This window comes from Cyprinodon tularosa, unplaced genomic scaffold, assembly GCF_016077235.1.
Source record: "Cyprinodon tularosa strain WSP-4 unplaced genomic scaffold, ASM1607723v1 ctg328, whole genome shotgun sequence".
NCBI classification, from domain to species: Eukaryota; Metazoa; Chordata; class Actinopteri; order Cyprinodontiformes; family Cyprinodontidae; genus Cyprinodon; species Cyprinodon tularosa.
In genome coordinates, this window is record NW_024039039.1 from 38117 (window position 1) to 109676 (window position 71560).

A 71560-nucleotide genomic window follows, 5' to 3' on the forward strand; every position below is an offset into this window, starting at 1 on the left:
GCATTCATTCTCTTTGTATATTTCAGAACCATTATAAGCTATTTAAGGCTCATCAGTCTGTCACACCCATGTTAAATCCTATTCAGTAATTAACAATGTAGATGAAGAAGGCTACTGGTGGTTTAAAAGGCTGGTTTAAATATAAGAAAACACTCCATTTATCTCCTGAACATGAAGCTATTTCAGAAGCTGATTAGACTTTTGAAGATCCAATCACAGCACCGCTTCCCCTCCCCTGCGAGGTCAACCTCCTCACGCGCTTCATCGGATCAACACATCGGCAAACACACACTTACGCTTTGACGGATTCAGACTTTTAATCTCTCTGGTGTGCAGGAGGAAAATCTGTTCCTCCCGGCAGTCAAACAGTCTGCAGATTAGCTTTCCAACACCAGCAAAAGTAGATTTAGAGAAATAAATGTAATTTGTTTTATGGCGGTGTAGCTCTAGTTTTAGAAATACAGTGGTCTTCCTGCAGACCTTCTTTATAGGTGGGGATTTGATTGGGATACATGAGGACTCAATAGGATTTGTTTACCAGGTGCTCCAGAAATAGCTCCCAGGGACCACTCTTCTGGAAAAGGTCAGTTGAAACCATGAGCTCCTGATGGCACTGTCAGGATGTACCGACTCAAAAACCCATCATCTGAGGGGATTTCTGCACCTTCCTGTTTGAAATTATGGGTCAGGTCCAGGCCACCTCAGAAAAAGAAGTGACTCTTCAGCACATTCAGGAACTGTACCGAAAATTTACCAGTGAATGTCCAAGTGGAAACCTGCACCTGCATGAATTCAAGAAAATCTTTGGGGTCAACAGCAAATCACCAGAGGAGGAGCTGGCTTTCATTGAACTTGTCTTTAAATCCTTTGATACTAATAAGGTAGTGCTTCTTGTTTAATACATCTATCTTAGCTGATGTAAGGTTGTTTCCACAGAGTTTGTAATTTATGGTTCTATTTAGGATGGTAAATTGGACTTCATGGAGTATGTGGCAGCTGTGAACCTCGTTCTTCGTGGAAAACTCATCGACAAACTGAAGTGGTCTTTTAAAGTGTATGACAATGATGGGAATGGCTCTCTGACCAATCAGGAAGTGAGACGTGTTGTCAAAGTGAGTCTTCAGCTTATGGTTTGTTTGTTTTTCTACTCTGCTTGTTTTATGGAAAGCATTTGGAACAGTTATAAAATTTACAGCAAATGCAAATGAGCTTAAAATGAAACTAGTACACATGGGCCACACTGCTGTATTTTAAGCAACACAAACAAACTGCAGCATAATCCTGCTCATTTTACTATGTGCAGTTGAAAGAAACACTGTAATGCTCAGGCTCAGGTCAATGTGTTGTATGAAAATTGAATTTCAAATTAAAAAAGCTTCTGTTGTGGGCATCTAGAGACAAATCAACAGTCATTTCTTGTATCTTGGGAGAAAAGCCACGATCTCAGGGTCATGGAATGGTAGTGGAATGGATTAATGGAAAACAAACAATTACTACTGCACGGGAACCAGTTTTTTTCTCCCAATAAGTACCTGTAAGTCCCAAAAATGTATCATAATCCTGGAAAATTGTCCCCCAAAGGTAACAAAACCACAGCCACATGCATAAGTTTGCATTTCTGCCCATATTAAGACTCTACATTGACTTGCATTAATTTTAGTTACTGCATTGATGCCCAACCCTAACCATTACCAGTATATTCCTAACTCTAAGAATAATTTAAAGTAAATTCACATAATACCTCTAAAGTGACTCTCCGGCATTAAAGATGGCCGTCCATCACATTAGGACCAGCCATCACCCTGTCGGTCCTCACATGTTAGTAAAAATACCAAACATGGTCTTAAATGGGTAACATGCACAGCCACACAAAGAACGTAATCAGAATAACAACAAAGTTTGAAATTATTATAAAGTTTCTATTTTTGAAAGATTTAATTGTAAATATTTTTATTTTTTGTTTTGTTTTTTCCCAGATCATCACCAAGATTAAAAGACGCAATGAGCAGAATGTGGAAGTTGATGTTGATGACATCTGTGACAGGATATTTCAACTGGTGGACAAGAACAAAGACTGTAAGTCAAAACATGAAGAAAATTATTTTTATTTTAAACTATTACAAATGGATATGTTTGCTCTTCGTTTTTACTCTGAATCTGAACTTTTTGTGTCGTAGAGCAAAAAACACTGGAATTGGAAGTAGCAAAAACCCCTGAAGGGATAATTAATGTCAGCGAATCATCAATAATGACCATGTTATTTGCAGGTCAAACATCATATTTCAAAATCAGAAAATGACACAATATTAAAATATGACCTAAACAAACACATAAAGAGCCTTAAGAGTTATGTTTCTCTAAAACAGTAAAGCTTAGCCGTGCATGGTTGATGATATGAGTTAGGTAAAGTCTTGTTTTGAAGAAAGAAGCATCCTAAGGCTAAGGAATGAGATCACATTATAGTTTACCTCAAACTTAAGAGTTCTTCTTTTTTAGTAAAGTCAACAGTCAGACCGTCAGGTTTTCCACAGACACTGTTTTTGAGCTTAAAGTTCCTCAGCGAAGAAAATGTTTAGTTTCATCATTATTTCCTCTGTGAGTCAAAGTCAGCTGCAGCTAAGACATTTTTAGACATTACTGAGCTGCAGCTGCATTTTCTTTCGGTGTCTGAGCTAAATGAATGACTCTAATTCTGGAATTAGTTTTTTTAATCTATTTTATTCTTTAATATACCAGAACTTACATAAAAAGTATGATTATATATTTTCTAAACATTAAATCAGGCACTATAATCCAACAATTATTTTTAGTCTTGCTTTGGTTATTTCTTCAATGACTACTTTTAAGTGGTGTTGCACTGATACCAATGCCAGTATCAGGCAGGGCCCCGATACTGCAATAGAATTATGGTATCGTAATCGGCGAGTACCAACAAATAGGGCGCGATACCATTTTGGGAGACAAAAGTTTATTCAACTATTGTCAGCCATTCCAGGTAGGCAATAAAAAGTTCTACTGGATTCACTTTGTATTAGTCTTTTTCCTGCTTCACAAAGGTAGGCAGTAGCTTGACAAAACCATGATGGCAATTATTTTACATCCAAGTAGTACGCATTTCTTCATATATACACACACATCAATTTAAAACAGATGATATCGGCCAATACTGCACAGCCAAGTATCGGTATCAGGGCCAAAAAAGGGCATCGCTGCAAAACTACTTTTAAGTATAATAAAATTTCAAGTTGTGCCACTTTTACTAGAGCACCGTTTTTGGGTCCCTTACCCACCTCTGACAACATTTTATGAGAAGAATACATTGATCAGAGACGGACTGAGAAGTTTTTGTGCCACCAAAGACGGTGTGCTGGGTACTATGACCAAACCAGCATTTGTTGGTCCTAGACCAGATTACCTGTCTCTAATAGGTTGATCACAGCTCTATATTTGGACAATCAAAGACTGGATATCTCTGCAAAGAGGTAAAAGCAGGCAGACAAGTGTAGAAAACACAGAATCCCTTAATTAATATGAGAAGTGACCCCTCCTATATGAGAACAGATGATTACCACATACTCCTTCTTACCCTGGTTTGGTTAGCAACTCTGTGTAATTATATCAGTGCTGGATACAGGAGGATGTGGCAGATATACGGAAAAATTTCTGATTCTACTGTGCAAAATTTGGCTGTCACGATAAAAATGAAATAAAAAAAACATTTTGCAACACTCCAACCATTAGCTAAAGAGTGTGGTTAACAGAATGGGAGCCTATAAGCAGCTCCAATAAATTTTCACTGTACAATGGTGGACCAAGCCTAAGAGTAAGGATGAAGACGTTAATTATGCAGGGAGAGTTTGAAGCTGCTGTCAATCCTCTTTGAAAGGCGTCATTTGAGATAGTTTGGGCATCTAACCAGAATGCCTTCTTCTCACATCTAATCAGGGATTATCCAAGTAGCTCCTTCTGTGAGCTGATTCTGAGGTCAGACACATAACTAATTTAAAGGATTATATGTTCATTTAACTGGGAACAGTGTTAGATCCTACTGGAAGAACTGGTGACAGTTGCTGTGGAGAGACATCTCCTGGTTTCGGTCCCAAACCTGTCAGCTAACATCAGAAATGAGGAAGAAGGTGATTTCAACAAACTGTTCACCAGCAACTTGCAGGAAAACAGTCTAAAATGTCACATTTCTGTGGTTTTTTAAAGAAAGATGATGTTAATCTGTTGCTCTATGTGTATCATTGAAATCTTTGTTTGATTTGCAGGTCAGATATCTTTGGAGGAGTTTATTGAGGGAGCAGAGAAGGATCCGTGGCTCATGGAGCAGCTTAGACTGGACATTGCACCTTCAGACTGGTTCATTCAACACCAGGAGAAAAAGTCCTGAGTCCTGGGATGACACTGTGGGAATATTCAGCCTTATTGTTCAAGAAGAACCTTTGACTTCTTCTGTAAGGAGATCCTTTTTTTTCAACAAAAACACTGGATTAAACTACAGTCAGCCTTAATTTTTAATTTCTTATTTTCTGGACGGATTTTTTTGCCCATTTATCTTCAATGTAAATAATGGAGTTGTTTGAAAGTCTATTAGGTAAAAATTTCCTAATATTATCCTTAGTTTAAGCTTCTCTTAGGGTAATATTTCAACCAATGAATTCTGTATCAAATAGGACTATGAATGAAGACAAACCAGAGACTCTGAAGGTCCTCCAGTTTCATTGCTGGTCACCTTTTTGCTTTGCTTTATTTGCCTTTTTAATTCTAAATACAACTCTCCCCATACTTGCTGGTAAAGTTGTTTTAAAAAGCCTTAAAATAAATGTTTCCTTGATAAATAGAACTGTACTTAGTATAATCTCTCTACAATATGGGGTCCTCTATTCAGCTCCAACAGGTTTTCTACACAGTTTAGTGAAGTAGATTCAGGAAGATTGATTGACCAAATTGGCAAATTTCATATTTTTATGATGGTAGGACAGAAAATGCATTTTGTTGCCAGACAACCTGTTACCATGTAGATGTTTTTAATGGCTGCCTAAAACATGGCTCCCTTGGCTGCAGATGTTTGTGTCTTCCCCACCCACTTCATATTAATGTTTGGTGGAACTTTGGTTCTGCCCCAGCCTGGTAAAACACAGATTCAGTTGGTTCAGATCTGTTTTTGTTAGTTTGACTGACAGAAGTTTTATAAAGGTTTGACACACTTTTTCATCCACTCACTGAGTTGTGAAGTTTATAACCAATCTGCCTTAATTTGACATATGTTCTCAGAAACATGATTCAGTGTCACGTCATATTCAAACCCATAGAATAAAAAAGCAGAAAAGTTTCTGGGTTTTCAGAGAGACGCATCCAAAAATTCTTCAGTTTCATTTGTTTTAAAGGAGTTGGTAGTTCCTCCATCCATCCATCCATCCATCCATCCATCCATCCATCCATCCATCCATCCATCCATCCATCCATCCATCCATCCTTGTACCCCTTCACTCTTCCAAGATAACACACCTATGTTAAGGCCTGCTATCCTTACAGGGACTTTGCATTGACTTACATTGAATTTTGCATTTGCATTTGCACTCACTCCTAACCCAGACTATCCTATCGCCAAACATTACCAACACATACCTAACCTTAAAACTAACCAAAAATTTATTCATAGCTTATCCTGATCATAATTCTAAACCCAAGAAAAGAACCTGTCCTCATTGGGGACCAGTCAACTGGTCGATCGCTCGATTGCTGAGGTTAAGTCCCTACAAAGTAGCATATTCCTGGAATATTGTCCTCATAAGGTAACAAATACTTGGTCACACCACATACTGAAGAGCAATCTAGAGAAGGAATTTGATGTTTTTGGACTGAGGTAGGAAGGCAGGATACCCAATGAAATGCCCATGTATGCAGAGGGAGAACAAACAGACCATCTTCTGCTAACTGTGCCACTGTGAAACCCCCTCCCTTATCTTAGTTGTGGTATTCTCTACTGTTCAAACCACTTATTTCTTTATTTTCTATGAAAAAAGAAACAATTATTTTAAGGCTTTTTACATTTACTTCTTAAATGTGATACTGGTTGTGGTACCAGAGTGTAAGTGAGTCTCAAAGAAGCTGTTGACTCATTCCTGCTAAGCTGTAAACTTACAATATGTATTTAGTTTAATATTTTTTCCTGGTTTAACCTTCAAAGATGACAAATTTAGTTAAACATTCATGTCCTATCAGAAAACCCTCCAATCAGTCAATCGGTATGTTTGTTTATCACTATATACAACATTAAAAAGTTAAGAAAGATGCTCATAAAACATGTCAGAAGATGATGGACAGATAAAGAGTGGATGAACACCAGAGTCCCACTGAGCATTAGACGGTTAATCCGATCCATAATAGAACCTAAACTTGGGTAAAGCTTATTCCACTCACCCCACTGTTTTCACCTTGACCTTGGTACTCATGGTTCACCATGAAGACCTCAGTGCCCTGTTGTTTATACCGAGTGACTAGTGAGGTGGAGCAAAGTGCTTCAGTGTAGTAAGAACAAAGATGGATGTAAGGATTGACTGGAAAGCCAATGAAGCATCAGAGAACTTGGGTAAATGCTGTTGCTCCGGATGTTTTGGTTAAAGGAAGTGAGCTCTGGCACATTCTGACAAAGGAAATAATCTAAATTATTGATGGGATGAAAGCATGAATGGCATTCTTCCAGCAACGAAGAAAAGGTATAACTCTGGTCTGGAGACAAAGCTTTGTCAACAGTATCAGTCACATTTTTCAGCTTTTCAGTTCTGGGTAAAAAGCCAAAATGTGACATCAAACAGACAGACTACTGCGGAAAAAATAAGATACACCAATCTTCTCACTAATCAGCTGCAAAAAAAAAATAGCCATAGCTTTACCTGATTTTCTACAGTTCAGCAGACAGCTTGAGGACCTGCTGTTACCTTCTGGCGCCATGCAGCCACCAGCTGATTCAGCAGGATGGTGGTTCAAATGGTTCAGAAAACTCCCCAAATGAATCCATTTGTGTCGAGTTCCCCCTCTGAGGGTTGTGGATGTGGGTTTTCACAGATCTATAAATAGACCCGTGAGGAATTATTCTAAAAGCTGCATGTTTGTGCATTTTTACATCAGTATAGCATCACAGCTTAAAACGTAAAGGCAACTCCGCTACATCAGAAAGACTGCTGGGTTTTTTTCTACTCTGCATTTTGTCAACAAACCATGATGATTGTGAACCACATGTTTAGCAACATGTTATTAAAGTTGGTATAACCCTGGATTAAGCCAACGGGTCAGAAGTATGTTAGAAAGGTTAAATGCCATTAACTGAAAACTAAAGCCAGAGGTGATTTCACTCTATACTCAGGGATCAGTAGTTTATACCTCCACTTGCTGTCTTTGTGCCAGAAAATAGTTTCTAAAACCTTTTTTTCTTGGCTTTTAAAGGTGTTTACGGTAGCAGCTATTCAAAATTTCCCCATTTTCCTTGATGGGCCCTTGGCTGGTCCCCTACACTTCCTTTTTAAACGTAATTTTTTGTACTAAAATATTCTTTCAGCCATGATTTGTGGACATTAAGAACTAAAGAGAAGTGAAAGGAGGGAGTCGGAGTAAAAAATAAGCAAGACCATAAGAAGGCCAGTGGCTGGAAGTTGTAGGGGATTTTGCTGCCATTGGGCCGGCTTTTGACTGGACAGGGTTATTTTGAATGGTTGCTACTGTATGTTCTTGCTCCTTTATAGCTCTCTGATCTACTTATTTCTCAAAGGCCTCTTCAGGTGACTGGCTTTTGTTGGTGGAACAAATACGATCAGATATTTCAGTCAAAATGATGGAACAAATTGTTATAAAATACACTATATTGCCAAAAGTATTTGCTCACCTGCCTTGACTCACATATGAGCTTAAGTGACATCCCGTTCCTAATCCATAGGGTTCAATATGACGTCGGTCCACCCTTTGCAGCTAGAACAGCTTCAACTCTTCTGGGAAGGCTGTCCACAAGGTTTAGGAGTGTGTTTATGGGAATTTTTGACCATTCTTCCAGAAGCGCATTTGTGAGGTCGCACACTGATGTTGGACGAGAAGGCCTGGCTCTCAGTCTCCGCTCTAATTCATCCCAAAGGTGTTCTATCGGGTTGAGGTCAGGACTCTGTGCAGGCCAGTCAAGTTCATCCACACCAGACTCTGTCATCCATGTCTTTATGGACCTTGCTTTGTGCACTGGTGCACAGTCATGTTGGAAGAGGAAGGGGCCAGCTCCAAACTGTTCCCACAAAGTTGGGAGCATGGAATTGTCCAAAATGTCTTGGTATGCTGAAGCATTCAGAGTTCCTTTCACTGGAACTAAGGGGCCAAGCCCAGCTCCTGAAAAACAACCCCACACCATAATCCCCCCTCCACCAAACTTTACACTTGGCACAATGCAGTCAGACAAGTACCGTTCTCCTGGCAACCGCCAAACCCAGACCCGTCCATCAGATTGCCAGATGGAGAAGCGCGATTCGTCACTCCAGAGAACGCGTCTCCACTGCTCTAGAGTCCAGTGGCGGCGTGCTTTACACCACCGCATCCGACGCTTTGCATTGCACTTGGTGATGTATGGCTTGGATGCAGCTGCTCGCCCATGGAAACCCATTCCATGAAGCTCTCTGCGCACTGTTCTTGAGCTAATCTGAAGGCCACATGAAGTTTGGAGGTCTGTAGTGATTGACTCTGCAGAAAGTTGGCGACCTCTTCGCACTATGCGCGTCAGCATCCGCTGACCCCGCTCCGTCAGTTTACGTGGCCTACCACTTCGTGGCTGAGTTGCTGTCGTTCCCAAACACTTCCATTTTCTTATAATACAGCTGACAGTTGACTGTGGAATATTTAGGAGCGAGGATATTTCACAACTGGATTTGTTGCACAGGTGGCATCCTATCACAGTTCCACGCTGGAATTCACTGAGCTCCTGAGAGCGACCCATTCTTTCACAAATGTTTGTAAAAACAGTCTGCATGCCTAGGTGCTTGAATTTATACACCTGTGGCCATGGAAGTGATTGGAACACCTGATTCCAATAATTTGGATGGGTGAGCAAATACTTTTGGCAATATAGTGTATCTCCTAATATTTATTTGACTTTCTGTGCCGATTCGTCTCTGTTTTGTTTTACTAGAGTCATCACTCTGCTTTCTGTTCTCTTTTAATATTTCTATTCATTATTATTATTATTATTAATCTCTATTTAACCAAGAAAAAATCCCATCAAGATCAAAAACTATTTTGCAAGAGAGTCCAGGATAAGAGACAGCAAAGTTACATCCATCCATTTTCCATCACAAGGGGTGGTGGTGCCTGTCTCCAGCTGTCTACGGGAGAGAGGCAGGGTGCACCCTGTCCAGTGCAGGGCAAAACAGAGACAAACAAGGCAAACAACCATTCACACACACACTCACACCTAAGGAGAATTTAGAGAAGCCAATTAACCTAACAGTCATGATTTTGGACTGTGGGAGGAAGCCGGAGTACCCAGAGAGAACCCACGCATGCTCAAGGAGAACATGCAAACTCCACGCAGAGAGACCCCAGGCGGGGATTTGAACCCGGAACTTTCTTGCTAAAAGGCAAGGCACTGAGCAGCCTGCAAAGCTACAGAAATATGGAGTGGTGGCCTAGTGGTTAGGGTATAGAACTTGGAATCCTGAGGTTCTGAGTTCAAGCCTCGCTCCCACAGAATGTCACTCTAGCTCCCTGAGCAAAGACCCTTAATCCAACACTGCTCCCTATTAGCCACACAATGTCAGCCCACTGTTCCTAAAGGGGATGGGTTAAATGCAGAGTTCATTTCATTGCTCTGTACTTCTGACAGTGTAATAACAATTAAAAAATGTGCTTCTTGCTTTTAGCATTATACAGCACATTTAAAAAAAATACTTTATCAATAAAAGTTATTTAGACTGGAAAACCTATTGTTAGCAGACCTGTACCAACATCTCCATCTAGGTGTCTGTTGCAGCGCTGCAGAACCCAAACTACACGCACTTCTGTTCAGCACCTCCCCTTTATTTAGCTTTTTAGGTTGTCTGTTTGTGTTTCACCTGCTGATGTTGGGTTTAATGCTAAAATATTTATTATTAAACACATCAAAACTGGACGTAATACCAACTTTTTTTCAGGAAACAGTCTGAGAAATGTTACATTTTTTTTTCCATGAGTGGTGATTACATGGAAACAGTCTGAAAGCTTCTGTTTTTCACTTTGTGCCTCTTTCAAACAAACATCCATCTTAGGTTAAGTAACTGAACAGTTTCTTTACTTGAATTGTTGTAAACCTTCATGTGGAAAACCCAACTGGTCAAACTGATAATGAGTACTTTGTGTGATTTATAACTATATGTTTTCTTTAAAAATATTTTACTGAAAATAAGTGATATATTTGAAAATAAAAATACTGTTTTACGTCTCAAAGCTTTATCTCTTCACTAGATTTTATTTTGATGGTTTTTCTTGCCTTCGTATTCACATTTAATTTAGCTGTTTACGAGAATCAGATCCAAACGACTCTCCAGTCACTTCATATGGGGTTTTTAGTGTATAGATTTAGACGGACTGAACTAAGCCTTTAAGGCTCCTTAGCGGCCAGCATTATAACTGCTGCCCTCACACAGATACTAATGACAGACAACTTTTTTGTTCTATGCTAATATCTAAGCGTTCTGCAGGAAATAGATCATTTGGATCAATTGACAGATTGGAATATTTTCATTTGTATGGAAAAATCTTTAAACTTTAATTTTCTTCAGGATAAAACAGGTGTCTACGGAGTTAGTGGATTTCATTGAGTTAGGAAGACAGATTAAGAGGCCTAGAGGTCAGGTCTCATAGGGTGAAAGGGCTGAGAGCATTTGTGGAACTTCAGCTGCAATCAGAAACTCAGGTTTACCAAGAATAATCCAGTCACTGATGTAAAAGGTGTAAAGCGACCTGGAAGTAGCTTCTAATAAGGAAAATAAATATAATATTCCTGTAAGGGAAAATATTGGATAAATGCTTTAAATATTTTGGCTCTTTCATTATCACTATTAGTGCAGTAAAAAAAAAATTAATTCACTAATTTGCCAAAGAAGTTGTGCAGCAATAATGGCCTTAATTTTAAAAGAAAAAATCTGCACTAGAATAAAAACAGGCTTCATGTAGACTGAAGTTACGCCCATCAGGAATCTGTTGGTGACTAGAAGTCATCCAGTCCCTGCAATAAGTTAAACCCTCTTAAGCAAAGAGTATGTGGAAGGAGCTATTGCCTTATTAGCACAATACAGTTGGATTATTACTCATTATGTGCTTGCCAGAAATACAAAGTCCAAGGATTAAAAATCAGCAAGCTGGTGAAGTTTGGGATAAGAGCTGAATCAGCAGAATCAATTGATCAGTCCCTTAAAATAATCCATACAATTCAAAATCAGAGATTTAAAATAAATCTCCAATAATGCCATTAAAAGACAGGTTTTATTCCAGTATAATCTGGTTCACGACATTTGTGCCAGATTATATAGGAACAGAACCTTGTTGATTGATTGATTGATTGATTGATTGATTGATTGATTGATTGATTGAATGGCTTTATTGATCTCACAGTGGAGAAATTAACTTGGTACGTCAGCTCAAATAGTCAAAGGGGAAGAATGTGCTAAAGCAGGATTATTGCCGTTGTATTGTCGCATTGTAGAGTCTGGTTGCAGCAGAGATGAATGACCTGCGGTTGCGCTTCTTTTTACAAACAGGGTCTAAAAGTCTTTCTCACCAGTTTGTTCAGTCTCTTTCTGTCCCGCTCTGCACTGCCAGGGGCCCAGAAGACAACAGCTTAGAGGAGGGCTGACGCCACCACAGAGCCATAGAAGGTTGCTTTCAAAGAAGCTGAGGGTTGATTATAGACCAGGTACTGCTGGTCAGATCATAAACAGGGCTGTGTTAATCAGAAGGACTTTGTTAATCCAATATGTCTCAATTGCAGGGATTAACCAATCATCATTAGTGTAGATGTTTCTATGAGAGCAGGAATCCCCCCTGGCTTGGTACATCTGATAACCATCCAACCTTCCATCTTCTTCCACTTTCCTGCTATGGTCTCAGTGGGGCCGCTTCCTCCCTCAGCCTATGGTTGAAAGGTGGACTACACCCTGGAGATGTCTCCCGTCTACCACAGAACAGATATATACATCCATGGACTCACACAACAATAGACAATTTAAAGACACCAATGAACCTGCAGTCATGTTTTTGGACTGTGGGAGGAAGCCTAAGAACATACACATGGATGGGTAGAGCATGCAAACTCCACCCAGAAAGACCCCAGGCCAGGAATTGAAATCCAGACCTTCTTTCTGCAAGGCAAAAGAGCTACAAACTGTGCAACTATGCAGCCCATTTGGAAAAAAAAAACAATATTTTATTAAACAAAGAAACATATTGTGACTCCTTGACCTGTTGATTATCTTTCTGGACATCTCAAAGAAGACAATTCTCTGTGGTCTGAGAGCTGCCAGATGGTTCAGTCGTATCTGCTGCCTGTTTCATTCTGAGAAAAGCAGCTTCGCATTGACTGTGGGGTCGATGATTGGGAAGTTTTTGGTACTAGGCGGTTCAGGTTTACATTGTTTGGAAGCAGAACTGTGCCCACTCTGGGGTCCCCATTGCACTTCTGGCACTTTCCTCCATGGATCCTCCAAAAAATGTACTACTTACAACTATTTGTGCAATACTGGCAACACGCAAACACTGCATACATAAATGGAGGGTAAAACTGTTAGATATTTGAACAAGGAGCAAACAGAGGCTATGATGGCACTTTGTAATGATTGTAAGGAGCATTATCAACACTAAGCTTTTATCATCATTACTTTATTTTCATTATTGACTTGCATTTATTATTGCACTCCTTTTTTACCTCTCTTTATAATTATCTTGACCTGAACCAGATATCATCTAGCCGTGAGTTTATTAAGGTCAACAACACAGTGGAACTATGGACTTTCTCAGTAAATACCTATGTGTTTATTTTTTTGTGCTTAAAATTTTACTGTTCACTAACTGTGCTGTTTTTCCTAGTTATAACTGCTGCTAGTTGAATCACTGCCTTGTTTAATTTTCTAAGCAATAAGTCAACAAAGGTAGATTTAGAAAAGAAAGTAAACAGAGAGGCCTTATTTTGTAATAAAACAAACAAACAAAAAATAATGCCAATTGTCATTGCATTCTGAAGGAAGAAAACTGTTCAGACTTTGTAATTATGTGTGATGAATGTTTTCAAGCAGAGGTCTTCAAGGTCTCAGTTACATGTAGTCCATAGAGCATGGTGGTCACGAAAGTTTTGGTTTGTATTCCTTTTTTTATATTCCCCCCTGCAATTTTTTTCCATTAATTGAAATGTCTTTAAATACACATTAACGTTATATTAATGTCTTTCAGTCATCAATTACTGGAATTTGCTCTCTGCATCCACTGACATGGGAGCTGGCTCGGAGCTCGTCTGCCTGGCTGTGTGTTTGCTGGACGGGGCCGCCTTTTACAGCTGCTTTTTGTTTCTGCTTCTGTCTGCTCGAACCCCAGTCAGCCTCAGCAGATGGCCGCTCACACTGAGCCTGGTTCTGCTGGAGGTTTCTTCATGTTAAAAGGGAGTTTTTCCTCTCCACTGTCGCTACAAGCATGCTTAGTGTGAGGGATTGCTGAAGAGTCAATGAGTCGATGCAACCAACTGGTTTTCCTTAGATAGAAAACTTTAAATCAATTTGACTGTATGATCCGGTGAACTGTAAAGTGCCTTGAAATGACGCGTTGTGATTTGGCGGTATTTAAATAAACTCAATTGAATTGAAAATCAATGCACAATCAAGCTGGGCACCGTTTCATTTACAACACACAACGAGGAATCAGAATCAGAATCAAAAATACTTTAATAATCCCAGTGTGAAATTACTTTAGTTACTTTACTCCATATGTAATAGAGTGACTATAGGACCAGTTTGATATAACACAATTTCATAAAAAAATATATAATTAGGGGGTCCCCGCTCCATCTGTCTGGGGGTCCTTGGCCTGGAAAACGTCAAAGCCCCCTGATTTATAGTATCCTACTTTAGTTTGAAAATTAAACCGGATGTCACCCAAGTGTGCTCCTCTGGAGGTTTTATTTTCTAACAGTGTTTTCAAAAGATACTGAAACGAAATTAGCATAAAAATAAACGACAACCAACCAGGGGGCTTTATTTTTCACATATATCCCCTTGAGATAAATTTTGGAGTCATGAAAATGAACTTTATAACATATCTCTCTCTCTCTAACTGCACGGAAATGTTTCTTCTTCCGGTCCAAACTGCGCATGCGCGTAGCCTCGTACCAGTCTGTTGACAAATGTTATCAAGACACCCGTCCCGTTGAAGGTTTCTGCTCCAAATGCAATAAAATGTGACTTTATTTGACTCCTTTCGACTAAGTGGCGACTCGGGTGGGTTCTTCATGAACTAGTGAGAGCGGTAAGCTTTTACACTGTTGTTTAACCGGACTGGGAGCGGAGAAGCATTTAAATGGTTAGCTAAGAAGTTAGCCCTAAGCTACTGGACGCTGAGTGGCCTTTAAAGCTGCTCCTGATCCTCTGTGCGGATAACAGGAGCTGTAGCTGCAGCCTCACCTTACTGTCCCCGAAATAATTTTCTATGCTTTGAAAATAAACATAAATATAGCTAAAAATGTACATTCTGACAAGGATTAAGTCCTCATCGCCTCCTGCCCTGCTCTCTCTGGACTGGTTTGAGTTGGTTTTAACTGTTGCTCCTCATAAACTCAGAGCTTAGTCCAGGTTTAAGCTCCAGTTTGTAACCTGTGGTGGTTTGCGTGACAGAACCGGTGTGACCGGATTTTTTTCCTCCACGGTGACGTGGGCTGGACAGCTGAGTGGATCAGGCTGATCATGCGTGGAAGCAGGCCTCAGGTCCTCACAGAGGAGGGCTGCTTTCTGCTCCAGTGAGGAGCTGTGCTTCCAGACAAAATGATGGAAAAGTACAAATTTAACTGGAAAGTTATATCCTAAAAAATGGTTAGAGAGAATAAAGCTGTTTGGAAAATGGTTACTTAGAAGTTCTTAACAGATATAAATGGAACTTACACTTTGGTTCTGCCATACTGTCCTGATAAGTTCACTTTCATTTTACTGTATCAGAAGCCATGTTTGTTATCATTTATTAATCATGTTAGGTTAGGATAGGGTATAAAGTGTTATTTAAACAGTTTATTACCCTAGTGATCTCTATTCAGGGAAAATAACCAGCGAAATAGAGCATCAAGGTGCATACACAGAGCCAATATTTAACAATCACAGGTCTCTATATTCCCTGATTCTATTCTTTAGGTTTTCTTTGGTTGATTTTACTCTTATTTTCTGTCCCCCGTTTCTAATCATGTATTTAGCTTATTAAGCCAGTATACCAGGGATAGATCAATAATAAGAAGCTGCTTCATATCCCCATTTCTGACTCTCACTGCACCTTTCTATGTCTACCTGTTCCCCTTTTCACCTGTAAATAAAGCCTGTACTTAAATAATAAAATTACCAGCTCAAACTACACTCCAGGCATGCCTTCAAAGTTTTCCAGGCCAAGGACCCCCAAACTGATGGCGAGATGGATTAGACCCCCTAATTATATTTATTGTATGAAACTGTGTTATGATTAACTGGTCCTATAGTCACTCTATTACATATGGAGTAATGTAACCAAAGTAATTTCGCCCTGGGATTATTAAAGCATTTCTGATTCGCATTCCTGGTTGATGGGACAGGTGTTGTGAATGAAACGTTGCCCAGCTTGAAAAAGCTCCTGCGTATCCCTGAATGTGAGCATTGATGACTGAAAGACATCTTCTGCCTCCATTTATCTGTTTACTACAGTCTGTTGAATTCATGTTAATGTGGATTTAAAGACAATTCAATTAGTGGAAAAAAATGCAAGGGGGAATATTAAAAAGAGCCTCTGTGGACCCCCACTGAAGACCTCCACCTTAGATACATGAATATTACACAAGCTGTTGTTGCAATAATAATGTATTTGGAATATATTGTCCAGCCTTAGGGTGCAAATACTTTATACAGCTTTGGGTGGAGTAAATAGTTTTTCCTAACTGCAGTAGAAGAGCTGAAGCCATGAATTTGATAATCAGAATAATTTATAGTGCAGTTATTTTTTTCACACCTGCAAAAGGAATCGACTTCTTTCCAGGAAGTAACTATGCGTCGTGGATCCGGCTGCAAACAGCTTTATTCTGTTTGGAAAAGATAAAGAAACAAAGGAGCAGATCTTTTTTAGGAGCTGATTAGTTTTTTCTCACCAGGAAGTGATTTAGAGGCCTTTTTTTATCGGCAGTCTCACTTTCCTGCAATGGTAAATTACGCCTATGTTGCGGTTTACAGCGAAGGACTTATCTTTTACGCAAACTGTGGCTGTTTGTTGTCAGTTAGAACTCCCATGTTTTTAATCCATCAGGCAGTGATGGAGAGCTTCATCAGGTTTGGGATGATGCTTGGTTCGGCGGTCTCTCCACACAGTCCAAATCAAAGTTGTAGTGCCTGGCACAGACTGCCATGAAGGTGATGGGGAGGACTGTAAAGCTCTCCCTTCAGTCTGTACTTAGGCAGGGTGGGGTACTGCTGGACCTGTCCCACATGCTTCATAAGGAATATGAGCTCTTTCCTTCTGGCAGGAGGTTCTAAATCCCTTTAAATACTCCTTTACACCCACCTCCATCTACATTTATATCAACATGCTAAATAGATCTATAAGGGAGAAATAGGAAATGTGCAATAACTTGGTGTTCTGCTTGTTGTTATAGTATGCTATGTTATTCTTATTTAATTTTAATTCTTTAGAGGATATGTTATGAGTGTCTATGTAACCTATGTGTGCGTTTTTAAGATAAAGTTCATTCTATCCTAATTATCCCATATAAATGATTATTATTGGTCCTGAAACTTTAAATGGATTTATATCATTTAGAGGAAACATGGGCCTCATACCCATTTAAAGAAGAGAAGCAGAGATCCATATCAAGTGTCCAGTGATGCATAAATCAGGATTTCTTTCATCATTCTTTGGTTTGCTTCAAATTTAAAGACTTCAACACATGAACCGGATAAATAGCTGGAAATTCAACCAAAAAAAGGAAGAATTACAAAATTATCATCAGTCAGGTGTTCATCCATCTTGCCTGTTTGTATCCACTCTGCTCTCTCCTTTGTTGTCTTTCTTTAATGTTCACCGTTTTTACCTGCCATAGGAAAGTGGATTCAAATTAGCTTTTGTGCTAATTCTGGCATATTAACATAGATTTTTTTAAGCTAGCATGGTGATAAATGTGCATTGTCCTAATTTTAGATAAATAATACATTACTAACATTTTTTAGAGTTATTAATTAATGGAAAACTGGATGCTTTCACTACATTTGAGGATGTATCAGGGTCTCATGTTCAATCAGAACTCATTGATCTCCTTTTTTACTTCCTCTGTGTTTTTTGTGTGTTTCAGGTCTGTAATCAGCCATGCTAAAATGGTTTTCCGGAGAAGAGGGAGAGTCTGGCTCTCCGGTAAGTTTTTTATATTGCAATGATAAACAGTTACGTGTTTCTGGTGTTTTCATTTCAGCTCCTCTAACCAGAGGTTCAAAACCTCGAACCAAAAGTTTTCTAAAAAGATAGAAAACAATGTTAAAAATGCAAATGATGCATTCATTAGAGCAAAGGTGTCCTGGTCCAGTCCTGAAAAGCTTATTTCCTGTTCCAAACACACCTGCACCAGACAGCTGGCTTCCTCCTCAGAGTTCAGCCATTCAGGCCTGGAGGCGATTCATTGATCAGATGCTGGTGTGTTGGAGGAAGGATGCATCCAAAAGCTGCAGGATAGTAGATCTGCAGGACTGTGTTCAATGGAAAGTGATCTAACGCTGCTTTATATCAGTTTTCAGTCCGTTATTTTACACGTCATCAGTCTGTTTTATCTGGGAAGTCTTTTCATTGTTCTTCATGTCCAGATAAGCTGGGATCAGTCAAACTGCTGACCTCAAAGCTCCAGCTTCCTGACAGGATAAAAATGACCCCCCACCCCCTGCCCCTCCACACACACACACATCCCAGTCAGCATGACTTTTCCCCCGTTCCCAGTGTAAAGGCTGTCGTCAAAGACGTTCGGAATCCAGAAGATAATCTGCAGTTTCTCTTTTTTCGATTCTACCATTCATTCACAACCTGATCCCTGTGGACGAATCTGCTATAAATCCACAGTTAACCTTTTTTTGGTATAAGGTAAACGGCCTTATATAGCGCTTTTTCAAGTCAGACTCGTTGACCAAAGCGCTTTACACTATATTCTGTCATTAACACACAAACTGAAGGTGGTGAGCTGCATTGTAGCCACAGCTGCCCTGGGGCACACTGAGAGAAGCCAGGCTGCCGTACACTGACGCCACAGGGCCCTCTGACCACCATCGGTAGGCAGTGCAGGTGAAGTGTTGTAAAGCACAGAAAGCCGGAGTCGAACTGTCAATTCTTCAATTTCAGGTCGAACTCCTACATCCGACGCCACTGTTACCCACATGTTGTTTTACATGTGAGTGTTTCATGAAAACTTGCATTTAAAGGAAGTAAAACTAATTTAAAGGTAAATCATATGCCTTTACCAAAAACGCCAAAATCCAGTTAATTATGATCAAATAAGGCTTTATACTGCAAGCATCCATCCTGATATTGTTTTGTTGGTCCTTTTTGAGCCTAAATACAACCTCAGCACCGGGAGCAATGAGCTGACATAAATGGACATGGTGCCATCTGCTGGCAGTACCACTGAACTACCAGAAATCCAGATGGTGGCCATTGATGCAGCTGCTAAATAAGTGCCTACTGAGATGCAATGAGTCAACAAAAACCAACAGCAAGGCGTATCGGGCTAAATAGCATTGCTAAGATTAGTAGAACTGCTAGCAAGAACATGTAGTCAGGTGTCAATCAACTTCACAGCGACATCAGAACGCTTCCTGAGCTTTGGCTAAAATTTTAGAAAACTACAGAGGTCAGACTTGTTTAGCGCAGCACAAGTTTATCCCTCTTGGAATCAAACCTCTCTTTGATCTTTTTTACTGTTTTTTTATTTTGATTTCCATTTATGCTTGGACTTCCACACTTGCTCCCCTCCATCACATAGTCATTAGGGCGGGGTAAAATAATCGATTTTGAATCAATTCCTTTACATTTTTGCAAAATTGAGGTCTAGGAAATGAGATTGATTAGTTATATAGTGACGCTCGTGACATTCACATTCAAATGAGCAGGAAAGATGCTCTTAAGATGACTTCAAGCCAGACAGCTGCAAATATGCCCAGTAGGTTGACTGAAGACATTAACAAATGGAGGGCTGACCAGCAAACACCCTGTAGTTGTTACAGACAACGCTGCAAATACGCTGTGTCACGTCTGCTTGCTCGAGTGAGGCTTCACTTTTTCACTTTTCACAAACAAGTTTGCACTTATGAGACAGTTTTGTTCCCATATCAAGTTTAAACCGTCCGATTTACAAGTTTGCACTTTGTGTTTAATACTACAGGAAAAAAATAAAATACATGATTATTTTGGAACACAGTTGAACCACTTTCATTATTGTAAAAACAGATCGAATCAAAATCGAATCGATTCAGGACTTTGGTGAAAATACCCAACTCTAAAAGTCAATCATTTTTACATTTATTACTCATAGCCCACACAACCATGACCATTGTGAAAGCATGTACAGCCCCATCTGCAGGGGCTGAGAGAGTCGTCGTTTCACCGCTCTTCTTCCATCCCAGAAGTTTTAATGAGAACCGGTTGAGCGTTTCGCTATGCAACCCTTGATTGACAATTGTTGTAATTTAACAAGCAAAGTTCAAGTTATTGAATTCACTCTGTTTGCATTCAGTCAAAAGGAGTTAGTGGCATATAGATAAAAAAAAACCCTGCAGCGTTTAAGTTCTGATCTTAATTATTAACTTTTAATATTTTAATATTATTTTAACATCACTTGTTTGAATTAGTTTACGATGAGAAACATCAATAAGGAGGAGCTATAATAACTAATAATTATTGGAGTTTCATCAGTTCATCAGTTATCAGTTTTATCAGCCCTTATAATTGATCAAATGGTTCTTAAACTTACTATTCAAACTACATGAAAGTTTTAGCAGAGGAACCAGGATTCATCTTCTATAAGCGAGTCTTTCTGCTCAGTTTTCCTATTATTTGTTTCCCCCTCAGGGCGCAGGCTCCCCTCACAGCGCCGCGGGGCGCGCAGAGGTTCCTGTGGAGGAGATGGCCGAGCGGCTGATTCAAACGGAGCAGCTGGTCCTTCAGCTGAAGGAGCTGATTCGGGAGAAAGATGCTGCGCTTCGCTCCAAAGATGATCAGCTTAAGGTGAGGGAGGCTCCCTCTGGAGCTTAGCTAAGGTTTAAAGATCTGGGGCAACGGTTTGGGTCAGCCTTAGTCTGTAGCCGGTTCCTGTTAGACTCACATGGATCAAGTTAACGTTTAAACCCCGGAGACAAAGTCTAACCTTCACTGACAGACAGGAATGTGAGCTGATAGCTCAGTAAATGTTCCACCATGAAGGTAACTTCAGGAAAAGGAATAAATCCAAACAGGAACATGTTTTTATCACCACAGTCCTGCTATTGTATCTGATGGAGCTCATTGCTTTTCATTGTGGCTCAGGTGGAGAAGGAGGCATGCGAGTCCAAACTGTCGAAGCTCCGCCTCCAAAACAAAGCAAAGGTGAAGTCTCTGACATCACAGCTGGAGGAGCTGAAGAAACGACAAGGAGATCCCGGGACGCCGACTCACGGCAAGAAGGTTGGAGAACGTCTGGTTTTCTACGTGTGGAAAGATCATCTTTCAGAGATTACATTTATTTATTTATTTTTTTTACTTTCCTGTTTTCCTATTTTTCATTTTTGGTTTTGCTGTTTTGGCTCCATTTTATTATTGTTTGTTTTTGTTTTTTATATTTGTATTACATTATATTTTATATAGTATTTTATTTAATGTTTTTGATGTTTATTTTTTGCTCAGCTTTTTCTTTTATTTCTATATATATTTAGTTTTCTTTGTATTTTCATGTCCCTATTTAATTTTATTCAATGTCATTTTTTTATTTTGTTTTATTTAGGTTGGTTCTTCTTCTTCTTGTTCTTCTATACTTCTATAAATAATTTTCCTGGTTCCTCTTCCACTAAACCAGCGTCTTCTTGTCTTCAGGGATCTTCAGAGGGAGGAGCAGAGCAGGCCAGTCGGGGAAAGATCGTCTTGCTGAAGAAGAAGGTTGAAGAACTGGAGCATCAGCTTTCCCTGAAGGATGGGGAGCTGCAAAAAAGGGTGAATAATAATAATCAGTTTCCCTTCCTGGGTTAAAGATCTCTGACTGTCTAAAATCCTTTAATTGTTCCTGATGGTTCCAGAGGAAGGAAATGGAGCTTCAGCAACAGCGAGGTGAGGAGATGGACGCCATGCTGACGGAGAAGGACAAGAGGCTGGCAGAAAAAGAGGCCTACATCGTCCACCTGCAAACAGGACTGGCAGGAGATCATCCCATCACAGATAAACCAACAGAGAAGGTGATGCTCCTCTTTCAGCATAAAGTTGTCGCTTTCCTCCCTGTTTTGATGTGAGAAGCCATAGAACTGAGTAGGATCTATGCTTGTCCCCTCTCAGGTGCTGGAGGTTGGTGGAGAGATGCAGGAGCTGCAGCTTCTGGTCCAAAGCCTGACCAAGAAGGTGGAAGAAGCAGAGGAGCGCTACAGTCTCCTGCTGGAGCAGACGGAGAGCCTGAAGGAGCTGCTGGCCTCAGAGAAGGAGCAGTACAGCCAGAAGGAGAACATGTACAAGCAGAATGTAGGTTTACAAAGCCGGCCAGGAAAAATGAAAGGTCAGCAGGTCGTAGTAAATGAACGCCGCTGTCTCCTCTTTAGATCCAGACGTTCAAAGACATCATCATTCAGAAAGACAATCAGCTGATGGAGGTCAACCAGATGCACGAACAGGAGCTCTTCAGGCTGGCGGCAAAGTCTGACGCCAGCGCAGACCTGGAGCAGGTAACAGCAGCTCTGCTCTCTTTAGACTGAGAAGTTTGGAAACTCGTTCCACCATCTGTCCCCCTTCCCCCCCACTCAGCTGCTGAAGGCCTTAAAGCAGAAGCTGCACGAGAAGGAGGAGGTGCTGCTGGGGAAAACGCAGGTCATCGACGTTCTGCAGGGCGAGGTGGACGGCAGGGATCGGCAGATAAAGGTCAGTTTCCCGTATTCTTCAAACCATCTTAATAAAAAAATTAAAAACAATAGTCATCAGCTTGCTTTAAACATACGATCGTTAGCTGCAACTAACGATTATTTTACAAATTGATTAATCTGACGGTTATTTTCTCGATTAATCGATTATTAATCAGATATCAAAATGTTCGTTAAAGACGATTTTTTACTGAATTAAACCAGTTGAAACTCAGACTTTTCAACCTAAGGAGATCTGGATAGAGCAGATTGACAGGAGGAACGTTTTTCTATCTTCAATTCAAAATCATATATGTATTTCTTTGGTGTATTTGGTGTAATTCCTTCTCTAAATGTGTCGCTCTGTCAGCTAAAGGCATGTTTTAGAGTCTCTATACTCCAGTTAATAATTAATCAATGACTAAATTAGTTAACATTTATTTCAGTAATTGATTAATTTGATTAATTGTTTCAGACCTAATCCTCAGGAACATCAGTGTGGCCATTTCTTCATTCCATTAAAAGGGAAGAAAAGTTTATATAATGTAAATAGTATTGGTAAATAATACTAATAAAAATAATATAATAATAATCAGGCAGAAATATCTCCTAATTCTTCCACATAATACTTTTTTATTTTTGCTTCATCCATTAAATAAAAAAAAAAGATGAAAGTGCAGAGTTTTGTTTCATTTAAGCTAATTCTAGAAAATATTTGGTATCATTCAGACACTTAATGTCTTTGTGGTTGGACTCGGTGCTGCCCCAACTTGTTGTTCATCACATACCAAAATAAAGAGTTTTTCAAGATGATGCAAAGTAAAATTTGAAACTGTTACCGTTAGTTATAAAACTAAGGAAATGAAGTCTAAGGAAGTTCTCATTCAGAAATGTAGAAAAATGTTCCTTTAATAGGGTAGTGCAGTAAAGCTTCTGTCCTTACATTTTTCCCTGAATTACTTTTACTTTCATACTTTAAGTAGTTTTAAAAAAGCTGAGGTTGATCCTTTAACTTCTGCTCTAACTTCTAAGTGTTTTTAACTATATGATTTATACTTGTACTTGAATAATAAACATTAATACTTTTATATATATATAAAAAAGGGATTCTATAATCTCTGTGAGTTTTAGCATCAAACTCCATCTATTGCGGCGTATAAACTCAAATTTTTATTCAAACGCCTCGGCCGGCTGAGCCATTATACGCTAGGATGTCCTTTTATTTTCCATCTTACGTTCTTATGCAAAGCTGTACTTACATTGATTACATTGATCAAGCAGCGCATACATCATGGTGTATAAGACAGTCAACAGAGAGTTTCTCCCCAAGCTCACCCAGCTGCCGTAATCCAGGTCAAATGTTGAAGCCAGGTGAGCACACAAACTAAATTAATGGCACCACACCCACGCTGCCGCCCATAGATGCCGGTGACTGTGTCCACCAATGTCACATGCTCAGGCACATACACCCAGGCAGAGGGAGAAAAATATCAGAGGAGCACAAGATAGAGTCCTGCACGGGTCGAGTTTTACCAATCCGCACCCGCCCGAACCCGTTACGATGACTACTGAACCCGACCCGTCACCCGCGGATATCTTCAATTCAAATCCCAACCCGACCCGACCCGTTGATATTTAACCCGCAACCCGACCCGTTAACACATCAAGTATTAGGCTATAGTACGCTGCGCTGCAGAACAGCGCCATTAACACTGCAGCAGATGTGTATGCACTGACTGTGGCCTTTTAGGAGGGAAGCCCACACTGCCGGCAGGGCTTTAAGCTACAACAAGGGTGACCCCAGTGCCTGATTAATATAACATCTCTGATGTCCATAACAACACACACGCATAAAAAAAAAATCACCAACTACCCGCCCGCACAAAAAAAAATATCCGCCCGACCCGTTTATTTTTATTTATGTATTTTTCACCCTCAAAAGAGCATTTTAGCGGGTGACCCCGCGGGTAATAATTTATGGCTCTTACACTATCTATATCTATATGTCACATATCGTCACATATCGTTTCATCTGCTGTGAAAAGAAAAGGGCTCATCATTTTTTTATACTTTTTAAAAAACAAGATTGTCAAAATAACATTAATTTGTTTTTAGCCCATTTTACTCTGACCCCTCTAAATAAATCCCAATGCAACAGGATTAAACTGTAGGATGCAAGCAGGAAAATGCCGTGTGGCAGAAAGCTGAGGCTTCATAAACCATCTCTAGTGTGGAACACGGTGGGGGTGGCATCATGCTTCTCGGTGGGAGCAGGAAAGATGGGTGGAGCTGAATCCTTAAAGAAAAACAATTAGAGGTTCCGGTAGGAGAACCAGCCTGAGCATCTGCTCTGAGGTAGCACGGATGTTAGAACGGCCTAGTCAAAGGCTGGGCCTTAATCTGGACCTTAAACGGGGTTTCTTTATCCAGTCTGTAGCGGGGCTTCTGGTCGTCACTCTGTCTGATCCCCACAGGAGCTCACAGAGCGACTCCATCGGCTGCACGTGGAGCGAGAGAGCCTGGAATCCAAGATGGAGGCTGAGAAGCACGTGATGCGGGCGCAGCTTCGTGACCTGATGGAGAAGCATCAAATGGAGGTGCGGCGATTGAGCGAGGAGCATCGGAGCCAGATGGACCAGATCCAGCAGGACCTGTTGGGGCAACTGGAGGAGCTCAGGAGAGCCCCGCCGGCGGTGGCGCCACCTGTCGGCAAGGAGGCCTCGGAAAACGGAAACCTGCTAACGGATCCGGCCTCCGTCCAGAGGATAGCGGAGCTGGAAGGTTGGAGTTTTATATGGATCCAGGAGTTTTATTCTGTCTGGTTAAACGATCCATTTTAACTTCTAACCTCTTTCAGCTCAAGCTAAACAAAAAACAGAAGAGGCCAGTCGGTCTGAGGCCAAGTTCCTGAAAATAAAAGCCTGGTCCAAGTCTAGAATCAGACAGCTGGAAGAGGAGCTGAAGAAAAGCCAGGTGAGGTTTCCTCCATGTTTCCATCAACACGCATCCTCTATAGGCAGGGGGCGAAAACGGACGGGATCAAACAACACTGTTTACAGAAATGTCTGTTTTCTGCTTCCTCCAAGGCTGGAGCGGCTCCTCCGGACCTGGTTGCTCTGCGGGGTCACATCACCGCTCTGGAGGAGGAGAGGGAGGAAAACCAGTGGAAGGTGGAGCACTACGAGGAGCTGAGAGAAAAGAGCGGTAAAAAAAACTTAACTTAAACCCAACCGTTTGTTCCCACTCTGATGGCAGACTGTAGTAAACATGACTCGTTTTCTGTTAGAAATGCTAGAAGCCAAGCTGGTTCTGTACGAGGAGCAGCAGAGGACGCTGCAGGCTGAGCTGGAGCAGTTCACCAAGAGGGCAGCCTCCCAGGTGAGGACAGCTCCGCCGCTCACCCCCGTCTAACCGCCCTGTTCTCAGTGTCCATGTCTCCCCCTGTCTGCAGGCCAGCGAGTCGGGCAGCGCAGACGACACTCAGAGCCAGGTTCTGGAGTGGCAGGAGATGGTTTCGGAGGCAGCCAGCGCCAGGGACAGGGCCAGGGAGGAAAAGGCAGCTATGGCCCTGCGGATAAGCCACATGGAGGAGGACAGAGAGGGTGAGGTCACAGCTGCAGGCCGACCATCAACAAACTCACGTAGACAGTTTCTTTTAATGATCAGAGGCAGTTAAAGTTAAACACACCTCCTCATTCAGAGTCATCAGATGGGCTCATGCACACCTAATCTGCTCAGTAATCCTCCATAACTCCACTACGCTCACGCTCTCTCAGTCACCTGCTAACAGTCGTGTGTCGTAGCGATTTCAGCTGGAAGTTTTCAGACTGACCCCCATCGTCCCTCCATGAGCCCAAACTTTGTGGAGAGGTTTTTGTTCTGTCTGACTGAACATTTTTTTCTTTATTTTCCCCTGTCTTCACCGTCGTCATGGGGGAGCTTCGATTTGCTCTGTGCTGCCTCCCATCTCCTGGACCCGCTCCCCTCCCTCCCCCATCTGGCTCCCTCTCCAGTCCCTCCTGCTCCAGGGATGGGAGCAGCCTGTCAGAACAGTTTCCCATCAGTTTTGTGCATGCAGGCTCCTCCAACCCTCCAAAGCCGCCTCTCGCCGCGCTGCCGCTAGTTCCTCTGAACTTTGCAGGGTTGAACTTCTGTCAGCGCGGCGATGAGCGGCGCTGCAGAGTCTGCCATTTAGCCTCCCTTTCTGTTCTCTCCTCTTTGCCACCATTTTTGTTTGTTTTTGTTTTCCTTCTCTCTGTTTGTCTCAATATGCTGCAGCATTAGTCACCTGGTGTTTGTTGTTTTTGGTGCTGAAAGAAAAGATTTGCTGTCCTGCTGAGGAGTAAAGTGCTTTAGACTAAATATCTTTCACACTCATCGCTGCTAACAGGATGATTGTGAGTTTTTAAAGATGCATTATCAGCTGAAAGATGAGCAAACCAAATGATGCATTACTGGGTTTAATATTGGGCAACAAGAGGATAGCAAGTAAGACTTTGTGTACCACCATCTGTAAAGAGTAAAGAGACTGAAAAGCTGCTCAGAATCAGTTTAATCAAATAATGTTTGAACTTCAGCAACAGCAGCTCTTCAGTCCTTCAGCTGCTGCCACCTTGACTCTGATCCCTCCTGCTGTTGAGTTATAAAACATGATTATGTGGGAAATTAATAGGTTGGGAATTGATAAGATTTTCACAATTCCGATTCCTTTATCGATTCTGTGAAACGATTCTGATTCCTTATCGATTCTCTTATCAATTCTGTGCAACAATGAACTTGGTAACGGTGACATTCATCTACCTTCGCCTTGGACATTCTATTTCTGCCTGCCTCGGCGAAAACAGAAGCCAGTGAACGGGAGCTGCCAACCTCTGAGCCACATAGTCATCTAAATCTAATGGAGAAGGCATCCGTTTAATAAAAAAGCATTACTGTACAATTTCGGGAAATAAGCTAATCTCCCCCTGATTTTAAATAAATGAGCGTCACCTTTCTCTCGCTTCCTGAACTGCGGAGCAACTTATTAGCACGTTTAATAACCTCAAAGAGAGGTAGGAAATTGGTCTATTTCCAGAAATGTCATATGATTTACTAGGAACCACATTAAGCACAGTCAGTGATACAAAACTAGCTACTTACCACCAGAGTTGCCTTCCATGCTGGTCGTAACTTTAGCTTCTGTCTGAAAGCATCAAAAACACGGCATTCGTTAAAATGTATGCCATGTTGTGTGCGCAGGTGTTTCTGCATGTTGGATGTATTTCCTCCGGCGGATGTTATTGCCACTTTGCAATGATTGCAAAGCACCTTGTTACCATCAAACTTGCGATCGCTCTGAGCGCTTTTGTTTTGCTTTTCTAGACTTACGCCTCGTCACGTCGTACTCGCTTACTGAATGCCGTGTGCGTGACTGGTGTAAAAAAAAACGTGACGTAAGTCGTGCTGCCCAGCGCTAGACTCTGGTGTTGCCTGGAACCGTTAAGAGAATCGTTAAGCAAGCTGCCAAACTGTGCCATGGAATTGGAAAACATGGAACGGTTCTAAACAGGAAGCGGTTTTTGATTCTTATCATTAGAAATTAAGCATATTTTGTGACAAATTAGGCTCTGAAAAGTTTTGTTATTAAAAATGTCTTAACTTAAGTGTATTTACACTTAATTTGAGTAGGAAAATCAGATGATCTGCGAATGGAATGAGCACTTTCTCCCTTAAAATAAGATAATTAGACAATATACTTTTGAAATAAGAGACTGCAATTGTTTTTTCTTATTTTAAATGTAAATTGTCTTCTTCCATTGGCAAAGTGTCTCACTTACCTCCTTAATTTTAGAAAAAATTACACTTTTGAGAAAAATTGACTTATTTAGATTTAAGGCTGGGCTTTTTTATTGCATCTGCAATATAATCGCAGTTTAGAAAAATCCTATTTTCAATTTACAGATGCTAAATTTTGGTAACAATACATTTAACAGAAGACACCAAATCTCTCCCTTAGATGATGGTAATACGATTAAAGTTGGTATGCTGTTGCACAGAAGTGAACAGAGAGTTGCAGCTAGCAAAACGTTTTCATGTAAATGTTACAGCAAAGTCCTGCAGCTGCATTCTGGATAAGCAGGCTTTCAAGGTCATGGAGAAAAACTAAAAACCTGGAGGAAAACATCAACATGGTTGTGCTTAGTGCAAAAAATCACAATAAAATCGCAGTATTGGCTAAAAAATAATCACAGTTTAGGCAAAATGGTTCAGCCCTACTTAGATTAAAATTTTTTGCAGCGTTGAAACTCATGCATAATTCATTTACACGCATCTGGGGTCAAAGTTCAGTAATCTGTAGGGATAAGCGGCCTGAAAAGAACAGATCAATAGAAGCTGCTTTGTTTAAAGGAGGGAGAAAAAAATGTAGAAAACATGCATTTATATTTCAACACAGAAACAGCATCAAGATTTTAAGGAATCTATTATTTTTTATTTTTTCCATTCAGTGACTCTTTAAATTTGAAGCCCTTCATTATTTCCTCCCACTAGAAAACTCTGTAATACTTTGTGTTGGTCTGTCAAGTAAAACATTATGTCATTGAGGCGCTGGTTCACCGGTTCTGGCCTTGTTGTCATGGTTTTGGCTACAATCAGAGTCCTTCCTCGGGAGATAAATCTGTTAAAATGTCCTCCTTTCATCCACCCTGGTGGGATCATTGCAGGTGAGACGTTGAGGAATATGTCTCTGATTCAGTTCAGCAGAAACATTCTCCTCTCGCCATATTTTGCAGACTTTGGTTTCTTTTCCAGCTCTGCTTATCGTGCACCGGTCACCGCTGAACACGCTGCACCCTTTCCCTCCTCTGCCTCACCCTCTGCTTACAGCTGCCCTCCGCCTTTCCCTTCCCTCCTCACCACCAAGCTGCCTGTCTGCACAAAACAGATGGGAACGTCTCCTGCGCTGGTCGGTTCAGGCACGACCCGCTTGCATCCTGTGTTTCCAAAAATGAAAACGAAGCAGAAGGATCCCGACAGATCTGCGGAGATTTCATGTGAAATGTGACTCACAGAGATGGACTCTGTCCTTCCTCCTACCGCCACTCGTACACCCTGCCTACCACATGTTTGAATGCTTTTTTTCCCCTTCGCTATGCAAATTAGGTGTGCATGGCTTGGAGCGAGTTGTTTCTATTTGAAGTGTTCCTGCGCTCCATATTTTCAACCCTTGATTCCTTCACCTGTCCTCCAGCTTCACTCCTTTCGCTCAGCGTTTCCACTCTTAGAAAAAGCTTTTTCTGTGCTGCTGGATATTTTTGTGATTTGACATATTTCTCACCACCAACACCATCGACACCCCCAACATCTCATCTCTTTCACCTGCTCAAAACTCCTCCTCCGCTTTAATATCCACTCCCACCAACAAACACATCCTCAATCCATTCCGACCCCCGTCCCCCCTTTTCCCTGTGGCACAAAACTGATTGAGGATGACTGGTTCTTTCCTGGCTGCTCCGATCCAGCACTGGTCACTCGGCAGCAGGAGTTGGAGGAGGAACTGGCTCAAGCTCGGGGGCTCGGCCGACACGGGGCCAAGAAGCTGGCTGCCCCGTCCCATCGAAGCCTGCAGGTAGGTGGGAAGCTTCTTATATAGACATCTAACAGAACAAACAGACGCAGAAAAGCTGTTAGAAATTCTGAGTTCATCTGCGGCAATAGTTGCTGTTAGAGGTGGATTGCTGGAAACTCATCAGTAATGACCTCAACGAAGCAACTGTTGCTGCTCATTAGTCTAGGAGGTTATAATATCAATCGGAGGTTCCTTTTATCTTCAGAGGGAATAATTATTCCCAGGAGGGGAACATCTTAGACCAGCGGTCCCCAACCTTTTTTGCGCCAGACAATATTTTCACGGACCGGCCTTTTCTTCTCTCTAAAAACCAAGATATCGGCAGGACTCAGGTTAGCTAAGCTGCATCCGGATGAAGAACAAGATGTCTGGGACAGAAAGGACGGAGACGTTTGGTGAAAACCAGAAACAGGAACTTCCGTTCTAAATTTAGATGCGAGTCCATCTGTCCGTCAGCTGAAACTTGGTCCAAACTGAGTCTCTAATAGAACCACGATACTAAAAACAGCAGCTGTTCTCTGCAGCTTGTCTTCAGCTTTATTTAAATGCTGAGGTGGGACTTTAAGAGTCCAATTAAAACCTCAACGAAGTGAAGCAGAGCTGGAAAGAAGAGTGGAGCAAGATTCCCTCACAGCGTCATGGAGAACTGACGTCTGATGCAGGACATGTAGGTCCTGGTGAGGGAGGTTCTACGAGATATTGGATCAGTGAAGGACTTTTCCAATGTGTTTTGTTGCATAAATAATCACAGTGTGGAATCTGCCTCACATTTCAGTGAATCTGAGCTCAGAATAAATTGGACTGGTTTTACTGGTTTTTGGTAAATAAAATGCGTGAACTGACTGATTGAGGCATGAGAGATAAATGGATGTTTCCCCTCAACAAAATGTTCCTGAAAAGTAGATTTTATTTTTAATTAGTGGTCCTTCCTGTGGATCCACACACAGACTGCGAGGCGGCAGGTTACTGTAGAAATGATTCATATCTGCGTCCTTCATCTGTTCTGCTCTAGTAAAAGGTCTGATCCTTTTCTTTTTAGGAGGATTTTGAGTTTGATGGACAAACCCCCTTCCAGGACCCCCGGAACAACTCAGAAAGCACGACCCCGATGGAGGGAGAGAACATGGGAGGTTGGTGGCCCGAGTACAGTACTCCTGACCCAGGTGTGAGACCCGATAGACGGTCGTTCGCCGGCATGCACTCAGTCACCCGCACATTACTTTGGGGGACACTTTTTTTTGGGTTGATTTGTTTGTTTTTCTCCATAACACCATGTTGGATTATTGGCTGTTTATTCTCCCTCCGGCTGGCCGATCAAAAACCGCTGGGATCTCTGGTTTGTTCATTTTTGCTTTCGGTCCACAGAACCGGTTTGCGGCGCAGGCCCTCTGTGCCTCGTCACATTCATCCGTTCTCAGATTTCATTTTTCGGACACGTGCATGCTGGTTGAGCTGGCTGCTGTCTGTCTGTGTGTCTCATTAAAGCTTTGAGTTAATGTGAGCTGATGATGAATGCGGGTGGAAAGATGTCGTATCATCTGTGGTAAGTGTGGTGTTGGTGTTTGCACGGACACTTTCCATTTTGGTTTGATTTCTCCCTGACCTGCTTTGGAATTTATTTTGCTCGTGGAACCAGAACCTCCATCAGTTTTTCTCCCCAAAGGAAAACTATATGATAGAAAATGTGGAAATGTTTCTAGGTTATTTTTACGGTGGCCCTGAAGTGCAAACCGCAACTACAAATCTAAAAGCGCAACTAAGAAAAACAAAACTACATAAAGCAAAGCGCAACTACATTAAGGAAAACGCAACCACATAATGCAAAGCGCAACTACATTAAGGAAATCGCAACTACATAAAGCAAAGCGCAACTACATAAAGCAAAGCGCAACTACATAAAGCAAAGCGCAACTACATAAAGCAAAGCGCAACTACATTAAGGAAATCGCAACTACATAAAGAAAAGCGCAACTACATTAAGGAAATTGCAACTACATAAAGCAAAGCGCAACTACATTAAGGAAATCGCAACTACATAAAGCAAAGCGCGACTATATTAAGGAAATCGCAACTAAATAAAGCAAAGCGCGACTACATTAAGAAAAACAAAACTACATAAAGCAAAGTGCAACTACATAAAGCAAAGTGCAACTACATAAAGCAAAGCGCAACTACATAAAGCAAAGCGCAACTACATTAAGGAAATCGCAACTGCATTAAGGAAATCGCAACTACATAAAGCAAAGTGCAACAACATTAAGAAAAACAAAACTACATGAAGCAAAGCGCAACTACATTAAGGAAATCACAACTACATAAAGCAAAGCGCAACTACATTAAGGAAATAGCAACTACATAAAGCAAAGTGCAACTACATTAAGGAAATCGCAACTACATAAAGCAAAGCGCAACTACATTAAGGAAATAGCAACTACATAAAGCAAAGTGCAACTACATTAAGAAAAACAAAACTACATAAAGCAAAGCGCAACTACATTAAGGAAATCACAACTACATAAAGCAAACCACAACTACATAAAGCAAAGCACAACTACATTAAGGAAATCACAACTACATAAAGAAAAGCGCAACTACATTAAGGAAATCGCAACTACATAAAGCAAAGCGCAACTACATTAAGAAAAACAAAACTACATAAAGCAAAGCGCAACTACATTAAGGAAATCACAACTACATAAAGCAAACCACAACTACATAAAGCAAAGCACAACTACATTAAGGAAATCGCAACTACATAAAGAAAAGCGCAACTACATCAAGGAAATCGCAACTACATAAAGCAAAGCGCAACTACATTAAGAAAAACAAAACTACATAAAGCAAAGCGCAACTACATTAAGAAAAACGCAACTACATAAAGCAAAGCGTAACTACATTAAGGAAAACACGATAACATTAACCTACTGGCAGGGGCGTGCATACATAGACACTAGGTGGTGCTAAAGCACTAGGAAGTTTGCCCTTTATCAAAGAAAATGCCCTTTTGAAACTCGTTTTTTTTTTTATTATTATTATTAATATTATTAAGATTTTACTGAGGTCGGTTTTGAAATGATCTTTTGAAAACCTGAGCCATTAAAAACGACTGAAACAATGCCCCGAAATGAGCCATCTCCTTGCTCACACCCGACTAGCCTTTCTCTCTCTCTCTCTCTCTCTCTCTCTCTCTCTCTCTCTCTTCCTTTGTCACGTGAACTCGCGCGGGTCGCAGGGCATGCCAGATGCGCAGCATCATAGCAGTTCAGTAGCATCTTCAGATAGCAGGAACGGTCGCTGACAGGCTGCTTCTCCCGTGCCCCATTAGCCAGGTAATATACAGATCAAGGTAAATCATTTTGTTGTGCATTAAAATGTCTCATTCAGCAGCACCAAACAAGCATTTTGCCGACTGGTCACCAGATAAACTAGTTGTCTCCTTGTAAGATGCTATTTAACTTTTTATATTTTATATCCATATTTTTATCTTAAGTGTATATATTAGTCTATTTTATTGCATGACGTATACCCACAGTTTTTAGATATTTTTATAATTTTATTTACCTATTCCATATTATATGTTTTATGTTGCACGATTGTACCACAAAAAAAAAAAAACTAGTTTGTGAACTCCTTCACTAACAATGGCAATAAACCTGATTCTGATAGTTTTACACTGTAGCCCAAGTCAATGACAGATAACGTGAGGACGACCACATAGGCTACAAATAATTTCGGTAGAGTTTGCAATCACAAATCTATGGAAGAGGATTAGGGCCACTGAAAGTTAACTGATAAGTTAACTGATTTTTAAATTTTATTTCTGTTTAGTATGCGAAAAAAGTCAGAATTCTGACTTTTTGCTGAGAATTCTGACTTTTTGCTCAGTATTCTGACTTAAATCTCAGAATTCTGACTGAATTCTGACAATAAAAAAGTCAGAAACGTTTTCTGTTGTATAGGATTTTTTAGGCAACATAAATTAACACAATTTGGTCTCTTTATTGTCTTAATTATATATTGATTTAGTAATTGCAGCACAATGCCAAGAAAGGAGGGTTAATTGTATTGAAAAATCTTAAAAGCTGTTCACATTTTATTTTTAAGTGGTTTTTACAAAATCAGCAGGTATTAAACTAGCTATTATTTTGTAGGCTACCATAAGTCATATCCAGACAAGACTTCCAGTCATGTCCCCTAACAGCCCATTATTTAAACTAATGTGGCATATTTGTTAAAGCTATTATTATTATTATTATTATTATTATTGTCATGATGGTTATTTTTATTATATTGTAGCCAGTCACAGCAGGGAAGCTCTATACCATCAACACCTACCAGGACAGGAGATGAGGAAGAGTTCAGGGAAGACACAGAGACAGAAAAAGACCAGGATGAGGGAAAACAGGGAGATGAGCCAGATGAAAGAAGTATGCTTTAGTCTGTTTTGTTGGTGATGTGACTTTTTTCCATTGAAAACTCACGTTTAGAGAATGTTACAAATAAAAGTCAAATTTCATTCAACATGCGTGTATTTTTTTTTATAATTAAGTGTTCCACGTGCGCTAAAAAGTGCCCTGCCCCACCTCCTTAGCACCTGCCCCCCAAAATATCTGTGCACGCCTCTGCCTACTGGAAAAGGTAGGTACCAGTGGGAAACATGAGACATCGCTGATTGGACGACGGGGCCGTTTGACCCTTGAACCGGAAGTCATTCTTCCTGCTGCGGCTTTTGAAAACATGGATATTGCCGGCGCCCCAAACATAGCTGCCGTTATCCAGGAATATTTTGAATCAGGACAAAGGTGATACTGGATATGCTCAAGACTAATCGCGAAATTTCAGTTAGTTTGTGTACACTGAAGACACACTTAAAAGAAGCTGGACTGTTCAGACGACGCAACTTCCGGTTCAAGGGTCAAACGGCCCCTTCGTCCAATCAGCGATGTCTCATGTTTCCAACTGGTGCCTACCTTTTCCGGTAGGTTAATGTAATTGTGTTTTCCTTAATGTAGTTGCGCTTTGCTTTATGTAGTTTTGTTTTTCTTAATGTAGTTGCGCTTTTAGATTTGTAGTTGCAGTTTGCACTTCAGGGCCACCGTATATTTTCACAGTTTTTAATACAAAGCTAATGTAATTATTCAGTTAAACATATTTTTCTTTCTGACGAAAATACGATTTTCTCATTATGTTTATATTTCAGATGTTAGGATTTGGAAATGGAAGTGTTCAATTATGACTGGATGGAGAAAAAAATGTTTCTGCATGCATGTGGATGCATGTTTTTCAGAAGAAAAACAATAATTTTAGTAATATTTGTATTAGGGCTGTAACAATGAATCAGATTAAACTATTATTTAAATAATAATCAACTAATGTAGTAATTGATAAATAATTAACTGGAGTATAGAGACTCTACAACATGCCTTTAGCTGTAGAGCAGGAATTATACTGAGATTGTAAAAAAAAAAAAATATATATATATATATAGTTTTAGTTTCACCTGGTTTAATTTAGTAAAAAAAAATCTTCTTTAAGGAACCTTTGGCTATCTTATTATTTATCGATTAAACGAAAAAATAATTAACAAATTAATGCATTTGCAAAACAAGTTTTTATAGAGTTTATTGATTTATGAAAAACTTTTTTATTTTAAGCTTTTTAATAGTTTTTGGGCTATATAATATAACAATTTTTTGACACATTTATGGTCTTGTTTTTCCAAATTTTTCTTCCTCAATATTTATTTAGATATGTTAGTTGCAGCTGTTTCTGGACCGTGTTTATTTGCTTTGCGTCTCATCACGTCTCCCGCTCTAACCGTGTCTTCCGGTGATTCCAGGCGGCCTGCGCTCAGTGGTGGAGGAGCTGGAACTGGAAAGGAACCAGCTGCAGGAGCAGATCTTGAGCCTGGAGGAGCGCTGCCAGGACCTGGAGGACCGTCTCCAGCTGCAGGCCCGGATAGAAACCCTACAGGTACGCGCCCGCCCCCGGCTCCGTGCCGCTTACCTCTAACAAGCGAGTACCTTCTCCCACTGATGGATGACCTGATGAAATGATGAGTGAATTGCATGTTTTCCCCATAAACCCTTCTAACACAGGTGACGTTTGATGTAGATGAAGAAGAGCAGCCATGTTGGGTCTCTCAGGTGTGTTGGGTCGCTCATGTTTGTGTGCGCTGAAGGCGGTGGTGGCTAACGGTGTGGTTGGCGTGCTTGGTTAACCCTGGAAGTGCGTTCAAAGCACAGCGTTCTGCTGCAGGGCGGGCTCACTCGGTGTCCTAAATCAAATTATGCTTACTGGTAAAGGGACACGAGGTGGAAATGAGCCAATTACATCCCTACTTGTTGTTCTCTGCAGGACTGTCTTCTCTTTTATCATAGATTTCAAATTCTCTGTGAGTCTGTTTCTTTTCAGGTTAACGTGTTTTATGATTCACTATAGGTGGAATAACTATAACTATACTCTACAGAGGCTCCCAGTGTGTTTTACTGGGATTCAATGTGATGCACCAACACAGAGAAGCAGTAATAGTAAAGGAAGGATGAGCAGAACTTCCTGGTTTACTAAATGTTGAATATATTTAACGGCGGCTAGAGATTCAGTGATCTGTAAAGACAGGTTCATAATATGAAGCACTTTGGTTTATTTTTAATTATTTATTTATTTCAAGTTCTGCCACCTAGGTCTGAAACAATCAGATTAAACAATTATTGAAATAATCGTCAACTAATTAGGTAATCAATGAATCATTAACTGGAATATAGAGACTGTAAAACATGCCTTTAGCTGACAGGCCGACCCACTTAGAGCAGGAATTATACCAAGATTGTAAGAAAATGTATAAATATTTTGATTTAAAATAAAAAAAAACTTTTTCTCCTGTCAATCTGCTCTATCCAGAACTCCTCAGGTGGAAACGTTCGAGTTTCACCAGGTTTAATTTTGTAAAGTCTTCTTTATGGAAGCTTTCACTATCTGATTATTAATCGATTTATTGGAAAAAAATAATCGACAGATTAATTGATTTGCAAAATAATCGTTAGCTGCAGCCTTGATCTGCTCCCATCAAATCCCTTTGGGGAAAGAAAGGATGTTCAGCAGAACCCTGCGAGCTGATTGGGTGAAATTACACCAATGTGTGGCTACAGCCAATCATCACAAATGAAAGGGCAACAGACGCTATGAAAAAGACCAACAACTTATTCTTTAATGTTCCTACTGTTCCTTTCTTAAACGATGAAAGATCGATGTGATCACAGAAGCTACACCGATCTCCTCCTGCGCTGCCGCGTCGATTTTGGTGTGGCCCCCGGCTCTGGCGCTCTTGCTTTCATCACAGCTTTATGTTCTGCCTTAACACATAAAACTGCAACGTGATTGGCTGACCTTTTTAAAAAGCGAGAGCATAACAACCTGCTGCAGCTGGACTCTATTTAATCATTAGGGGACACTCGTTGCTTTAGCATTTTTGGGCTCTAAATATGAAGTGTAGGTGAAACAGATGCTACTCAAAGGTTTTAGATTTTACTTTTCAAAAACTTTCAAGTGTAACGCGTAACTGGAGCGGGATGCTGCTATTATTACAGTGTGAGAAGAACAGACTAGAAGTCCCCAAAATAATTTAATAAAGTGGTATTAAACCCACAGACCTTAGTTTTCGGCTTAGCACCTAAATACATCACAGACTTGCTATCAGTGCATCAACCCTCCAGACCACTCAGGTCTTCTGGCTCCAGCCTGCTCTGCATACCTAGAACCAGAACTAAACATGGAGAAGCAGCATTTAGTTCCTATGCTCCACTTATCTGGAACAAACTTCCAGAAAACTTTAAAAGTGTGGAAAGCCTGAGTTTCTTTAAATCAAGACTAAAAACACATTTGTTTAGGATTGCCTTCAACTGTTCTAGTTAAACAGTTCAACTGAAACATTTTTTTCCTTAGTCCAACTGTTTTTAATATTCTTTTTTGTTTCTGCATTTTTTTTTTATTTAATTTTATTATTAATTTTTTTCCTACTTGCTTTGATTCTGTTTTATCTCTCTGTATTTTAATCATGTAAAGCACTTTGCATTGTCTTTGCACTGAATTGTGCTATACAAATAAATTTCCCTTGCCTTGCCTAGTTTTAAAATTCTCACCCACCAATGTTAGGGTTAGGTTCAGCCCTCAGTTGACGGGATAAACCAGCGGCTTTAAGTTAGGTTTAGGTTTTCTTTTTTTAGATTTTTTCTTGAACCTCCATAAAACATCTGAAGAAGATTATTTTAAGTTATGACAATTAAATTAACTTCTCAAAACTGTGGAAACTTTGAACTATGTTCTCTGCAGTTAAAAAATGTTTTTCTTTGCTTTGGTCTGTCACAGAAAATCCCATCAAAATACATAAAGTTAATGGTGTTAATGTGAAAAGTTTCAAGTGGGGTCACAATTTTTAAAGGCAGAATAAGTATTAATATAAAATACTGTTGATAAGTGAGACTGCTTGAACTTCACGTCATCCTGTCCCTTTCTGTACCGTCTGTTTTTATTCTACTTTAGTTGACTTTAACTTCAGCTGAATTTCCCTTCACATGAGAGCACCAGCTAAAATATTTCAGATCAATTCACACCGTTATTCCAAGAGTTTGTCATAATCTGCGGCATTAAGTGAGAAATATTCCGAAATAGCTTTTGTTGTGTGGCTTTAATTGTTTAAATTATAAAACCAGTTCTCCTTCCTTTGTAAACACAAACATTTTTATCCACTAACCAAGAACAGATATACTGCTGTCGTCATGATCCAGTGGTTATTCTTAACTTCATGGTTTCTCCCATTTTTCCATCACCGCAGAACGAGACGGAGAAGCTGCAGAGCCAGCTGGCCAGCGTACGAAGTCAGCAGAGCAGAGAGGCTGAGAAGCATCAGCTGCTGGTTAACAGCCTCAATGAGCAGCTCAGAGGGTAAGATGCTGCCAACGTCTCAACTTCCTGCCATAAAATAATATAACTGCTTTCCATACAGCATAAAATGGATGGATACATTTTCTCAGCTTTGTAGTTTAAATGAGAGAAAAAGCTATGACATATATGAATGTTTCCATTTTAATTATTCCTAATGCTGCTAAAATGAACTAAAATCAGATTATGTTTCACAACAATATTTACTTTATTAGTTTTTACCGTTAGGTTCTTTACTCCATTTCATGTGTTTTTCTTCTTTCCTCTGCAGGCTGACGGACACCCAGGAGAGCCTGGAAAGCTCCCTCATTGAGAAGGAGAGCACCTTGGCCCAAACCTCCGAAAAACTGGAGCTCATCAGCAGCCTGAGAGAAACGCTGAGCCAGAAGGAGATCCAGATCAAAAAGCTTTGCGACAAGCTCCTTCAGACCGAGCACAGCGTAAGAGTTGCAGCTTCTCTGTCCTTTCAGGAAGCCACGCTCCTCAGCTTTCAACATTCATGTTTGCATCTCCTCTTACAGCTGGAAGCCGTGACCAAGAGGTGCAGCAGTGCAGAGAAGCAATGCTCTGAGCTGAGAACAGAGGCTGCAGATCTGCTGCAGAAGCAGAGTGTGCTGAAGGAGAAGGTGGGTCCATCAAACTTGTACATTAGGCTCCCCTCATACAGACCTGTTCAAAGTTTGCAGCTGCATCATTTCAAACCTGGAAATCCCGAAAAAATATTGATCTATTCAGATGGAAATCTGCAAACTTGGTCTCCTCTAACATCTCAGAGCTGGAGCCTAGAGATAGAGCCATCTTCTTTGACCACCTATGTAGATAAACTTCTCTCTGCAGCTCAACTCACAGGTTGATCTGCAGGAGTTTGTTCTGGAGTTTGAGAAACAAATAAAGGAAGAAGGATTTGGGGTCTTCTGGTTTGGGTAATCCTCCTAGAAGACCAAAGATGCGTTTTTTTAGTTTCCTAGCAGGAACCCCCACATTTCCAGCTTATGCTTTAAAATTATTTACTTTATTTCATCCTAAATTGCGATTTGATTTAGTTTTTTCCTTCCCCACAGATACACACATTTGGCTGCAGTGTTTCCTTGTTTTCTCCAGGCCTCTAATGCTCTTGTTTCCACACTCCACTGACATGGAGGAAGTGCCTATATCTGCTCTGTGCTCTGGCTGCAACTCTCTCTTCCTTTCTGTGTGGCAGCAAATTCACATTAACCTTAATGCCTTGCCTAAAGGGCTGCAGTCAGAAAGTTAATGTGTCCTGCTTTCAGCCTTTTTTAAATCCATTAATCATCCAGTCTCTAACTTCAAATAGTTTATGATCAGTTTTCTAACAAGGTTACCAGGGAAAATAAGAGGAGAAACAAGCCCACAGCATCATAAGTCCTCCACTGTGTTTTTTTTTCTTCTTCATAATAGTTTTTGTTTCTCTGTGTTTTGTGATAAGTTGTCCCAGACAACCAGATGGACTGTGGAGAGAAGCCATTGGTTGCTATGGAGATGCTTTAAGCTGGAGGATAAAGTCATTTGTCTCATTTCCAACTAATTTTAACTTTTTATTCACTTCTCTGCCTGTAAATATTTATAAAGTGACACGAGGAGCTAGCCTCGTGAGACCATCCTGATCTCGCGAGCTTTAAAGGTTTCACTAGCAGATCAGTCTGGAGACTCTCCGTTAAAGAAAATTTGGAGCAGTTCACCAAACGAACGTCCAATCAGCGTTGGCTTTGAGGCGGGTTGAGGTGTGACTCAACGAGAAGCGCAACAGTTCAGTCTAAAGAACATGGCGGCTTCAGCCGATGAAACTAGCGTTAGCGTGGCTATCGTGCAAGTTTTATCGGAATTACAGAGTATTTCTTCACTGAAAGAAGAGCAAAACACTGCTCTGGAGGCTTTTCTCAGAGGAAAAGATGTTTTTGCTCTTCTCCCGACTGGTTTCGGCAAGAGTTTGATCGATCAATTGGCTCCTCTTCGTCGTCGCTCTGTTGGTACGTCATATGCTTCGTTGATCTGATTGGTTTATTTGGCCCGTCTATCACCAACATAGGCTCCGCATATCCATCTGGAAACCTTCCGTTGAAGTAATTTTGGGAAGGGGCGAAAATACTGGTTAGCTGATTGGCCTATGTTGGTGATAGACGGGCCAAATAAACCAATCAGATCAATGAAGCATATGACATAAGAGAGCGACGACGAAAACACAACCACAAGCCAGGCTACTCTTGCCGAAACCAGTCGGGAGAAGAGCAAAAACATCTTTTCCTCTGAGAAAAGCCTCCAGAGCAGTGTTTTGCTCTTCTTTCAGTGACGAAACACTCTGTAATTCCGATAAAACTTGCTCGATAGCCACGCTAACGCTAGTTCCATCGGCTGAAGCCGCCATGTTCTGTAGACTGAACTGTCGCGCTTCTAATTGCGTCACACCTCAAACCGCCTCAAAGCCAACGCTGATTGGACATTCGTTTGGTGAACGGCTCCAAATTTTCCAAAGTGAAGCCTTGAAAGCTCGCTAATCAGGATGGTCTCACGAGGCTAGTATGGAAGTGCTTAGCCAAATGTTTCGTACCTCGGCATACATTGGCTAAATCGTCAAGGTATGACAGAGCAATCCACTTAGAGCAGTAATTAAAGTAAGATTGTAAAAAATATATAAACATTAAGATAAAAATCTTTTTGTTTGTCAATCTGATCTATCCAGAACTCCTCAAGTGGAAAAGTTTTAGTTTCAGCTGGTTTAACTTTGCAAAAAGTCTTCTTAAAGGAACATTTGGCTATCTGAGTATTAATCGGTTAATTGAAAAATAATTAATTGATTTGCAAACCAGTCGTTAGCTGCAGCCTTAGAAATGGTGAAAACTGATTTTTTTTTCCCCCTTCTCTTTATCTTTAGGCACAGAAACAAGAGGTCACCATAGAAACGCTGCAAACGGAGCTGGACCAGACGGGTGAGGAGCTGGACAAGCTAAACAGCGCCCACTTGGAGGAGCGTGCTCAGCTCATCCACGACCTCCAGAGCCGCGAGCGGGAAATAGATGGTCTGAAGGATGTTCTGTCGGAAAAGGACAGAGAGATATCCAGCATGGCCGGAAACATGGCAGAGTACGCCGAGCAGGTGGGCGTTCTCAAGCAGGAGATCAAACTGAAAGAGGAGAGCCTGATCCAGCTGGAGAACGCTCTGAGCAAGGCGCAGCGGGAGGCCGCTGTCATCAGAGACTCGCAGAACTCCGACCAGCAAAGCCTGAACGGCAAAATCACAGATCTGGTCGAGAAGCTGAAGGATGCCGAGACGGAGCTGCAGAAAACCAAGGAGGAAGGAGAGTCTGCAGCGGCCGAGGTGAAGCGCCTGCTGAAGCAGGTCGACGACGATAAGAAAACCATCCAGGAACTTCGAGGGGAGATCCAGAAACAGACATCAGGTCACAGAAATCATCTTTCTGAATGTGAAACTCACATCTCCTCCCTGAAGGAGCAGCTCACGCTCTCAGCACAAAAGCTCCAGGAGTCAGAGGAGAGGATCCTGCAGCTTCAGGGCAAAACCACCATGGGAGAAAAGCTACAGCAGGAACTAGAGGATAAGGAACAGATGCACCAACGGGAGCTCAAATCCTTTAAAAAAGAGCAAAACAAACTTTTAGCTCAGGTGGAAAAATACGACAACCAAGTTCAGGAGTTGGCTGCTAAGTTAGAGGAGAGCGAAGAGCAGATTAAACGGAAACTGGAAGCCATAGGATCTCTGGAAGACCAAATAAGGGCGTCAGATAAACAGGTGGAAGATGAAAGGAAGACATTCGTCTCTGAGAAGGAGAGGCTGAACATTGAGCTTAAAAACAGATCTGAGAGCATCTCTGGACTACAGAAGGCCCTAAATGACACAGAAACCCAAAAGCAGGAGCTGGAGGTCAAACTCAAAGGTCTGAATGAAGAGTTGGAGCTTCAGAAGTGTCAAAGAGACGAGCTCCATGAACGCCTCGCGTCTGCTCTGCAACTTAACGGCAGTCTGGAGGAGCAGGTTCAGTCTGTCACCGAACAGAGACACAAGCTCCAGCTGGAAGTAAACGAACACATCAAAAGCCTTTCTGACGTTACAGCAGAGAGAGATTCTCTGCAAACCAAAGTATCCGCAATGGAGACGCAGCTGTCAGAGAGTAACGCAATCATCCAGGGGCTGCAAAGAGAAAAGGAGGATTTAAACAGAGTTATCGAGCAAAGCACGCACTCCAACTCAGAGATCCTGCTGGAAAAAACTAACGAATGCAGCCGCCTGCTGCAGGTACTTAGGGAAAAGGAGGAGGAGGTCACCCGGATGAAGCTGGAAGTGGAGGGAAAGGAGCGGGCCACCGCTGAGCTTCAGGAAAGAATTAAAGCGCAGCAAAATCTGCAGATGGAGCTCGAAGAGACAATGGCTCTGCTCCGAGAACAAGAATCCAGCCTGAGGTCGGCGCTGATGGAGAAGGACACGATGCTGAAACAGAGAGAAGAAGAAAGCTCCAAACTACAGACTGAAATCCAAATGGAGAAAAACGAAGGATCCCGACTGAACGAAGAGCTCTGCGAGTCGAGGCGACGACTCGAAGAGCAGGAAGACGTGTGTCAAACTCACAAAGACCAACTGAACGAAAGAAACGAAGCTGTTAAGTCTCTGAGCCAGCAAATCCACGTCTTCGAAGAAAACACCAGAAAACTGGAGTCGGAGGCTGAGGCGAGGAGAACTGAGCTGGATGCATTAAACTCCAGTCTCCAGGCGCTCACCGAGGAAAAGCAGAGCCTTCAGGTTGCTTGTGAAGCCAAAGAAAAGGAGCTTCACCTGCAGAGACAGGCCGCCTCTGAGCTAACAGAAAAGCTAGAAGCTTCTGCTGAGCAGAACTCCAAGATGGCGGCTGAGATCGCTGGTCTGACGGACAACAATCAAAGATTACAAGAGGAGTTAGAAAAAAACAGTAGATCTGTTTCTGATCTAACAGCTGAGAAAAATTCCCTGGAGGAGAAAACCTCCAGCCTGCAGAACCAGATCGCAGACAATCAGACGATAATCAGGGATCTGACCAAGGAGAAGGAGGAGCTGACCAAGATCCTGAAAGAAAGCGAACAATCAAGCTCTGCAGGTCTGCTGGAGAAGACTAACCAATGCGCTCTCCTATCCAAAGCACTCCAAGAGAAGGAAGACGTCCTCCAGAGTTTACAGGAACAGCTTGATCAGCTGAAGCACCTGGAGGACACGGTCAGTGAGCAGAGATCACAGCTGGAAGCTCAGCAGAACCAGCTGCTGCAGCTTCAGGACACCGTATCCATGCTTCAGGAGCAGGGAGCCGTCCTGAAGTCAGCGCTGATGGAGAAAGATGTCATGCTGAACCAGAAAGCCATGCTGCAAGAAGAAGTAGAGTCGCTCAGGAGAGAAACCTCTGAGGTCAAACAGCATCTGGAGCAGACGCAGCTGGCGTTGGACGAAATCACGCAGGAGTTCCAGAGTCAGAAAGACGAGCTGCAGAATCGAAACCAGTCAGTTTTTTCACTCAGCACCGAGCTTGGCGCCATGAACGAGAGCGCTGCAGAGATGGAGGCCGAGATTTCAACCTTAAAAGCTTCGGTGCAGAAACTCTCTGCAGAGAATCAACAGCTGCTGCAGGAGGAGCTGCAGAGCAAGACTGAGCTGACCGACCTTAGAGACAACATCCAGGCCCTGACCGACCAGAACGGCAGGCTGAAGACTGAGCTCCAGAAAATGGTGAGCGAGCTGTCTGCATCACAGCTGCTCATCAGCAGCCTGAGAGAGGAAATCTCTGACAGAGACAACCAGCTCAGAGACGGACGCTCACAGACAGAGGAGATGAAGTTGACCCTGCAGGAGAAGGAGGAGAAGCTGGGAGACCTGGAAGCTTGCATCCAGCAGATCAATGAGCAGCTGAAGCAGAGCAAAGATCACAACGCCGAGTTACAAAAACAGCTTTCAGAGCTGGAGGATACGGCTGCCGAACTCAGAGCTCAGGTTCAGAGTCTGACCTCAGAGTCCAGCGTATTAAAGACCGCCTTGGAGAAAAAGGAGCTTTCCAGCCTGGAGTATCAGACTCATTCTTCTGCCGCCGTGGAAAATCTCAGTTCCCATCTGCAGGCCAAGGAATCCGAGTGCGAGAACCTCAAAGAAAGGGTTTCACACCTGGAGGAATCCCTCTCTAAGCTCAGCAGCTCCGTGCAGGTCCAGGCCTCGGAGGCGGAACGTCTCCGCAAGGCTGTGGAAGAAAAGGAGGCTGCTCTCCTGGAGCAATCCAAGGCTGTGGTGGAAGCTAAGAGGAGAGCGGACGAAGCCTCGCTCTTCAAATCTCAGTTCATGGAGAGCACGGAGATGGCGTCTCAGCTGCAGAGTCAGATCGAGCTGCTGTCCGCTGAGTCTGAAACCCTGAAAAGATCTGCTGAGGAGACCCAGAGCGCTTTCAGCAACCTGCAGGAGAAATACGCTGTGAACCTAGAAGAGCTCCAGGATGTAAGAAAGAGCCTCTCTGAAAGGACGGAGGAGGTGTCCAAACTTAGAAGACAGCTAGATGAATCCGGCAGAGAACACGAGGTTTCAAAGAGCACCATAGAAACCCTGAGAAACCAGGTGTCTGAAATCAGGGACAAACTGGACAGAATCGAAGCTCTGAACTCCAGCCTGTCCCAAGAAAAAGACAAAGCTTTAGAATCGCATCAAGCCAGAGTAAATCAGCTGACGGTCGAAATAGAACGACTAAAATCCCAACATCTTCAGGTGGCGGGACAGATGAGCGCACTGACAGAGAACCTGGAGCAGAGAGAAATGGCTCTCCACGCCATAAACAACCAGTACGGCGCTCAGGCCCAACAGCTGCTCTCCCAAGTTCAAAGATTGGAAGAGAACAACAGGAGTCTGAGCGAGGAGCTGCGCCTGGCCAAGGAGGAGCACCGCAGGCTGCAGGGAGAAGTTGGAAAAGTCAAGGCAGAGAAGGAGGAGCTGGAGCAGAACCGTCATCAGGAGCTGCAGCAAAAGATGTTGGAGATGGAGAGCCTTCAAACCCAGGTTAGTGCCAAAGATAGAGAGGTGTCTGAGTTAAAACAAAACGTACAAAAAGTAGAGCAGATTCTGCAGGATTCAGAGAGAGAGTGGCTGTCGCTGCTGGACAGGGAGAAGCAGGACAAGATTCAGCTGGCAGAACAGTTAGAAAGGCTCCAAAATGAAATGAGATCTAAAGATGTTAAAGTTAATGCTTTGAAAGAGGACTTGGACAGTTTGCAGGAGAAACTAGCAGAGGCTTTGGCTGCAGTCATGCAAAGCTCTGAGCAGCTGAGCGCCAAAGAGCTGGAGGCCGCAGAGACCAGAGTCCAGCTGGAGGGGCTGTTAGCATCCGTCCAGAAAAAGGAGGATGAGAACCAGTGCTTGCAGCGCTCTTTAGCAGCTGCTAAAGTTGAGCTACGGAGAATTGTTACAAGAGCTGAAGCTGAAAGAGATTCATCAGGTGGATCCGCTGAAGTAAATGAAGAAAAGTCGACTTTACAAGAATTAATAAAGCAGGTAGAAGAGAGCCATGATGCTGAGATCAGTGCCTTAAAAATGGACGTGGCAGAATCTTCTGCACAGCTGCAGAAAGAAAGGAGCAACGACGAAGAAGAAAAGGAAACTCTAGAGAACATCCAGGCTCAGCTTAATGCAGAAGTACAGAAACACACATTGTTGCTGAGAGCAAGAGATGAACAGATCGGCTGCCTGAGCCTCCAGATCAGGCAGCAGAAGGAGCTGCTCTCTTCTCTGAGTCAGCAGTTGAAGGATAAAGACGCCTCCATCGCTCAGGTTATCGAGTCTGCCTCAAACGAGAGGCTGAAGCTGGTTGAGGAGGTTGGTTCCCTCTCAGCACAGCTGGAGAACATGGAGCACGCTCAGACAGAGATGTCTTTGCAGCTACAGGAACGGCTCTCAAGCTTTCAAAAAGAGAACTCGGAGAAGCTTCAGCTCGCAAAGGAAGCCGAGGATCTGCGCAAAGAGAAGGAGGCTCTGAAGAAGAAGCTGCAGGCCGCTCTGGTCGTAAGAAAAGATCTGCTGAAAAAGATGGAAGACTACAAGCGGCAACAGGAAGAAGGAGAGAAGAATAAAATGTTTGTTTTGCAGGAAAAGTTGGATGAAATGAAACAAACATATGAAAAACAGATTTCTGTTCTTAAGGCAGAGAGTGAAAGAACTGCAGAGCAACTAAAGTCTGAACAGCAAACCTTACAGAATATGTTGATGGAAAAAGAGGCACGCTTGTGTGAGACTTTACAAAAAGTCGGTGAGAAAACCTCTGAGATTGAGGAGCTTCAGTCCAGAGCGGATGACTTCGAACAAGACAGGAACCATTTGAGACAGAAACTAGAAGAGCTTCAAAATGAAATGAAGGCCTGCAACGATGAGCTGAAGGACAAGTCTTCCTCCCACACTGCAGATCTAGAGAAGGAGCTGGAGCAGACGAAGTTAGAAAAATTAGCTATGCAGAAAAAAGCTCAGGCTGCTCTGCTGGCACGCAAAGAAACGCTAAAGAAAGCTCAAGAAAACGAGAAGAAACTGACTCAAGAACTATCTGAGCTGAAGGAAGAGCATGAGGTTCTCTTAGAGCGACACCGGCTGCAAACGGATGAGCTGGAGAAGCTGCATAAAACCTCTGCTTCGTATCAAGATGACATGAACTCCTTAAGGCAGCTTGTCGAGGAGAAGAATAGATCCCTGCAAGACATCGAGGCGTCTCTGCAAACAGAGCTGGAAGCTGTCAGGTCCAGATATGAGAGCATGGAGGAAAGAGAAGCTGCTTTAAAATCCACTTTGCAGATTGTGCAAAATAACCTGGAGAAAGCCCAGGCAGAACAGAAAACCCGTGAGGTGGAAAGATGTCAAGTTAGCCAACAGGAGCAGCAGGTGTTAGCAGAGAAAAGTGTGAACTTAGAAGCCCAGCTCAGAGAAGAAAGGCGTGCAAACGAGGAAAAACTTCACATGTTGATGAAGGAAAGAGACGCCGCTTTAGAGCAAAGCAGTCAGCTGAGAGCAGAACTCGATGAAGCGGTTTCGCAGAAATCTTCAGAGTATTTAACCGTCCAAAAAACGTTAATGGAAACTGAGCAAGAAAAAAATGTTCTGAAAGAAGAAGCTGAAAATGCCAAGCTAAATTTCATCCAACTCAAGGAAGAACTGAATTTGTTGAAGCAGGAAAAAGAAAACTTTGATAGATGCATCAGTGTGCTCCGAGATGAGATGGCCTCACTGAAGGAGCAGAAAGGAAAGGAGCAGCTTCCAGAGGAGGAAGATGAGGGTAATAAAGACCATCTTAGTTCTCCTGGCGGTGGTTTGGAAACCTTTGAAGGGAAATTGAAGGAGAAAGACGAAACTCTGTCAGCTTTCCAGGCTCAAGTTTCTGAAAAAGATCAACTTATTGCTTCGCTTGAGCTCCAGTTACAGCAGCAAATGAAAATGCATGAGCTCACTGTGGAAAAGATGAGAACCGAAGCTGAGGGGTTTCAGAAATCTCATGACGATAACACCAAGATGAAGGATCTGGATAACCAAGCCAAACTTTTAGCCAGAAAACTTCAAGCAGCTTTAGTGTCCAGGAAAGATCTCATGAAGGAAAACACTTCACTGAAGGAAGAAGTTGAAAAGTTGTCTGCTAATCAGGAAGCTAAGGAAGCAGAGTTCCTGGACCTGAAAGCATCCCTGTCCAAGGTGAACCAACAGAATGTGGAGCTGGAAGGTTCTGCCTTATCTGCCATGAAAGAGCGGGATGCTCTGGCCGCACAGGTGGATCGCATCCTGAACGACAACCACAGCCTCTCTGCAGCCTGCGACAGTTTGAAGCTAACCATCGAAAGCATCACGCAGCAGAAACAGGCCTTCTCCTGCCAGCTCGAGTCGCTCAAGGACTCCCAAACCGAGGAGCTGTCAAAGTGGAAGTCAAAGCACGCCGAGCTGAAGCAAGAGTACGAATCTCTGCTACAAGCCTATGAAAACGTGAGCAGTGAAATGGACAAGATGAGGGAACTGTTGGAGGGAGCCAAGAGAGAGCGGCAGGAGGTCCTGAGAAGAATGCATGAAGAGGAGACTCAAAAGGAGGTCCTTGAAAAGAAAGCCCGGGAGGCGCAGGAGGAAAACGAGAGCATTAAAGAGAGGATGCAGAAATTTTCTAAAGAGAAACGCCAGAAGATTGAGAAGCTGGAGGAAGAGAATCAGAATCTTCTAAAACAAATCTCAGAGCTTGACGGAAGCCATAAAATCACAGAGGGCGAACTGAGAGACAAAAACCAGCAGCTGGAGGCCGAACTTTCCGAACGGAGAGAGAAACTTGCAGAGATTCAGGCGGAAAACATCTGCCTGGCAGATAGACTTGAGGCAGCGACTTGTTCTTTTGAGGAGAAGCTCTTTGAGTCCGACACAAATGTAAACAACATGCAGTTAAAATTAGACGAGGCTCTCAGTTTGAATAATTCACTGACGGCTCAGATCGAAGCACAAAAAACAGAACTGAGCGCACAGCTGGAAGTAAGCAATCTGTTACAGAAGGAGAAGACCGATCTATCTGAAAGACTGAAAGCAGTTCAGAAAGATCTGGAGCTGGAGTTGGCAAAGAAAGACGAGCAGATTAAAGAGCTCAGGGGCATCATCGACAGGCACAGCCAAGAGGCCATCAGTCTTAGCGAAAAGGTGAGAATCCTGGAGGATGACAAGTCACTTCTGCAGGAGGAGCTCGAGAACACCCAGGAGATTTCAGACCAAGTGAAAAATGAAAACGAGTACCTGGAAACGGTGATCCTGAAGAATTCACAAAGAATCGATGAGCTGACGGAATCTGTAAGCGTCCTGCAAACTCAGAACGCTCAGCTGAGCACTCAGCTCGCAGCGAGCAGTGAGATGGGCGACCAGATCCGGCGGGAAAAAGAACAGGAGCAGCTCAAGCTAGTTCGAGAGTTTGAGGAAAAACTCAAGACCGCCCAGAGGGGAAGTGACGGCTCAAAGAACGTGAAGAAGGAACTGCAAGAGCTGCTAAAAGAAAAGCATCAGGAGATAAATCAGCTCCAGCAGAACTGCATCAGATACCAAGAAGTGATTTTAGATCTGGAAAGCTCTCTGAAGAGCTCGCAGTCAACTTGTGAACATTTGGAGAAGGAGCTGAAGAAGAACTCAGAGAAGATGTCGGCATCTGGGGAGAGAAGTGTGCGCCTTGAATCAGAGGTGGTAAAGATCAGAAAACTCCACCAGGAGGCAGAGAAAAAGATCACAAGTGTTGAGTCTGAAAGGGACCAGCTGGCTTTTCAGCTATCAAAGCATGTTAAAGAGATGGAGGAAAGCAAATCATCCCAAAACACAGAAGAAACAAGGAGACAGAATCAGCTACAACAACAACTGGGCGAGCTGAAGAATGTCAGGGAGAAAGAAAGAGAACGACTGGATGAACTTCTCAAGGAGCTGGACTCTAAAGATCTCCAGATAAACACTCTGAGGAGAGCGGCTGAGACCAGTGAAGCTAAGCTTTCTGCTTTGACATCCACTCCACATGGAGCTGAGACCTCCAAACTTTGGGATGATTTATACCAGAAGAGCCTTCATCAGAAAGACAACCAACTGCTGGAACAAGGCTCGACCATCACAAGGACCCTGGAGGAACTCCGGAGGAAAGAGAAGGAGCTGAACGAACTTCAAGTAGCTAAAGTCAGATTGGAAAGGACACTAAATGAGTATTCGGTTGCTTCTGCTGCTCATCAGCGACAGATGTTCATCATAAGCGCAACCAACGCTGAACTGAGTGAGAATTCGGAGCTTGTGACTCTTCAAGTGAAGGAGCTGGCCGGGCAAGTGGAAAACTTAAAGCAAGAGAAAAACGGTCTGACCCAACGGCTCGCTGACAGAGAAGATGAGCTGTCCCAGCTGCTGCCTCGCCTAGAGCAGCTGGAGAAGCTAAACGCCGACACAGAAGCTCAGCTGCAAAGTTTACAGGCCGAACGGGACAAAAGTCAAGCAGACTTTGAGAAGCAGCAGGGCATTTCCCTCCAACTGAAGACTCTCCTTCAGGGCAAAGATGCAGAGATCTCCTCCCTGCTTTCCTGCAAAGATGGCCAGATGTCCGGCTATCTGGAGCAACTCCAGGCTAATTATCGCAGCCAGGCGTCCGTTTACGAGGACAGGCTCACGTCTTCGCGCTATCAACGGGAGAAGCTAGACAAAGAGATGAGAGCACTGCAAACTAAGGTCAAAAGTCTGGAAATTCAAGTGAGTCGATCGGTTCAAGAAAAGGAACAGATGGAGTCCAAGATCGAGTCCTTCAAGAACTCAATGGTTTCCTTACAGAGTGAATGTGATCGACTGATGTCTGAAAACAGACTACTGGAGGCAAAGAGTCAGCTGGGCTTGAAAGATAAAGAAGGATCCCTCAATGGCGAGGGCACTGCAAGCAAAGGCTTTAAGCATGAAATCAGGAAGCTGCTACATCAGATGGATGATCTAAACTCGGAGAACGCCATGCTCAGGGCTCAACTGGTGCGCTACAGAGAGGATTTAAATCAGGTGCTGTCACTCAAAGACAACCAAGCGAAGGTTCTGCTTCAAAAACAGCAGGACGTAATCAAAAATCTAGAAATCCAAACAGCTGCTACCGAAAAGCAGCTCAGAGAGTCTCAGCTTGAACTGCAAGATAAAGAAGAAGAAAGTACTGCACTTAAAGTGGAGAATGATGAACTTAAGGGTAAAGTTTCCAAATTGGAAGCTGAAAGAGGGACAACCAATGAGGGGAGAGTAATCATCAATTTACAGGATGCAGTGGCAGCCAAGGCGTCTGAATGCAACGACCTCCAGCAGAAGGTACTCTCCCAGAAATTAATATTCGATGAGCTCAAAAGCAGAATGCAACAGTTGGAAAGTGAGACGGAGAAAAAGCTTACTGAAGCTGAGGACAAATATAACAATGAGCTGGACGCCTTTGAGCGGGAGGTGGAGCTGATGAGAAACGAGCGTGAGACGGCAGATCAAAGAGTAGCTGAACTCTCCAAAGAACTTCTTGATCTGGAGCAGCAGCTTACAGAAGAAAAATCCCAAAGCAAAGACCTGAAGGCTCAGAATGAATCTCTGTGCAAAGCCATGGCTGCTCTGCAGAACGACCGAGATCAGCTGATCGAGGACTTCAAGACTCTCAGGAACAGGTACGACGAAGAACTCCGACAGAGTCAAGTGGCCTTAAATAGGGTTGAGCGCAGTCTGCAGGACGCATCTTCTGACCTGGCCGGATTTGCTAAAGAGAGAGACGTTCTCATTCTCAAATTAAAAGCTATGGAGAGCAAAGATGCACATGGAGAACTGAGCAAGTTGTTGGATGAACTCTCGAAGGGCCTGTCTGAGAAGGAACGAGAGCTGAAAAAGGCGGTTCTTGAAAACAACGCCTACAGCAGACAGCTGTCCGCATTCTCCAGATCCATGGCAAGTCTGCAGGATGATCGTGACAGGCTGATGGAAGAGCTGGCCGGAGCCAAAAGAGTGGCTGAATCAAAGCCAGGGTCCGGTCCAGAGGTGGTTCATACCCGGAAGATGGAAAAAGAAAAAATCGTCAGAGCCCTTGAAGATGAAAATGATGGACTGGTAAGTGGAGCCTTCAACTTGATACTGTTTGGCTGCTGGCTGACTGCGAGAAGTCTGTTGATAAGATGTTGGTTGACTACTTGGTTAGTTTTGATTGGCTGTTGGTTTTCTTTTTGTTGGCTTTTGGTTTTCTTTTTGTTGGCTTTTGGTTTTCTTTTAGTTGGCTGTTGATAGCTGTTGGTTTTCTGTTGATTGGCTACTAATGGCTGTTGTTTTTCTTGTAGTTGGCTGTTGGTTTTCTTTTAGTTGGCTTTTGGTTTTCTTTTAGTTGGCTGTTGATAGCTGTTGGCTTTCCGTTGATTGGCTGCTAATGGCTGTTGGTTTTCTTTTAGTTGGCTGTCAGCTTTCCGTTGATTGGCTGTTAATTTTCCTCTTATTTATCATTTGTATCTGTAGATCATTTGGGCCGACTGTCGTTTTGTTGATTGGCTGTTTGGGTTTTTTTAGGTGATTAGCTTTCGGTTTTCCTCTGATTAACTGTTTTTTCTTTTGTTAATTTTTCTATATAATTTGTGTTGAAAATCAATAGAAAAATCAGCTTCCAAGCAGTTGGTTTTCTGTTGATTTGCTCATTTCAGTTTAGCAGCTTGCTGCATGTCAGATGGTTGACTGTTTTCCTGTATAGATTGTTTTAATAATTGTTTTGAATTGCTTAGTTTCTTTTTTTGTTTAATTTTGTGTTTAGCTATAAATCTGTTTCTCCAAAACTGCATAGAATATTATTAACAGCTTATTTTCTACCACAGATGAGAACAAAAACGGATGAGGTCCACCAAACTGCTCGCAGTGAAGTCGGCAGCTTCCTGGAAAACTCAGCAGATCTGAGGTAACAGCTCTACTGAACATGCAAGAAAATCCAGTTTTATACCTTAGCTTGAACATGTTTAGAGTGTTTCCATTTTATTTTTGTGTTTAGAGAGCAAATCTCCAAACTCCACATAACTACAAACTTCTGTGACTTTTTCTTACATTAGTTAGCTGATGTAAATTAGATTGTCATTAAATTCTATACAATTGTTTTTCTATAGCGCCAATTCAGAACACATTATCTCACTTTAAAGATCAGTCAATCAGACAGAATAGCGGAAAAACAGTAGAGCAAAAGCCTTAGCTCCATGACAATATAAGAGCCTGTGGCTGTAAAGTGATACGTTCTTTCAGGTCACATGACCTGGTCAATGATGGTGCATCTTCTCCCATCTTAAATTAGTCTGTATTTCAAGAGCGTAGTGTTGTAGCATTGATGGTGTCAAGTGCTGTATATTGGCCCGAGGAATCATTTAAAATAACTCATATGCATAATTTTTTTAGGCCACAAAGTCCGCGGTGTGTCTTTAAGTAAAAACTTTTCTGTTAACCCTTTGCACTTGTCTCTAATCACCTTTTCCACTGACGGGGCCTTTTAGTTTTTTACTGACTCTGTGTGAAATGTTTTGAGCCAGTTCCTCATATTAAGAATACATTTATTTTCTGTCTAGATCTGAAGCTGAGAGGAAGGAACCTCTGGCCATTAAAGTAAGCTGCTTTTATAACATTTTTAAACTTTTATCTGTTTCTGAGTGCTTTCTTTTCTCTATTTTTATTTCTTCCTTTAAAATATTCAGACTATTTTCAAGTCTTCTTGATCCGTAGTCTTCTGTTGTTTCAGGACACATTTTAGCCTGACTGAAATTCCCAAAATATGAATTAAGAAAAAAAATATATCTTTTTTAATCTAGTTGTTTCCATCCATGCAGAAAGAACAAGCTGTGCTGGCCGGTCAGAGTAATCAGCAGGACACAGTGAGTCGATTAGAGGCTGAGAAGATGCAGCTTTACAGCGACCTGCAGCGCTGCGTTTATGACATCCAGCAACGGGACCAGTACTTCCAGCAACTCAACACCAAGGTATGAAACAGTTCAGCTCCTCTGGAGGAGGATTACAGCTTATATTAAACCTATGCTGGATATTCTGTTCACTCATCTTCATCCCCAATCTTCCTCTCTGCAGCTGCAGCAGGTGTTGGAGGAGAAAGCTGCTGTAGCAGGTCAGCTGAGGGCCGTTTCCCAAACGCTCCGGGAAACTCAGAACCGCTGCCACTGGCTGGAGAGCCAAATCCAAGGCCAGGTAAAATTGCTCAAAGGGTCCTGGATGTTTCAACTCTATCAACAATCATCTTTCAATCAAATTTTTTCGGTCATAGCATCTTGATTCATATGTCGGAGCTAATATACTCAGCAGTAGAAATAAGAAATAAAAATCATTTCCTTTCCCATTGAGTTCCGTCCCAGTGTTCACGGGGATGGACGTCTGTGTCTTCGGCAGGCGTAGAGCTGACAGAACTGGCAGCGTTGCAAGGAAATGGCTCAAACATGTACGGCTGGAAGCCTTCTACACCAAACCAAGCTTCTGCCGCCCTGGCGTCCTCTTCCACAACATCTTCGTCCCCGCTTTCCTCCTCTAAATAAAAAATGAATGACGGAGGAGACTCATCCACGACCTCCAACACTAAACTCTCCTCCTCTTGCATGTTTCCGCTGTCCACAGCGTTCCTTGACAGTGTCGTTTCTAAGTCACCTATTTAGTGCTACTTGGTCCCAATGGAATTTCCCATTGGAAACCTACTAGTACTAAGTTGCTAACTGGTTAGCTAGATGCTTCCGACAAACCAGCCACAACCAACCCTGCTTGCGAACCTTCCGCCACAATAATCCCCTTGATAAACGACCAATCACATTCACTTCATTCACTCGTGTAAATTCGGGCATCACTCGGGAGAATTCGAAAATGCATATTTAGAGGAGAAAATGTTTAAAAGGCTCTGGCCACAACCAGAGGTGTGTCTGTTGACTGATGTCTCATTAAAGCCACGTGTTTGCATACAGCAGGGCTCGGCCTACACTGAAGTGGCTCCTGGAGCTCCACAGGAGAGGAGCAACAACTCCACGGTCCGCGAGGCCGCCGAAGCCAGCCAGCTCCGAGAAAGGTGACGAGATAAGGTCTTGTTTTTTTTCTCCTTATTTCATTCTGTAAAACCATTAAATTATGATGGTGTCTGTGTGTGAAGGCTGCTGGAGGTGGAGCTGATTTTAGCTGACGAACGAGCGAGAAGAGAGACGCTTGAAGAGGCTCTGCGGCTGGCTGAAGACAGAGCTAAGAGGTGAGTCTCTTACTGATTTCCCATGGACACAGGGTTTAAAACCTGCTGCAATAAGCTTTACGATCTGTTTGTGTGGAGCAGTGCTGGATCCGGCCTATCCAGAGACAATCAGAGGGACTTCAGCATCGAGATGGAGGCAGAGGAGGAGTGGGAAGCTCTCAGCCTCAACCCAAATCAGCCTCTAATAACACGGAAGGTAAATAACTGTCAGTTTTGGGTTATGAACATTTCTCTAGTTTATTGCTGATTGAATAAATTCCAAGCAGACATCTGAGTCAACAGGACTCTGACTAATAACATCATATTCACAATCAGAGGTGACAAAGGTATTGGGTACTGTTTAAAACACTTTTGTAGAAGTTAGAGAATCAACTTAGGTTTTTACTCCAGTAAAGATGCCAGTAAAGATGTAAAAGTAACATTTTAAAAAACTGCTTAAAGTATAAAAGTAGAAGTAATGCAGGGACATTTTTAAGGCCAGAAGCTTTACTGCATTACCCTATTAAAGGAACATTTGTCTAAAAGTCATCATGTTAATCCTTCAGTCCTTCATTTGATAATTTAGGCAAAGATTTGCTAAAAAAAACTACTTTACTATTGTTTGTTGATTAATATTCTCACAACATTCCTACAAACATTAAAATAAAAAAAAAATGTTTCTGTGTTCCATATTTATTTTGGTGGGTGTTTTAGTTTTTGAGCAGCTGAGCACAGCCAACTGTTTGTGGAAATCTATGGTTATTGATCCAGTTTGAGCTCAGCATTGCCCCCTACTGGCTGCAAGTCAGACAGAAGACTTTAATCTAAAACTTTCAGGTATAAAAATAATACAGCAATAAACTATTTGTTGTTTGACATTAACCTCATAAAATGATATAAAGTTTAGTTGAAGCCTGAACTGATTTCTTTTGGCATCCTGGCTTATATAGAAATAAAAAATTAAAAAGGAATAGGAAATAAATACACATTTACTTGCCAGAGCACTGTATTATATGACCACTGGGCTTGCCCTACACAGGTGGCTCCTCAGCCTCTTGTTTCTTTTCTGTTTCCAGTTTGGCACTGGTCTGGTGTGGACTGCCACACATTAGAGTGCAGCTAATAAAAAGCTAAGTTAGCACATGTTAGCATACCCTGAATTAATTGTAGGACTGGATTTATGGGTTTATTCTGGACTAAGAGATTAAATTCTGCTCCTTTTGATCTGGTTAAGGAAAGGCAAGGTGAATTTATTTGTATTGCACAATTCAGTACAAAGATAATGCAAAGTGCTTTCCATGATTAAACTTAGGAAAATAAAACAGAATGAAAGCAAGTAGGAAAAGAAAATAATAGAAAAATAAAAAATGTTAAGTTTTTTATCAAAGAAAAACCAGCGAATGCATCCAGTCAGCAGGTTTAATGGAGTCTCTCCTGATGAGGAGGCAGAGACTGTGGATACTGGCGTTATTGGCCTGCATTGACTATGTCTCTCACATTAAGCATCTAATATAAACCATAGAACCAGCCAGAAACGTTTCTTAGAACAGCAAACGTCTTCTTTGTGTCCTTTTAAATGTTGTGCTAATGGATGGTTTTGTCCCCCCACGCCCCTCCCCTCAGGTGAAAGGTGGTATGGTGGCGTGCCGTCGGTGGCTGAGAGGGCGGAGCCTCTACTTCTCCAGGCTGCTGACCAGTCGCGCTCGCTCTCGATATTTCTTCCTGGCCTACCTGCTCACCATCCATGTTTTGGTCCTGATGTGCCTCACCGGGGCCTGGTAGTGGAGTCCCTCAGGGTTGGTCCACAGGTTCAAACGTTTCTGTGATAAAACACTAAAAGCTGCAGAGTTACAGAAGCCGGAGCTTCTCCTCCTGCAGACCACGGAACTCACTGATCTTTACATTCAGACAGAGGCGGGAGGGATTATTGTTATTAAGTTACTTTCTGTTGAGTTTGAATATCTTTTTATTTCCAAGTAGACACTACTTCAGAATGTCAATCTAAAAGAAGCCTTTTATCGTTGTTTTTGGTTTCTAACCTTTTATTTATCAGAATACGGAGCTGGATTGTTGCTTGGTTTTAGTTTTATATTTCCTAGAGACCAGAAGGACTAATCCGCTCTCCAATAACACTACTGAACATCTCTGTTTCCGTTGCCTTCCTGGGCGAACACCCACAAACCCCCCCGCCTGCTGCTGCACCAGCCCTGCCTGATCTCATAAGTTGCACATTGACCAATCGTAATGCTGACTTCTAACTATGCACTGATGGAAGCTGACGAGCAAAGCCAAAGGGTTTCAGCAGAGAAACCGCATCCACGTTTAAGTCAAAGGACGATGATGATGATGAAGAAATAACCTTAATATAAACTCTTTCATCGATGTGTGCCATTCAGAGCCGTATTTAAGATCCTCCTGTATTTATGTGTATCAGAACCTGGGCTGTACATGATGTGTTCATGTGTGTATATTTCCTCTGTAAATCTGCGGTTTCCTGACAGTCGAAGAGCCTCCGCTGCTTCCAGCTCCTGAACTGATCCGGGTTTAGGGTAAAGCTGCGGTTCTGGTACGTTGCTGTAATTACTTGTATAAAAGCTTGTGGTTCCACCGTAAGACGAGGAACCGAATGTATTTAAAAAGTGAAACTACTGAAAAAAATGTTCAGATGATGTATTTTCTTTACTGCCTCTATTTTTCTGAGTTAGCGACGCCTTACTGAGATACAGAGGCTCAACTTTGTGCAATAAAGTTTCAGAGGTGAGATTTTTTTCTGCTCATCTTTCACCATCTCAGACAGAAACTAATAAAACTCAGCGATGATCTCAGTTCACATCGATTTGTTTATCTGCTTCTGGCTTAAAACCACCAGGGGTTGAATGTTTAATATATAATGAAAAGTCATCTGGATCTTTTTAATATAATTTATGTTTCTGTAGCATTCAGGTCTGATGTCTGGAAGGAGGTTGGTTCTGTGTCTTCTGAACCTTTTTATTAATCCTTATTTAGCAGAGGGAGCGAATGAGGACTGACTGACGGCCTAAAGATCCTCTACTTCACAGGCAGAAGAGTTTTCCTTAAATTAGACCATCTAGACCTTTTTGGGTGGAAAATTCCACCTAAAATCCCTTTTCAGTCTAGATCTGTTCGGTCTACTTTAAAACAAGCACAGTTGGTTTGATTTGGTTTCTTATTGAAAGCTCATCTGAGCTCCGGTTCATCAAAGGAGGGGTGTAGCTGTTATCACAAATAACCTGATCTTAAAACTTTTAGTATATGTATATTATTTGTATATTATTTGTCTCATCTACTGCTGAGTTTGAGTCCAGCGGCTGCATCCTCTCAGGGGCTAGATTCATGGGCCGATTACGTCATAGCGTGGCGCCGAGGCCTGTGTGGATTGGAAGACTTCTTGTTATGCGGCCGACAAAAGCATCCTCCTTTTTTTTAATAAAATTTTCCAGATGAATGTACAAAAATTTACATAAAAGTACAAATCCCAACCCTTCTCCTACCCTCCTAAAACAGCACATCATAGAACACTTGCACAGTCAAGACAACATGACAAGAACACCTTACATTGATCCAAAGCATTCCACAAGCATGTAAGGAAAGGAAAGTTATACAGGGTATTAAGCAGTGACGAGTCAGTCGTAATCACTTTTTCATTGAAGGAATTTTAGGACAGGGTCCCATATTTTCTCAAACACATCGCCCTTATCTTCTTTATAATGTCTCAGTCTTTCCAGATGCAGAGTATTTGCTAGTTCTCCCAACCACAAATCAAATGTGGGCACAGAGTCTTTCTTCCAAAATCTCAAAATCAATCTTTTAGCAATCACCGTACCAAACAAGACAGCCATTTTCTCACTTTTAGTGGCTGGTTGCAAAGCGCTGGAGATCCCGATGATGGCAATAAGAGGGTCTGGATCCCAGCTTTTTCCGAAAGCTGCTGGAAAAAAAATAAAAAAATTTCTTCCAGAATGAGGGAAGCTGAACACATGACCAGAAGGAGTGCGTCAGGTTACCAATAGCAACCCGACAGCGATTACAAATCGGAGACACACTAGGAAAGAAAGTGCTCAGTTTCTCCCTTGAATAATGGAGCCTCTGTATAGTTTTGAACTGTATGAGATTATGTCTGACATTGACTGAACAATATTGAATACTTTTCAAACCCTCCTCCCACAGATCTTCAGATAACTGTTGCCCCAACTCATCCTCCTATGCCTGTTTAATCCTGGTTGTGTCTACACATATATTGTTAAAATCTTATAAAAGTGAGACAGCCCCCCGACTGACAGGATCAAATTTATTTATTTCCTCTAGGGTTTCATGTTTTGTTAAAGTTCCAAAATCCGATAAATTTTTCCTAACATAGTCCCGTACCTGCAGATAACGGAAAAAAATCGACGGGGGAAGATTATACTCAGAACGTAACTGTGCAAAAGATGCAAAAGTTCCATTAAAAAAGCATTCTTCTTTTTAACCGTGTTGAGGGCAGTTCCAGTGTATCCTACGTAGCCTCGGTTATCCCAGGATTCATTGCGAGTCCAAGCAAGCCTGCTTCTCCGTGCTCAGAGGAAAAAAAAGGAAATGGCGCCGAACAGTGATCAATATTGGAAGTGCATTTTAATGCAAGTATGTGAACAGTTCCGTCTGAAATTAATGAAAATAGTTGTTTTAAATAGCTGTGTTAATGGCGTTGGCTGACATTTAAGCTCAGATTCCAATATCTCTGCAGTTTGGGGACAATAAATCTGATATCGGAGACGACGGTACTGCTGCTGAAGCTCCTCAGAAACGTTATTAGCATCTAGAACAGTAGTGAGAAGTTCGGCATCCATTCTTTGCTTTGCGTGTCAAGGATGCAGCCTCTGAAATCAAACTCACCCCACCTCTCCTCTTTGTTTTCTGCACTATGCCACTAAATGGAGCGACTTGATGCTATAGCGCCCCCCAACGAGCAGCTGTTGTAACTGTAATACTATAACCATCTATACCAAGCAGCTTGATTCACATCTTATGAAGATGCTCAAACAGTCACAACTTGGATGTTTATGTTTGTGATGGTAGACAGAAGAAGCTGCGTCACTGCAGTTCCTCATACATCACCACACACAGTGCATGACTGGAGGCAGATCTTGGGTCGTGATGCTCTTTGCCTGCAATGAAAATGCGATCCTTTAAAGCAGTGGTCTCCAGCCCTGGTCCTCAAGATCTACTGTCCTACAGATTTTAGATGCATCCCTGCTTCAACACAGCTGAATCAAATGAATGGCTTGAGAAGGTAATCAATCATCAGGGATGCATCTAAAATCTGTAGGACAGTAGATCTTGAGGACCAGGGTTGGAGACCACTGCTTTAAAGTCTGTGTTGGCAGCTTTAGTGCTTCGTAACGTGTATATAGCTGGTGTTAGTTTGGGTTTATGGTTACGGATGCGTTAGTGATGGCTTTACACTGAAGTTCATGTAAAAACTAGAGAGACTGGGAAAAACATTCCTGCTGCAGCTTCTCATACAACCTGCTGCATCCGGCTCACTTTAAACATGAGCTTCAGTTTCATGCCATCGCCATGACGTCACCTATGGGTGGGATGGAGAACAGAGACGAGCTGAGGAACTGCCCATTCTGCTTTTCTCTCTACACCATCGAACAGGTAAGTTTACCTGAAGTAACACCGATGTCATCTTTCATAAAAAAAAATACTGTTTCAAAGTGTTCAAATATTTCTCTGTTGGACTTTAAAACATGAATAGATTTAAACTTGAAAGGTTAACATGTTCAGTGATGAAAAAAAAATCCTTCAGCAGCTTTATTCTATTTACAGATCCGAAAGACGACTCAAAGGAAAGTTTAGATCATAACTGTATCTCCTACTCTTTAGGTTAAAAGACTCTTCAATTTTATTTCACTGTTTGAAATAGAATTTATAGATTTTAAAAGTTAATTGCTATACCAGGACTTTTTAATGCTTCATGTCATGTGCATATTTAGCCACAAGAGGGCAGCGTCTGCCAGGGTCCAGCTGCAGAATTATTGCATAATTGTTCTCCTGATCTGTCTCCTCTAAGCTCTCTGCTGCTCATAGGTTTTTTTCACAAGTGTTTCAATTTTTTTCCAGTTGTTTCAGCAGCAGGAAGTGATCACTAATTTATTCCCTTCGAGTCGAGGCTTTAAAGTTCTAAATCATTAATGAAGAAGTTCCCTTTTCTTTCTTTTCAAGCCTGGATCTCATCTCATTCAACATGACGTCCTGTTTGAGGTGGAGCTGAGGAGCTGGGTGGCCTTTCCTCAGGCTAACTGCTTCTTTCTGCTTCTGTTCTTCAGCCTCCGATCAGATTTGAATTATATCTCTGTTTCATCCTAAGCACTGAAAGCCCACATTGCAGGAGATTATCCTCCTGATTGTACTGCTGATTGGGATGAATCATGCAGATCTGAAAGAAGTGAGCCCTGCTGTTTCACTGCAACCTGAAGTCACCTAGTTTTGGATTCCCAGGCCTGCAATGGAAGCCGCTCAGACTTGGTTCTAATAAAAGAAGGAAATCTGCATGATGGTTTGCTCTGGTAGCCCTTCAGCTCCCTGAAAGTGCTCCTACAGTTGATGGTGACCCAGTTGCCTCCAGCAACGGCGAAAAAGAAGAGGAGTAGGAGAAAAAACATGTGGGAAACTGCTATGATTAATGTGCCTTCAGAGGTGGACTGAGCGAGAAAGATGGAGAGCTGAAAACCAGGGCATTGCTGAGGCTGTGCTCAGAGTGTTGGATTGTTTTAACAGAAACATGTAAAGGTGTTTATCAGAGCTAAACACACAGCTGCTATGCCTGCAAGTTCAAGGTGATTCTTCATTAAACAGTCATTAATGAAGTTTGTCTCTTTTAGCATCTAAATGGGACTCAGATGTCAAACCTTCATTTGTTGCCCCATGAGCCCAGAATTCAAACCCATCACAGGAAACCTGGACTTACCAGGGAAAGAACACAAACATTTTTCATGCTGCTCTAAGAAATTCAACCGATTAAGTTTTGTGGATATTTTGAAAATTCACTGCGGAGCTCCACAGGGGTGTGTTTTCGGTACCATCATCTGTTTGGCCTCTTTACTGTCGGCTGAGGAAATTTGTCTCGTTAAATTTTTCTACTTATTTTTCATCTCTTTACTGCTTGTCTGGGATGTCTACAAGATGTAAGTAGTATAGGATTTCACTATCTTGACTCAGCAATTTGAAGCTTAATCTGCACAGAGATTTTCTGCGGTTTATATGTAATCTAGATTTTATGACAAAGTAAGGCTATGAAACAATTCCTTTATACTTTTATAGTTTTAAAATGTGGGAATTGAGAACAACAGCTCTTTATAAAAACAATAAAAACTGAGCTGATATCCGCAACTCTTTTTATATGACGGAGAATCCCTCAGTAAAACATGGCACTTCGAGAAAATATAATCCACATAATTACAAACTAATGTAATCGTTTCTACGTTACAATTACTTGTTATTTGATTAAATCTCTACCTTGCTTTTTTATTTTATCACTACTACTATTTTCAAGCATTAGCTGTATTAGCTTAAATCTTAGTTACCTGTTTTAAAAAATGACTGCTCAGAAATGTCAAATGAAAGCTTTTAATATGCTATCACTATTATGTATTAGATACATGATTTTTCATGCATCTCTTCTTAATAATCATAGTTATTTATTAAATATATAACTAAAAGCAGTAAAAATAATCAGATATTAATGGAATGAAAATTGACCTCAATATTTATAACATTTTTCCCGCACAACACAAACAATTGTGGCTCATTTTAAAATACCTGCATGTTAGATTCTCTTTGTGTTAGCACCACCTAGTGGCTTCAACAGGTAAGGCTAAAAAAAAAAAAAAAAAAAAACTACTTTTCGCATGAAATAGATCAAAAGGCCAGATCTTTCCTTTGAATCAGTTGTATAATTTATTCCTTTTTACTAAATTGTGGCACTGTTGGTTGTCCATATATATCCTGTTGTTGCTGCTCTAGTTTTTATTTCGTCATTCTATTTTTTCTAATGCCAAAAGTTTAACTTAAATTTTTTTTTTCAGTTTCCACAGATAATCAGGTAAAACTGGTAAACTGAGTTAAGCTTTAGATTAGGGGTCACCAACACGGTGCCCGCGTGCACCAAGGGGCCCTCAAGGACCACATGGGGGGCCTCTTCGTCCTCTGAAAACAGAAGAACTCACTCAGTGGGTTGAGTTTATTTTTTTTTATTCTGTTGCTCTTCTTTTTAATCATTTATGTATTATTTCATCATGTTAACTAATTCATCATATTCCAGTGGTTTCAAAATGACAATATTAAAAAGAAAATTAGAAATGAATAAAATAATAAAATAAGAATAAAAATTAGTTTTTATGGATGAGATTTACTGTAGGTGAACACTGATCCCTCTAGTTCATAGGTCAGTACTGGTAGCCCTTCCTATGACTCGGTAGCCATGAAGTAGCCCTCAGCCTTAAAAAGGTTGGTGACCCCTGCTTTAGATGAACAGCAGCGGTGATGATGATGATGATGATGATGATGATGATGATGATGAAGCAGCCTCAGACCTGCTGCTGAACTGGCTCTCAGGTGTAACCAGAGATGTTTGCAGTGGTTTAGGACTCCTCTCTAACAGCATCCTCATCTCCTGTTTTCACTTCTAGTCTTTTGGGGTTTTTTCAGCGTGGCCTATAAAATGTCCCAGTTAGTAAATGGGGCTGCTCCTACCGCTCCTGGTGGAGGTGGTGAGTGGAGAGGAGGCAGCAGGATGAAGGTTCCTGCAGCACAGCAGACATGCTGGGTGTGTGAGGTCGGCTGTGATGCCTTCTCCACTTTCAGAGAGGCTTTTCGTCGCCTCTGGAATTGGTTTGAATCAGCAGACGTGTCCTGACAGACACCTCACTCATCAATCTGTGCAGAGGACTTCTTCCTCGTCTTTTCCTGCCTTCTATGTGCCTCTTCATCTTCTCTATCCTCCTTTTCGATTGCAGGTCAGTGAGTTGGTGGAGATGATGCTCAGCTGAGATCCAGAACACCAACATCCTCCTGTGAATAAACACTCAGCTACTCTGATTTTCTGCCCAGGGCATCAGCTGCAGCATCTTTACCTCATCTACTACATGCATGACCCCTCTCTGTGTGGCCCATTAGTTACCATAGGAACAAGAGCCTCCCCAGTAAGACCCCCGACTTCTGTCACTAGTGTGATCCTGCACATCCAGACTCCTCCCCCTATTGTTCGTGTTCAGCAGAGGCTCCAAGATATTTAACCACAGAGGAGGTTTTAGTGGAACAGAGCCCATCCACAGACTGTCAGAGGTCTGTGCTTGAAAAGAGTTAAAGCTCTGCAGCTGTGAGATCAACAGGTGACTTCCGCTCAGAGCATTCACCCCTTCATCCCTCCAACCTACTGAATCCTGCCTCAAAGTGCTGTTTTTCACCTTCATTTTTAGCATTATATGAAAATAACCTTTCAAATATAAAAAAAAAATCTGCCATTTTATTTTTTATAAATACAGGTGCTGGTCATAAAATTAGAATATCATGAAAAAGTAGATTGATTTCAGTAATTCCATTTAAAAAGTGAAACTTGTATATTATATTCATACATTACATACAAACTCATATATTTCAGATGTTTATTTTGTTTAATTTTGATGATTACAAATGACAACAAATGAAAATCTCAAATTCATCATATCAGAAAATTAGAATATTGTGAAAAGGTTCAAAATTGATGGCCCCTGGTGCCACACTCTAATCAGCTAATTAACTCAAACCACCTGCAAAAGCCTTTAAATGGTCTTTCAGTCTAGTTCTATAGGCTACACAATCATGGGGAAGACTGCTGACTTGACAGTTGTCCAAAAGACGACCATCGACACCTTGCACAAGGAGGGCAAGACACAAAAGGTCATCGCTAAAGAGGCTGGCTGTTCACAGAGCTCAGTGTCCAAGCACATTAATAGAGAGGCGAAGGGAAGGAAAAGATGTGGTCGAAAAAAGTGTACAAGCAAGAGAGATAACCGCACCCTGGAGAGGATTGTGAAACAAAACCCATTCAAAAATGTGGGGGAGATTCACAAAGAGTGGACTGCAGCTGGAGTGAGTGCTTCAAGAACCACCACACACAGACGTATGAAAGACATGGGTTTCTGCTGTCGCATTCCTTGTGTCAAGCCACTCTTGAACCACAGACAGCGTCAGAAGCGTCTTGCCTGGGCTAAAGAGAAACAGGACTGGACTGCTGGTGAGTGGTCCAAAGTCATGTTCTCTGATGAAGGTAAATTTTGCATTTCCTTTGGAAATCAAGGTCCCAGAGTCTGGAGGAAAAGAAGAGAGGCACTTCATCCACGTTGCTTGAAGTCCAGTGTAAAGTTTCCACAGTCAGTGATGGTTTGGGGTGCCATGTCATCTGCTGGTGTTGGTCCATTGTGTTTTCTGAGGTCCAGGGTCAACGCAGCCACATACCAGGAAGTTTTAGAGCACTTCATGCTTCCTGCAGCTGACCAACTTTTTGGAGATGCAGATTTCATTTTCCAACAGGACTTGGCACCTGCACACAGTGCCAAAGCTACCAGTACCTGGTTGAAGGACCATGGTATCCCTGTTCTTAATTGGCCAGCAAACTCTCCTGACCTTAACCCCATAGAAAATCTATGGGGTATTGTGAAGAAGAAGATGCAATACACCAGACCCAACAATTCAGAAGAGCTAAAAGCCACTATTAGAGCAACCTGGGCTATCATAACACCTGAGCAGTGCCACAGACTGATCGACTCCATGCCACGCCGCATTGCTGCAGTAATACAGGCCAAAGGAGGCCCAACTAAATACTGAGTGCTGTACATGCTCATACTTTTCATGTTCATACTTTTCAGTTGGCCAACATTTCTATAAATCCTTTGTTTTTATTGGTCTTCAGTAATATTCTAATTTTCTGATATGATGAATTTGAGATTTTCATTTGTTGTCATTTGTAATCATCAAAATTAAACAAAATAAACATCTGAAATATATGAGTTTGTATGTAATGTATGAATATAATATACAAGTTTCACTTTTTAAATGGAATTACTGAAATCAATCTACTTTTTCATGATATTCTAATTTTATGACCAGCACCTGTATGACCATCAAATGAAAAAGTATTATTAGCGTCTCCTAAATGTATTTGTTGCTTTATGGGTCATGGTGCACTGAGGCATTATGGAAAATGTTGCTGCTTCCATGTGCATTTGTTTAGAGATTAAATGGATCTAAAGTTAATCTTAACGTTAAGTTTAACCACATTTATTCTTAAAATGAAGAAATAAGCAATATGTTAAAACCTCTGATTTGAATGTGATTGCAAAGACTTAAAGGATTTATATATTTTTTTTTTTAAAGCTGGGGTTTTTCTAGAAAACTGGAATAAATGGTAAACTTAGTTCCAACTATAAACCTCCAACCAGAATATTTAGATCTTGACTGAGGGAATCCCGGTTTGCTGGAGAGGATCTCCTCTATTCAGCGGAGCTGAGGTCGAGGGGCTCTTCCGAGTATAAAGACGTTCTCCTGAAAAAGGAGGCTTCCTTTCAGAGGCAGATCTGAACTCCTCACAGAGACCATCAATCCCTTCTGGGTTCCAGGACGGAGAGAGAGCTCAGCCTGGTTTTCTATTCAAAGGTAACATTTGGTCAAAGAAACTTTAACCTCACTGGATCTTAATATTTATATCCTTTTAGCATTTCTGCACAGTTACACTTTAGGTTTAAGAATTTCCCTCTACAAAAAGGTTTGATTCATGGTGTGATGATGTCACTAACAGTAAAGCCTTTTATGTCTGCAGCATCTCATCATTTCTTAAACTTGTTTTTTTTTTAAATCTCCTTTTACCCAGAATGTGAGTCCAGAGTGAAAAACCCAAACTCTTATGCGCTCCCATTATTTTTCGGCTGTGAGATTTTCATTTCAAACTGGAACTGTATTTTTTTTTTTTTTTTTTTATTGCTGTCAAATCTCCTCCAGGAAACACAATGAACACGGATAAACCTGCAGAATCATCAGAAGGTTATGAGTCACAGTTAAAGAATCTTCTCAATACAGTAAATAGTTTTCAGATACTGTTTGCCTAAAGTTTCCGTCTGATTGAAGTGATGATGCTGCGGGCTGCTCCTCTTCAACAGGGGAGGTGAGAAACGCCATCAGTGTCTTATTGTTTCTGCCTGTCCAGTGCAGCTTCCTGTTGGTGTTTCCACTTCATGGCTCCAATGTTTATATGCTGCCTACAACAAAAAGCTTGTTTAAAAAGAAAATAACTTGTCTGCTAAACCGTTAAACATTTTTTATTGTTGAAACTCTGCCTGTAGGCCCATTTATAACCAGATTTTTTGTCAGATTTATTACATATATGAACGTGAAATATTTTGGTTTGAAGTATGAGTTGACTTAATTCTGAAAAAAAAAAGAACTGTTCAGTTGTATTTTTTGCTGTTTTGCATATTTGATGCTGTTTCTGCCCCCCCTTCATTATAGACAGGTGAGTGCAGCACCTGGAATATATTGGAGTTGGTTATTGAGGCCTTGGATTCAGGTAAGATACTGCTGATTGCTCTCTTTTGAGTGGCATAAAAAGAAAGAAATTAGCAAATATTATCTGCCTGTCACGTCATACTGCAGTAAGAAAATTTAAGTTTGTTTTTGGATAATAAATTGTCTTGAACTAGAGGAGAAAACTGTGTTGGATTGCATGGTCATTTGACAGCGCTGGAGCACGTTAAACTTGGAATCTTCTGAACCGAGAACCTCATGCATCTTTATTAGAAGGATTGCGGTAATAATTACAGCACATCAATCGGAGCCTGATTAGTGAGATTAGTGAGAAATTACTCCTCCCCAAATGCAGGACCAACATACTGCTCAACTCCTTTGTTCCCCAAGCCATCAACCTTTACAACTCCTCACTGGGGTGAAGGAGGAGGTGATAGGAAGAGCGGTAAGGGTCAACCTTCCCTTCCTTGGACATCTAATGCAAAACATCACCGTTTGTCACTCATGTGCAATATTCTACTCTCTTACTGTGCAAAAACACACCCCAACTCTTCCCTTAACTCTCTACTGTGGAGATATTATTATATCTAAAGGAAACATAATCCAGGACATTTTCTTATGCTCTTTTGTGCTAAATACACTCTTTTTATATTGTTTGTTGTATTATTTAATCTTTAATGGCATCTTGCTTTAGCTCTTTGTACTAAATAAGCGACTGGAACCAGAATTTCAGCGAAAGATTAATCCAAAGAGATGAATAAAGTAGAATCTAAGAGCTTAGTTCTATCCTTAATTTATTAAATCATATAAAACTACATTCTGTAAATGTTTGATGGTAACTGTGCTGACATAATGGATATATTTCCACTGTTGTTTACATCATTGCTTGTCTGATCCTAGAGCAGTGCTGCCAAATATAATCGCTCCGTGTTTATCTGTATTTTAATTATATCGTTCTTTTGATTATGCAGCATATATTATAGCGGTAAAATTTAATGCAAACAAAAAAAATCGAAGTTGACTTAATTCAATTAAAAATCCAAAGCTTTGGATGCTGGAGTGGGGCAGGGATCAAATTTCCTGGATAGATCAGGGACAGATGAGTGATACAGCAGAAATATTCATTCTTTAACCTTTTACACAATGTCATTTTATGCACTTTTTATAATTAGGGAGAAAGAAAACGTCTTGTGGTTCTGTTTTTAGCAAGTGCAATCAATGGCAAGTTGGATGCATTTCTGGTTGCAGATGTGCAAATGAGCAGATGGTCCAGAGCCTGACCTTAAAGGTGGGACTAACAGACTCAGCAGAAACAGTCTGATAACTACAACTCTGATGCAAAAATGTCTTTTTCTTAAAGAAAATGTCTTCCTACAGCCTGTTGTGGAACTTAAAATTAAAAATAGTTTTTTCTGAAGCTAATAAAAAAAAAATGCGTCCTCACTCTGTTGCACATGCAGCCCTGTGCAGTTACATTATGGGCCCACCTCCAGCCCTTTAATTAGCCCAGTCTGTCTTGGACTGGAGAGTCTGAGCCTTTCCAGACTCCTGGCTGATGTGTCTTCTTAAATCTGATTTACCATCAGACCTCTGTCCCAACAGAAAACCTTATTCTGAAGAAAAAGTTCCTACCTGCAGTTTTCCTTATCACATGTGCTAATAAAGGCCTGCCCGACTGTTTGTGTTCATACAGGCTGCAGTCATCGTGGTCTGATGGGACACATGAACACGAGCTGCAGAAGAACATATCCCTCTAATGCAGACAGACATCGATGCTCTTATAAAAAGGTCAGGGCCTTTCAGCAGAACCTGGACCATTAGAGAAGAGAAGATGTGTCTCTGCTGCATTAACCTTTCCAAACAACAAAGACTAAATTTGTCAAAACTAAAAAGGATAAAAAAGAGGTGTTGTTGCAAGTGGTGAAAAAGAAAAGACCGGTTCTCAGCCTTCACTAAAGGCTTTCAAATGCAATCCAGAGCGTCCAGCTGGATGTGAAGGATGCTTGTTGTTTAAGTTGATGTTTTATTCAGCAGAAATTCCTGCAGGGCAGTAAGAGGAGGAAATCTGACTTTATCTGGGGGAGAAATGTGGTAATTAGCCGTGGGACCTCCACCCAGAGTCCCGCTTTGAACCAGCTCAGGAACGGAGTTTCTCAGCTGGGTAAATAAACAATTAAGATCTGAAACAAGAGATGAGAGACGACCGGCTGCTCTGCCTCAGCCTTCATTTTCAGTTTTTTAGATCAGTTTTTATCAGCGTTTCTCCTCACGACGACGTCTCTGTTTCTCCATCGACCCAAATAGAAACAAACGGATATTAAAATCTGTCCAACATTCTGCTGATTGACTGTTTGACGCCTGCAGAAACATTTATCTCCATTTATAGTTCTGTCTGTTTCTGGGAGGAGCTCACAGACTGACACTAAACCAATCCATCCATTCATCCATCCATCCATCATCCATTCATCCATTTATCATCCATCCATCCGTTCATCATCTGTCCATCCATACATCATCCATTCACCCATCCATTTATCATTCATCCATTCATCCATCCATTTATCATTCATCCATCCATCCATCCATCATCCATTCATCCATCCATCCATTCATCCATCCATCCATTCACCCATCCATTTATCATTCATCCATCCATCCATCATCCATTCATCCATCCATCCATCCATCCATCATCCATTCATCCATTTATCATCCATCCATCCATCCATCATCCATTCATCCATTTATCATTCATCCATCATTTATCCATCCATTTATCATTCATCCATCCATCCATTTATCATTCATCCATCGATCCAGCCATCCATCATCCATTCATCCATTTATCATTCATCCATCCATCCATCATTTATCCATCCATTTATCATTCATCCATCCATCCATCCATCCATCCATCCATCATCCATTCATCTATTTATCATTCATCCATCCATCCATCCATCCATCATCCATTCATCCATTTATCATTCATCCATCCATCTATCATCTGTACATCCATTCATCCATTTATCATTCATCCATCCATCCATCATCCATCCATCCATCCATCTATCCATCATCTGTCCATCCATCCATCTTCCATTCATCCATTTATCATTCATCCATCCATCCATCATCCATCCATCCATCCATCATCTATCCATCCATCCATCATCTATTCATCGACCCATCCATCCATCCATCCATCTTCCATTCATCCATTTATCATTCATCCATCCATCCATCCATCCATCATCCATCCATCCATCCATCATCTATCCATCCATCCATCATTCATTCATCGATCCATCCATCCATCCATCATCTATCCATCCATCCATCCATCATCCATCCATCGATCCATCCATCTATCCATCCATCCATCCATCCATCCATCATCTGTCCATCCATCCATCATCCATTCATCCATTTATCATCCATCC

The 71560-nt window shown here is 41.7% G+C and overlaps 2 protein-coding genes across 5 annotated transcripts; both read left to right on the forward strand.

Moving 5' to 3' along the window:
* Positions 1 to 291: 291 nt before the first annotated feature.
* Positions 292 to 7851, forward strand: LOC119788856 (guanylyl cyclase-activating protein 2-like). The gene is made up of 4 exons (XM_038293524.1): positions 292 to 881; positions 963 to 1112; positions 1977 to 2076; positions 4272 to 7851. Exons 1-4 carry the CDS (start codon positions 681 to 683, stop codon positions 4391 to 4393), a joined length of 573 nt encoding a protein of 190 aa, XP_038149452.1. The 5' UTR covers positions 292 to 680; the 3' UTR covers positions 4394 to 7851.
* A 6520-nt stretch (positions 7852 to 14371) lies between these two features.
* Positions 14372 to 58387, forward strand: LOC119788855 (golgin subfamily B member 1-like). Of its 4 annotated transcripts, none has more exons than XM_038293519.1 (29): positions 14372 to 14517; positions 17558 to 17616; positions 20311 to 20466; positions 20764 to 20901; positions 21307 to 21423; positions 21507 to 21662; positions 21760 to 21939; positions 22017 to 22139; positions 22219 to 22332; positions 24785 to 25091; positions 25168 to 25283; positions 25397 to 25514; positions 25597 to 25688; positions 25762 to 25913; positions 29766 to 29916; positions 30956 to 31079; positions 35756 to 35889; positions 38747 to 38856; positions 39125 to 39293; positions 39375 to 39479; positions 41744 to 52441; positions 53188 to 53267; positions 53920 to 53956; positions 54178 to 54327; positions 54431 to 54547; positions 55309 to 55406; positions 55488 to 55580; positions 55662 to 55776; positions 57183 to 58387. In XM_038293519.1, the coding sequence occupies exons 2-29, from the start codon at positions 17572 to 17574 to the stop codon at positions 57339 to 57341; spliced, it is 14154 nt and encodes a 4717-aa protein (XP_038149447.1). In that variant the 5' UTR covers positions 14372 to 14517; positions 17558 to 17571; the 3' UTR covers positions 57342 to 58387. The 4 variants fall into 4 exon arrangements, with proteins under 4 accessions (XP_038149447.1, XP_038149448.1, XP_038149446.1 ...); XM_038293520.1 differs by having other exon boundaries at positions 30956 to 31046; positions 55306 to 55406; XM_038293518.1 differs by having other exon boundaries at positions 25762 to 25912; positions 29765 to 29916; positions 55306 to 55406.
* Positions 58388 to 71560: the final 13173 nt, after the last annotated feature.

Excerpts from the sequence above, each read along its gene's own strand:
- LOC119788856 (XM_038293524.1), top strand. The coding sequence starts at position 681 with ATGGGTCAGGTCCAGGCCACCTCAGAAAAAGAAGTGACTCTTCAGCAC. Across the intron at positions 882-962 it reads AATCCTTTGATACTAATAAG|GATGGTAAATTGGACTTCAT; the intron begins GTAGTGCTTCTT and ends GGTTCTATTTAG. Across the intron at positions 1,113-1,976 it reads AAGTGAGACGTGTTGTCAAA|ATCATCACCAAGATTAAAAG; the intron begins GTGAGTCTTCAG and ends GTTTTTTCCCAG.
- LOC119788855 (XM_038293518.1), top strand. The coding sequence starts at position 17,572 with ATGCTAAAATGGTTTTCCGGAGAAGAGGGAGAGTCTGGCTCTCCG. Across the intron at positions 21,940-22,016 it reads AGAACATGTACAAGCAGAAT|ATCCAGACGTTCAAAGACAT; the intron begins GTAGGTTTACAA and ends TCTCCTCTTTAG. Across the intron at positions 39,294-39,374 it reads TCCTTCAGACCGAGCACAGC|CTGGAAGCCGTGACCAAGAG; the intron begins GTAAGAGTTGCA and ends CTCCTCTTACAG.